Here is a 72,089-nt window from a genome sequence, read left to right on the forward strand (position 1 = left end):
AGAATACTCTCCTAATAACTTTGTTCTATGCTCTAAAATAACTGACAATTAGATAATAAGAAATATGTAAGGCTTGCTTAATATATGAATGTGATATATAATGTAACATAATAATTAAGTGATGAATACATATCCTAATTTATTTTGAATTCCTTTGAAATCTATGGCACCTTTAAAACATATTACATGGAAATTAGCATCAGTAATTCTGTTCACAGGAAGCCATATAATAGGAGCCCTGCAAATGTGTGCTCACGGAATAATATACATTTGGAAAATATCAAGTAATGCTGTTTGTCATATAATATGCACAACTGATTTACTTTTTGGTGATAATAATTATCAGGTAAGCAAGATAATAATTCAGTATAGCAGCCTATTTTGAATCAACCTGTTGCTTTACTGAACAACATAATTAAAATATATCCAATCTGTTGGTATTTAAATGGATTTATATGGTGACAAAACAGAATAAACCAACATTTAAAGGTTCCCAGTCAACATCATAAAACAGCATGGAAAGAATAGCAAAGAAACGAAGTGAGATCTGTCTATGCACACAGTGTTCATTAGACCCACGTTATGTTTGGTCAGCCTGGTTTTGAAAACAGAGCTTTTGTAGAAATAATAAATACAGTCCCCACAACAGAGAACATCCCTCTTATGACAGTAATAACAAACGAAAACATATCAACTAATTCGTTTCTGCCAAAAGACTGGAGTAATCTGGGTTAGCATAAATGTTTTACTTTGTAAGTATTTCATTGTCAATATATATTTTCAACAAATAATTACGTAATACATAGTGCCATGTTCCTAGGAAATTATCCAGAATTCTAATATTTAAGGTTTCCTCAAATATCATTGCCTGCCATTGGATTAAATTGTTAACATACAGTAAAAATGATCTGAAGTAGGAAGATTGTGACCAAATAGTTTTTTATAAGAGTAAATTTAAATATGTCTTCTCCTCTGCCACAGAGCCTCCTGGAAATAAATGCAGCAGGTGAGAAATTTTAACTGACTCACCCAAACACAAACATTTAAAATGTACCGTCAATCAAAGACACAGGGCACCTTACTCCCCAACCTTTCCTAGTCCTGCAGAAACCCAGTGATATCAAACTCTCTTGCCTGTCAAGATGAAGAATTCCATAGTGGTTAGACACGCAGGTTCCAGAGGCAGCTACTTGTGTTCAGACCTCAACTTTATCATTCACTGCCTTTAAGACTTTGAACAAATAACTTATAATACCTACCTTATAATGCTTACCTTCACACAACAAAAGTGAATAAAAACCAACCCCATATCGCTGCTGTGATGGTTAAAAGACTGATGTAGGTACAAAGCACTAATGACAGTGCCTGGTTCATAATGTGGACTGTGTAGATATGAGTTCATATTATGTTTATTCCTGTTCTAGGTATCCACAGCATCTTTCTATGGTGGAAAGCTTTTAAATAAAGCGTTAGCATGAGCCAGGGCAGAGACAAAAAACTTGGGTGACTGATGACTAGTTTGAACATGTCAGGGAAGAAAACGTGATAAGAAAGATGGAAATATCTACCAAAATCCAACCTTCCTGGGGCATACAAGCAGAGAGCAATTAAGGGTTGGATTTTTATTTTCTTGCTCTTTTTTATAGGCTGTTTTTGGAGTACAATCCTATGGGGCTACTTTCAATGTAGTTTTGGCTTACAGTCTCAGTTCTCAGTCTGCCTCCAAGGAAATACTCATAATATGTCTGAATTTGGAAGATAAATTTTTATTTTACAGAAAATATAATTTAAAAATAAAAAAGTTATCTTTTATAGGTCACACAACAACTCATACATAAGCAATCCCAATCATAGAATCAACTAATTAAGGCTTTTGATTTACATTTTATACCCTTCCCTTTGTTCTAAGGCTTTGAATAATAACACTCACAGGCTAAAATACTTCCATTTGGAATCCCATTATGTCAAACCAAACTAACCAAGGATATATTCAGTAAAAAATAATTTAAAACATGAGCTATACAAAAACAAAAAATATAAGTACTAGATCTGACTATACTGTCCAAGTTGAAGTCTCAAGGCTGTAATCCAAATTTCTAAGGAAATTTTCTATTCTGCAGTCTTGAAAACATGAGCTTTCTGAAGTTAGTTAAATTTCCTCCTCTGGTGTTTTAGCTCTCATTGTCAATAGTACCATTATTTCAATGTGAATGGAAATCTGGGGATTCATTCTGGACTTTATCTTTCCTTTTGCCCTTACTTCTTAGCAAAATGCTAAATTATACTGCAAAATCGCTCTTCGTTTCCTCTCTAGCTCTTTCTTTCCATGATATCTGTTCAAGATACAACCAATTTTGCCTGAATTGCTTCCTGGCCTTCTTTCTCAATCATCTTGAATCAAAGTCAGGAAATTCTGAAAGCTTAACATGAAACATAAAGGCCCTGCATAATGTGACCCAACCCATGTTTCCAAACTTATTTTTTACTGTCCCCTACTGGCACCCCACGTCTTCACTGCATCCTACAAGACTGTTATCTTGTACTATGGTGTTAACATGTTCTCATGTTTCCATGCCTTTATACATTATTCCCATAGCCTAAAATGTGCCTTTCTTCCTCCTACTCTTCATTCTTTTAGATTAGATTCAAATAGTTCTACTACTTAATTTCCATATTCTGGGTTAGCTACTGGGTTAATTAGTGTTTTGTTACTGCTGTTTTCTGCTCAAACCTCTTTCCTGGCCTCCTACAAGAGGTAGGAAGACACATAGCTTGGAAAGTCACAGTATACCCACTCCTCTGGCAATTGATATTGGTCTAGGAGTGTTGTAACCTGTCCAATCAGAATCCCTTTCTGAGATTTTTCTTACTCTACCAACATGGAAGCTCCCTGTTCTTTTTGGTACATAGAACAAGAAACATGTGACCCTGAGTAAGCTAGTGGCTATATTCTTTATCATTTGATACAGGCTGTCAGTAGGAGAAAGAATGATGTAAAGAGAAAAAAGACAGGCATAAAAGTAGTGATGGTAGAGTTTAATTTCTTTCTTTCTTTCTCTTTCTTTCTTTCTTTCTTTCTTTCTTTCTTTCTTTCTTTCTTTCTTTCTTTCTTTCATTTTTTTTTGATGGAGTCTTGCTCTGTCACCAGGCTGGAGGGCAGTGGCCCATCTAGGCTCACTGCAACCACTGCCTCCCGGGTTCAAGTGATTCTTCTGCCTCGGCCTCCTGAGTATCTGGGACTACAGGCGTATGCCACTACGCCCAGCTAATTTTTGTATTTTTAGTAGAGATGGGATTTTTCACCATGTTGGCCAGGATGGTCTCTATCTCTTGACCTCCTGATCCACCCGCCTTGGCCTCCCAAAGTTCTAGGATTACAGGCATGACTCACTATGCCGTGCCTGAGTTTCTTTTACAAAACCTGAGATCTTCAGAGATGCTGCTTTCCTATAGAATTTCCTTCGATTATGAGAGCTTCTTTGTTATCCTTCCAATGTAGCACTGCTTTTACATAAGTATGTTATTAATAGTTGGATTTCTGTCACTGGCAACTACAATGTCCTGACAAATAAAAATACCCACCCTTGAACACATTAGAATACATTAGAGTATTCTAATGAACATAATAGAGTATTCTCATAGTCTACTGTATTGAATTTGTTTATTTTCTCACATATTCCCTAAATAAAACTGAATACTTTTTGGGAGTGATAGGTGGGACTTCACATCTGATTCTGCAAAATATTAGCACAACAAAAACATATAATTGTTGAATAAAATGTTAACAAAAGTCTAACTTAGCAAAACTTTAAAAATAAAGAAAATTAAACTTCTTTATGTGCCATTATGAATTTTAAAAAACACATTTTCATAAATTAACTTTTGGCATCTTTTCATAATAAAATTTATTAATTATATTATTTATCCTCACTTGTCATATACCCCAATGTTATCCTTTTGCAGATAAAAGATATAGACTCAAAGTGATGAAACCTTATGAATATCACATGGTTTATATGTAAATTTTCTCGATCTTAAATTTAGTGTAAGCATGGTTATACTACAATAGTTAAAAAGGAAGGTTTTTTAAAAGTAATTCCGTGAGTTAAATTAGATACAATTACTTAATCATCTTTATTGGTGTCATTGCTTTCAATTATGTATAGCTTCCTTCATATTTATTGTTTCTGCATTTAATGATGAAGTTCCCAGGAATTAAAACTCTAATCATTATAAAAATATATTTGTTTTCCTTTTACGTACTTATGTTTGTCCAACAGCGAGTAAATCAGTAGTAAAGAACAGAGTGAGCCTGTCAAGTTGACACTCCAGGACATTTAATTGATTCTTAAGCCTTTGACACGTGCCCTAAGCATATACTATGAGCACCACCCATCAAAACTTTTTAAAGATGTGTCCTATAGTAAAAGTAAACAGTAAAAATTGATAGGAATCAACCTTACAAAACATCTCTGAAACAGACATCTCACAGAACACTTAATGATAAATGAAATCTTTCAGAAATATCCATATGTTTATGTGGATATCCATATATTTATACTTTATAGTCTTAAAGTTGTAAATAAATCTAAATCAGATTAAAAGCATATGAGATTTTAAAAGGCAATATGTACTATTCTTTTTAATAAAAATATCATTTCTTTTAAAAAACATTGATATTAAGCTGTGATATGGTTTGCCTGTGTCCCCATTTAAATCTCCTCTTGAATTTTAACTCCCGTAATTCCCATGTGTCATGGGAGGGACCCAGTGGGAGGTAATTGAATCATGGGGGCAGATTTCATACTACTGTCAGGACAGTGAATAAATCTCACAAGATGGAGTGGTTTTATAAAGAGGAGTTCCCCAGCACAAGCTCTCTCTTTGCCTACCACCATCCATGTAAGATGTGAGTTGCTCTTTCTTGCCTTATGCCATGATTGTGAGGCCTCCCTAGCCATGTGGAACTGTAAGTCCTAAACTTCTTTTTCTTCCCAGTCTTATGTCCTTATCAGCAGCATGAAAATGCACTAATACAAGCTGTTTATATAAACATTCCATCAAAGCAAAGTTAGGGATTTATTTAATCAATTTGGTATCTGCATAAAACACCTTTATTGTACTCATTCACCACATCTATTTTTTCAGGAAAAGATTCACAATAACATAAAAGTACACCCCACATTTGATCACTTCTCACCATCTCCACTGCTGTCACCTTCATGCTACCTCCATCGTCTTTTACTGGATACCTGGATTATTTCAGTAGGTAGTTCAGTAGAGTCTTAACTAATAAAACTCTTTTTGTTTTACTGTCTTAGACAACCCACCTTCCACTTTCTGTTTTACACACATTATCCAGAGGGATCCTATTAAAAGATAACTTAGATTTTGTCTACCCTATGTCTTTAGAGCTTCTTGCTACACACTCTTTCTAGCCCAGGGTTATCTCTCAGAGTTTCAATTAATGAATCACTCTAACCATGTTCTTAGCCACCCACTTTTCCTTACTATTCTGTGGGCACATCGTACATGCCCACAAATTAGGGTATATGCTTTTTCTTCCCTCTGTCTCAAATGCTCTGTGTTTTGTTATTTACAGATGTTGCTTATTTACTTCCTTCAGATATCTGCACAAATATTACCTGTTTAGAGGGAACTTGAGAAGGCATTCTATATAAAATTAGTTATAGTCCTGTATCATTCTTTGCTTTCTTAGAACAAATATTACCAGCTAACATATTGAATGATTATTTGCCTATTTTCTATTTCCATTCACTACAATATAAGCTACATGCGGTCAGGAATGTTTTCTGTTTTGTTTACTACCATATCCTCAGAAGCAAGTGTGTGCTGAAAAATATTTACTGGATAAAAGAATAAATGAATAAATAAATGAAATAATAGTATTTATTTCCATACTGTTGTATTTAACTACATTTGTAATCATTTCTAACTGTCGTCATTACTTCAATCATTTTCATTTCAAAGTTTGTGAGTTTTATTCTAAATAAATGTCATACATTGTAAAATTGGAGTTAAATGTGTAATTAAATGTAAATATGACATGTATTTATTTTTCTTCCATGTTTGCGAGTTTGAGAGTGTATCCTTGCTAATTTGACTTTTCATATGAGACCACAGCCCTAGCCAACATCTTGATCACAAATTTGTGAGAACTTTAAAAGGAAAGAACTTAACTAAGCTGTTGCCAGATTTCTGTTTCACAAAAACTGTGAAAAAATAAATTTGCACTGTTTTAGACTGCCAAGATTTGGGATAAATTGCTATGCTGCAATAGATCACTAATACAGACAAGGTAATTTTGCATAAATTTATCTGCACATGGAACTTGAAAGGTAAAATTTGTGGTTTTTAAAAAACACTCATTTCCTTATTTTTGGCAGTGTAGAAATTTATCAATAGTAAAGTATTATTTATTGCAAAATAATTTTTCTTACTCATGAAATGTGTCGTCACCCAGGTCTGGGAACAATCAAAACACATTGAAGCTTTTTTCATTTATTCTTAATATAAGTTGTTTTTAAAAAATCCCAGAATATATTGTATGTAAAAGTTAAATATGCTTTCATTTGTCTCTTATGCTCAATTAGCTTCCCACATAGTCTTTTATTGTTTCTAAAATCATTTGCTTATCCAAGAGATTTGCAATCGCTTGTTGAGCCTTTTTGATAGTTTATTGTGTTCATTTTTATTTTGGGCACATCCCTAAGATTATTCTTTGCCCACACAATCTCTCACCTAATTTCACGGCCAATTTATTTTATTTTCTTTGTAACTCACTATTTTTTTTTTTTTTTTGCTTTGATAAACTGGAATTTTTCTCCCCACAGTGATATACTAACTTTTCCTCTTTTACTTTATTTATCTAAGACCTTGTATACCAATTTAAAATACAAAAAATTAGCTGGGCATGGTGGTATACGCCTGTAGCCCCAGCTACTCGGGCGGCTGAGGCAGAAGAATTGCTTGAACCCGGGAGGCGGAGGTTGCAGTGAGCTGAGATCATGCCACTGCACTCCAGCCTGGCGCCTGGTGATGGAGCGAGACTCTGTCTCAAAAAATAAAAAAATAAATATATAAAATAATGCCAAAGATATTCAAGGCTTTAGGGATTGCTATTATACTTCAGCAAAATTAATTTAGCACATTCGTGTTACAATACAGTAGTAGATCATTTGTAAAAACAAGAAACTCAAGAGGGACTTTCATTATGAGAAAAGAGTTGGCTGTAGCTAAAGCTAATGGAATTTAGAAGCCACAAGATCAGCATCATTATGCTAGAATTTCTGACTCTACACCTCCTTGAAAAGAAGTAGGTGATCAATATCTTGACTAGGAAAAGAAAATTGGCAACAAGTAAAGCATGTTCAGTTTTCAGCAGGTTGGGATTGAAAATAGAGAATAATTATTTCAAGATAATTTCATCTTAGAAAAAAAGTAATTATTATCCCCTTTTCTGCTATTGGTGAATTGCATCAAATCTCTATGTAACTAATTGTTTACTGTAACCTGGTCCAACCCTTCATTTCATGAGACTTGTAAAAGAAAACTGCTATATTTCTTTCCCCTATCACTCAGCAAGATATGTCTCTGTGTATAACTACAAATAGAGTTTAATTATGTGTCTTCAAAATGTTCAAACTATTGTTTGTCCTTGGAACTCTTTACCATTAGATATAAGAAAATAAGAAAGGGAAAACAATAGACATGTTTGCAATTCTAAACAACAAAAATATTTATTTTCTTCTTTCAAGTTATTTTCTATATAAGAACTAGCCTTCAATTCAGCAGATACGCTCCAGTGTAAATGATTAACATCCTGATTTCATGCACATTTAAGTTTTAGTTGGAGCTAAGTTAAAAAAAAAAATGGTTTAATAGCAGTAATTTTATATTGTTCAACCTAGCAGGATACCTGATCTCAAATTATTATTTTAAGAAGCTTTAGCATACATTTGGATTATTATTCATTTGAAATGAATATTTGCTTCTTGAATTGTTTGGAAATTAATCAAATACTTTATGAAAACATTTTTGTCAACCAAATGCAGTTATAATCATATAGTTCAGCCTATCTACAGATTTGAGGCAACATAATTTTATGTATAACACCAGTTAGCTTCCCTTTTAGCCTGTGTGTGGGCCTGCAGATGAGACAGACTCACATTTGTGTTGCAGTTGTCTGTAATTCCCTATGAAAATATGAAGCAGCCTTTTTAAGCCAGGACTGAGCTCTTCTTGTCAGTGGAACATGTGGTCAAATTGATTTATTAAAAACAATCCTTGTGGTTATAAGATGATAATTGTAGTGTTAAAAGATAAACTTTGGCAAATTAAAGTTTTTAGGAGTTTATTAAGCAGACTGTGAAGGAGCCCAGAGGGTTAGAGCTTCCTCATTCTAATAGCTTTCCATTTAATTATTGTAACATTAGAAAAGTTTGAATACAGGCTAGGCGCGGTGGCCCACGCCTGTAATCCCAGCACTTTGGGAGGCCGAGACAGGCGGATCCTGAGGTCAAGAGATTGAGACCATTCTGGCCAACATGGTGAAACCCAGTCTCTACTAAAAAATACAAAAATTAGCTGGGCTTGGTGACGCATGCCTGTAGTCCCAGCTATCCGGGAGGCTAAAGCAGGAGAATTGCTTGAACTCGGGAGGTGGAGGCGGCAGTGAGCCCGAGATCACGCCACAGCACTCCAGCCTGGCGCCTGGTGACAGAGAGAGGAGTGAGACCCTGTCTTAAAAAAAAAAAAAAAAGAAAAGTTAGAATACATAATCAAGCCAAATGAAATCAATTTCTACATAATATACCTTCATTAACATTCTGATATATGATCTAGAGTTTCATAGAGTATATTACATAAATCAGTATATGCACATGCATTGTATTTCGTGTGTGTGTGTGTGAGTGTGTATATGGTTGCATAGAAAAAAGTGTATGTTTGATGGGCCTGTTAACATTTTCTTTTTCTAAATTCTTGTTACTATAATATTCTCTATCATATTGTATCTAGTAACATTTTAAGGCAAAGATTATCAATAATGCTCTCATATTTTTTGAAATATGAGAGCTTGTATATTCTTCTAATACCAGTACATAAATGCATGCTTCAACTCATGTACAATTAAATGTAAATGAAGTTAACATTTGTATAGTGAATAAAAGGAAAAATAGAAATTAGCTGGCTACTTAATTCAATAAATAAAGGCAGAAGAAAATAAAAGATTCTAAATTAATTTAATTACTTCCTGATTAATCTAAGATAATAATTTGTAAAGCTACAATTAAATTTAAACTAGGAAAGTCACTTTCCAAAAATGTTGTATAAAATGCTATTGTAGTGGGTCTTTCAGGTGTAACAGAAAAAAGAAGTTCAGTAACTCAATAAGTTTAGGCTTAGGTTGAGTAAAACAGGTTTTGTTGTGGTGGTAGTTTGTTATTGTGTATTTTGCATGTGTGTGTTCTTACATTAGGCCTTCTCAGATCTTGTAATGTACTAATGTGCATTGTAAATATCCAATACTAGATAGTAGTGTTACCAGAAAAAATTGGTCTTTATCTAAACCCCAAGAGAAGGTTCTTGGATCCCACATAGGAAAGAATTCAAATACAGTCACAGGGTGCAGTGAGAAGAGACAGTGTATTGCTAGTTAAATGGACATCCCCTTTCTGAGGACACCCATTACAGAGTAGGGCGTCCTCACAAAGCAGGCAAAGAAACACATTGGCTTTAAGTTTTTCTCTATTGTGGTCTTGTCTATGTAAAGACTAAACTAAGCTGTGCCTACGTGCAGTTTGGCTGACAGCATGACAGTATTTATTACTCTATTGATTTAAAGAAAACTATCTCTGTCATTTTAGTGTCTAAGGACATCAAAGCATAACTACAAATATCTTGAAAGCACATATTGTTATGGTTATTGGGATCTGGACTTTTTACTGTTGTAGGAGTGTGTCCTTGTAGGTATCTTTAGGCTGTTTCCTCAACTATAAACAGCTTAGGATCATGGGTTATGACTGGCAAATAATGCACCTTGCTAGTTTCTAAGATTTAGTTGATTTTAGAGTTATTTTTTTTTCCCATTTATTTATTTTATTGCATTTTAGGTTTTGGGGTACATGTGAAGAACATGCAAAATTGTTGCATAGGAACACACGTGGCAGTGTGATTTGCTGCCTTCCTCCCCATCACCTACATCTGGCATTTCTCCCCTGCTATCTCTCCCCACCTCCCCACCCCCCACCGTCCCTCCCCTATTTCCCCTCAACTGACCCCAGTGTGTAGTGCTCCCCTCCCTGTGTCCATGTGTTCTCATTGTTCAACACCCGCCCATGATTTAGTTGATTTTAAAATGGTGTCACCTTGGCTCTCCTAGGCTCCTGTTTTCCTAAGGGAAGGACACAATATTTACCAAAATTATTGGCCATGGACACCCTCTACTCTGTTGAAAGAGCTGACTAATATTTCAGTGAACAATTATTGGCAAATGCTTGTGTTAAAATATTAGAATATTTTCCTTGAATGCATAGTATGTTGTTTGTTGTAGTATGTTCTATTTACTGGTTTATATAGACTAGACTATAAGCCTTTATAAGATTTTTTAATATCCAATATCGCCTATCTTAAAGTCTTCAAATTTAGTGAACTTCATTGCCCCTGCTTCTTAGTCTTCATGGTATTTTGATGTTAACTTATATGGCCTATGCATAAACTCTGAAATATTTCTCTTTTAACACCTTTTTCATCTTACTTCTTTCACTTTTTTTATGTGATTGAACAAATTCCTCACTACTGGTCATCACAGTCAGTATTTACATGCACCTCTCTCTTTTCCTCATTTTGGCTTTATCAATGTAACCAATTGGAACTCCAGGCTTGGCTATTTTCATAGTAGGCTTACTACTCCTATAAAATCTCTCAGAATCTATAGGGCCTGCTTTTACTCTTTCCTTCTTGTCAGTTTCCAAATATAAATCATATACACAGCAAACTTACTTCACAGTCACCCTGCCCCCAATTTCTCTAAGAGAAGAGCCTTATTGAAAGAAGTCTCAAAGCTGTGCTAATAAAGTAGACATCCCTACTGAGCCCCCACTGCTGCTCTGAAATCTCTGTGTGTGTCTTACTGATAACATTACCAAAGTTAGCATGTAAACTATCCCAGATCTTCTTAACTCTCCTGAAAGTACATATCCCACTTTGAAACCCTAAGAAAATGACCATGCCTTCTAATTTTCAGAGAATTCAAAGTCATTCTTAGAACATGTGAAGAAAGGCAATGTCAAAAAATTAAAAAAATAAAAATAAAATACCAAAACAACACAAAAAAGTTATTCTTCCTAATTCATTTTATTATCCAAGAACATAGTGCTAATATATTCCCCCAGGACTCATCCTCTATATGCATTTACATCTCACTGTTCCTTAACTTTCTCCTGGACTCGGTTTCATTGGTCTTTTCTTTCATATATATGTTTAATCTTCTTCTATTTCTTACTTCCTTTCTTTCAGTTTAAACTGTTCATAGGTCATTCATCAGGAAATATCAAATTCCTTCAATTCATTTCTTTCTTCCTCAGCCCCCAGACCACTTCTTTTCGAAAGACTAGTTCACACAAGCTAGCACTCCTTTTTCAACATTCATTCTCTCAATTAATTGTAATATGATCTTCACCACATTCCTGAAAGTTGATTCTCTAGTCAGCAGTGAACTTCCTTTTCAACAAACCTGAAACCTTCTTTCAGTTCTCATCCTAATTGTGTATGAACAGTTGGCCTATTGAGTATCCCTCCTTATTTGGCTTCTTGTTTGGCCTCAGGATCTTGCACTATTCAGTTTTTCCTACCTCTCTGTGGTCTCTTTGTCTACTTGGCCGATTCAGAATTCCACTATGTGTATTTACATACACCACTGCCTGCTGATCTCACCTATATCCATACTTTCAATTCTTGTGCTCTATGGTATTGCTTCTTAACTTTGGCTGCAAACTGGAAATATTTAAAAATCATTAATGATTATATTTACCTCCAAGTATCCTGATTTAATTGGTCTGGGTATAGCACAGATTTTGGGATCTGTATAATTGTCTTAAAGTCATTGTAATGAACAGTCAAGGCTTCAGTCACTGCTCTCTGGATTTCTCTTGGTTATAGCAATTAATTTTTCAATTCAAACAATACCTCAAAATAAATCTAAATCTGTAATATTTTGTCTGTTTGAGATTATACAAATTCTGATAAATTTATAATTTTATATTATTTTCTGTCTTCTAGCTCCACTATAACCCACATATTCAAATGCTTTCTTACAGATAATATTACTGAATGGCTCACATATTTTGCTCAATAACCCCAGTCATAGCCACCCATTAATGCCACATTGCCTCCTGCTTAGACTTTTACAATTGTATCTATTCAGTATACCCTTTCAAAATAATGTTTTCAGAAAACTGTTTGATCATATTATTGCCAATTTGTTAGATACTAAAATTAAATACAAGCTTTGTGCAACATTTATTTCTTACTTTCCCCATGCCTGTTTCATTTAACAAGACTAGACTCCTCAGAGCTTTTGCTCCTTCACTCATCTTTTTATCCCATTGCTTATACTGTTTTTTTTTTTTCTCTCTATGTATAACTTTCCAAGTCCTTCGGGGTCCAAGATAAGATCTTCGATTTAGTTTCAAATCTGATCTTGTTATAGTGGGAAATTTGCTTATCCTCTTTTGGTGTCAGGTTGGTTGGTTGAGTTTTTTTTTACATTTGTAAGGTTGAGATGACATCTTTCTCTCAGAGTTGTGAAACTGAAATAAGATAGTAATTGCAAAGTTCCTAGCTAAATATTAGTCCTCAAAAATGTTAACTATCTTTTCTGATTTTTTCTTCCACATAGTCCTAAAGTTAGTGTCATGTTATTTTTATTATCATCACTCAACTCTATTATGGTTGTGTGTTTAGCCTCCTCAACAAGCTCTTAGGGACTGTGCCCCGTCTTGAATCATACTTCTTTTGCAACTACCACCTACTTAATATGTATTATATTCACTGTAGGATTCATCAAATATTTGTTAAATGGGTTTTGTTAAATAATTACAAAATCTTCTATCAAAGTACAAACAAAAGTTTAAATTATGAAGGATTTTTGTGGGAGTTTCTAATTTGTGACTGAAAAAACAAAGCCAAAAAACTTCTGGTATTAAAACACACACACACACATACACACGCACACACACACCAGAAAAGAAAAAATAAAACAAGAAAAGGAAAAAAAAATCAATTAAAATAATTTCTGGAAATGAAAATGCAGATATGGTTTAAAACTGGATATTTGGCTGAGCATGGTGTTTTATGCCTGTAATCCCAGCACTTTGGGAGGCCAATCTGGGCAGATCATCTGAGGTCAGGAGTTTGAGACTAGCCTGACCAACATGCAGAAACCCTGACTCTGCTAAAAATACAAAATTAGCTCGGTGTGGTGGTGCATGCTTGCAATCCCAGCTACCCGGGAGGCTGAGGCAGGAGAATCTCTTGATACCAGGAAACGGAGGTTGCTGTGAGCCAAGATCGTGCTATTGCACTCCAGCCTGGGCAAGAGCAAAACTCCATCTCAAAACAAAAACAACAACAACAACAAAACAACACTGGATACTTATTCCAAGCCTACAATTTTAACCATATGGAAATGCTGGGAGAAAATTAGTTTCAACATCACTAAAATGTAGGCAAATTGTTTTTCAACTTTCTTTTATATGAATTATGATGGTTGGCCAATATCATGGATAAAATATACTTTGAGATTTTTGTAAAGCATCAAAGAACTGCTGTATTAAAGTGAGATTATTATTATATATACTATAAATATTGTGTAGGTGCATTTCTTCCAGTATTTAGAATATTCAATTCTAATTTTTTTCAGTGTTTCATTTTTCTTTTTTACTTCATCAAGACAGGCAACGTACAAGTGCTACACATTAAAAATATACAAATATATCATTCACACTGCATCAACTCCTACAGGCAAAAGGACTTTTACTAAACATTGTTCCTCTTCAAAGCACATAATCAGAGCTAAATATATCAAGAACCATCTGCTGGTCCAATTAGCCAACTCCAATTAGCAAGATGTCTATTAGTGTCCATAATCCCAGGCCACTGAAGCTGAAGAGCTTGCCAAGGCCTTCTTGCCACTGGTCCAGGTAGAAATGGTCTGCTCCAAAGCCACCAAGGGTGATGCTTAGAGCCAGAGCAATAGACCACATATAGCCTGCAGCCCAATTTTAGTACAGCATTTTGTGAAAAGTAGTTACCCAAGTCATGAATGTGTTTATCGTGCAGTTGGCAGCATAATGCCATTGAGGACGGGACCTCATGCTGCTGGTAGAATTGAACATTCATATTCTGTTTTTGGAAGCTGCCAGCAAAATCTACAAGTCATGTTAATTATAAAGTTACTTTGGGATTTTAACTCTTAACACCAGCAACAAAAGGTTTCACAGTACAGTCAAAAGTGACGGCTTCCCATAGACACAGGGGACATTTGTTGTGTAGTCTACAAAGTCTGCAGAAAATCTGCTACACAAACCATTGTTTGAACACATAAAGTGGAATTTCAATACTTTCACGGTCCAACAAGATGTAGCACTGTGAGAGTAAAAACAGAACGTGGCACAGGCAGTGAGGACCCCACAGGTGAACTGTTGCAGCCACCCATAATTTCTTTTCATTAGTCATAATATTTTTTGTTTTCATACCATTTATAATACTATGATCTACTCTCTCTCCTCTGACTCCCTTTGCTAAATGTGCTACCTGAAGTCCAGGCCTATCCAAATTCAGGTTCTTCACCCATCCTGAGTGGTGTGCTCTAGGTTACAGATGAAACCTCAATATATCTTTGTTATAATTAAAGTACAGTCAACTCTCAATTATCTATGATATTGGATTACTGGGAGAGCCTGAATAAACAAATTGTTTGGAGATTTGTCACCTTGTGTGAACTCTCTCTCCCATGCTGTCCCTTGGGAGTGGTAGAAAGAGTAGGGTGAGGTAAACAGGCAGGCCAACTCCTTACAGTGACTCACGCTCCAGAGGGTAGCTTCACAGATAACTTCTTGAATGTCCTAGTGTCACTCCTCTCATAAAGATGAAAGGACTGAAAAAAACGAGAGCCACTAGCAATAAACATTTGTTGAGTAAAAGAACGAATGATAGGATTTTCTTGATGTGGTTCCCATAGAGAAGAGGTCTCATCTTTCACATCCATCACAAGTTTGAAGTGAATAAATGCACTCACTGAAGAAACGCTGTGGTAGTGCAAACTCTTCTCTAAGGAGTCCCAACTTGGATGAGGTACATGTCTGTCAGTGCTCGTAAATCATGGGCAATTTGCGTTGTAAATATATTCACTGCAATAAAGAAAGAGACCAACAAGGAAATATTTTTAAATTACTGCTACATAAGGAATAATGCTTCCATAAATGTTGCCCAATGTTTACAATATTTAAAACCACCTCTCTTCTGCTACTTTGGAAATAACTGGTATTTTCCTGTAGGAGATACACACAAAAAAAATGTGAACTTTTTGTTGAAATAGATGAAAGGGTGCAGGTCTTCTAATTGTGCCACTAGTTGTCAAATGACTAATTAATTTTAATTCAATCAATGTTCATTAAACATTTGTCAATTGTAGGCATTTTTCTAGTGACTGAGCATGAAGAGATAGTTGAACAAAGATAAACAGAATATTGCAAATATCCGTTTGTTATTTCTCTGGATACGTGGTGTGAGTTACAGGAGAATTCAACTCCAGGCTCAAGTTCTTCCTGGGCAATGTGATACTTTCTATGCTTTTTTTTTTTTTTTTCCTAAGTAAGATAATTTTATAATTAAGGAAAATATTAAAATTTAGCTACAGTTGAATTCTTTTTCAGAATTTAAACAGCAAGGGTTGCATTAACAGAAAAATGTGAGGAATCCACTTTTCCTTAAGGCAATTTGAAGAATTTAAAAAGTACTCTAATGAGAGTTCAAAGGTCTGAATTGCAGTAATAATTTCACTACTAACTATAAACCTTCAATTGTCTGGGATTCTTTTTGTTCTTGTAACGTGATGGGTTTGGAGTTCATAAACTCTTAATTTCCCCCCCAGACCTAACTTAAAAAACTATGATAAAAGAAAGATTGAATTTCTGAGAAATACATAACAAAAATTAACTCATCTTGGAAATATTGAATATGAGGAGTTGGTAATGAGTCAAAGGAAATTCTGAAAAGGCTGATTTAAATAACTGATGTCTGGTTAACAGAGTTAACTGTTCAAGCTCCCAAAATGCAGGCAAAATGAGGAAAAAGCAGCAGCCAAGGTGATTCACATATTTGACAATTGAGCACTGATTGCTCAGGAAAGCTATCATCAATCTTTTTTTCTTTTTTCTTTTCCTGACTTTGTTCTTGTTCTAACCATCTAGAAAAACTTCCTTGACATTATGCATAAAAACTCATTACTCACTTAGCCTGGACAAAGCATATACTCTTCAAGCCTCATTTAATTTGCATCTATGAGGAATGATGAACACTAAGCATGGGCTCTAATTACACATTTACGATAGTGGGGTGAAGTTTAAAGTAGTGAATACCCATGAGCCTAGCTAATGGTGGTATTAGGTGCAGTAAGGTGGAGACGAAAACTTACAGAGCCAGTTTCAGCTGAGCTTCCGTGGTGACGGAGACTTTCACAAAATGCTGTTAAGTCTATCAGTAATGATACATCATTGCATCAGGCTTTGCATATTTAGCTTATATCACATACTTTAATTTCTTTCGATATGAGAAGCTGCTTTTCTGTGTATGTATGAAAAGTCTGAAGGATTTTCAGTTCAAAATAAGCAGATAATTTTATATTTTTATAGTAATTTGGGGGTCCTTCACTCTCAGTCATTGCAACTCATTATTTTTTGTGTGAAATAATGGCCATGTAATTTTCTTCCTAAGAATGGTGTATTTACTACATGTATATCCAACATGTTAATTGCTAAAATTATCCTTTTAAAATTATGACATTAAGATAAAGGTAGGATCTAATCTCTTTCCAACTGTACATATTCAAAATGTAACTCCTTAACATGCCAAAGTTCAGCCATAAATTGCCTTCTCTCTAGCTTAACTAAAGTGAAGTGATATTAGAGGAAGATAGTTAAATGTTATTGATAATTATTCACAGATATTGAAATAATGTTATAAATGTTTCTAAAGATTGCTGGAAACTCAAAATCCATGTCTAATATATACCTTAATTTAAATGCCATTTGATTCATTTTAAAATTGTTTTGCTTACATTTCTATAATCTGACTACCTCCATCTTCCTCAGGCTTCTGGAGTGATCATTCATTTTCATATATCAATAAAGCCACTTGAAGCTCTCCTCTCAATGCTATAGGGATCAATGTTCTAATATTTCCTATGATTACCAAATAGAATGGAAACTTGCCACTCCTATCTTTTTCCTCCCAATTTATTTTTCTATATTAATTTTTTTGTTTTGCTTTTTTTTTGTTTTTAAGAAATCACATTGGGAGACTTTTGTTAAACTGACATTTTAAATTTTGTTTGCAAACACTTAGCAATATGCATCTATTTGATATAAACTTATTGGTGCTGTTTAATATCATAGAATCATAAAGACTTTATCAGTGTTTTGTAGTTGTTAAAACAATGCTCAAATAATTAGTAAGTTATTTCATTGAAATGCCTTTAGAAAGAATATTATGTAGAGTATTTGAAAGCTCTTTTTATAAATAGGGTGATATACAGTATTTGGTGTTGAAGCTAAACACTTCATATAAAACATTGATTTAATGTATTTTTCTCTTTCTTTCCTTCCTTCCTTCCTTCCTTCCTTCTTTCTCTTTCTTTCTCTTTCTTTCTCTTTCTTTCCTTCTTTCTTTCCTTCTTCCTTCCTTCCTTCCTTCCTTCCTTCCTTCCTTCCTTCCTTCCTTCCTTCCCTTCCCTCCCTCCCTCCCTCCCTCCCTCCCTCCCTCCCTCCCTCCCTTCCTTCCTTCCTTCCTTCCTTCCTTCCTTCCTTCCTTCCTTCCTTCCTTCCTTCTTTCTTTCTTGACAGAGCCTTACTCTGTTGCCTAGGCTAGACTGCAGTGGCATAATCTCGTCTCACTGCAACTTTTGCCTCCCGGGTTCAAGTGATTCTCCTGCCTCAGCCTCCTGAGTAGCTGGGATTACAGGCGTGTGCCACCATGTCTGCAAATTTTTGTATTTTTAGTAGAGACAAGTTTTATCATGTTGGTCAGGCTGGTCTTGAACTCCTGACCTCATGATCTACCCATCTCAGGCCTCCCAAAGTGCTGGGATTACAGGTGTGAGCCACCGTGCTTGGCCAATTTAGTATATTTTTCTAATAATAATTCTAGGTATAAGATATACTTCCAAGACTATAGAAAAAAGCTTTAAATTCATATTAATATTTGCTTTCCACTGGGCTTATTACTGAAGAATTGTTTATCCAACTAATAAACAGGTATATTGAAAATGGCATTCTGTAGAAGAAGCAAAATGGAAGGATGCAACAAAAGAAACTAGACAACAGCATTACACATCTTTGACACAAACAGCCCATTATAAACAGTAGAGTTAATTAAATGCAGACGAGATGCTTTTTTAAAAAATCATACTTTAAATTCTGGGGTACACGTGGAGAACATGCTGGTTTGTTTCATAGGTATACCTGTACCATGGTGGTTTGCTGCATCCAACAACCTGTCATCTACATTAGGTATAGACAAAGTGCTTTTAAAAGTTTTTTTGCCTAAATGGCGATTACAACTTCCACATACAAACAAGAAAATTAAAAATAATACAGGATACCGTACTTGTAATGATTATAGTACACATATCACTTTTAGCCATTAACTGGGTTCTCCCGTATTATGATTTGTTTTCTGCTCAACATTTTGCTTTCCCCCAGCTTCTCTCAACTCCACCTTGTCTGATAGGTGGACGTGGAATCTTCTTCGTTCTCCAAAATATTATAAAACAATACTTTTGCTAAAAATAATACTAATGAGGTTTGAAGATAATGACTCAAATGAAGCTCAGAAAAGGAAAAATTTAATTCACATGTATGACCTCAAAATTCATTGCTAATTTCACACTAGGAGTCACCTGCTTACTATCAATTTCTAAGGCTTAAAACTCAGTATTGCAGGGTTATTTTTCATCTTTGATCACTTTTTTTTCTACTTTACCTCCCTTTGTTAAAATTTGAATCCTCTACTCCACTGATTTCTTAAGCATTTTTTTTCAAATAAACAAAAATAGTTACTTATACAGACTACCTAAGACAAAACACATAAACCACTGAGATAATTTTTTGCACTTGTCATAGCAAATTTTCCTTCATATAGCAATTTAATTTTTTTCCTGATTGATAGATTTATGTAATTAATTTTTTGTTATAATCTTTTGCATTTTTTAGAAATTGTAGTCTTGATTGTGACAGTCTTGATGTAACAGTCTTTATCTATTATAAAATGCCTGTTTAAAATAAGATATCTATACTATACTTACAGTAATACAGTCTTTCTAAAAACAGCTTTTGTAGAATAGAACAAATACATGCTGTAGTATTTTTAGCCAACAATCTTGTATCTTTTTTTTCTGTGTTATATTAGCAATTTAGGTATAAGCGTTCTCATTAAGAATTTCTAAATTATTCTATATGACTTTTAAGCATTGAGAGTTAATGATTAATCCATATATATGTAAAATGCTGGGTTTTATAACAAATATTTATGACCTTTATTTCTTTATTTTGAGAAAAACATGTAATATAACAATCTGCAATTCTCCTTGGCTATAACTTGATTCCTTAACATAATTAAGCATTACTGGGAAAATGATTTTTTAAAAAAATAAAACATTTTTTTGACAAATTGTCATTTGATACCTGAGCAATAGTCTTTATAACACATAAGTGACATCAACCTCTCTTAACTTTGAACATTTTGTGGTCTATTCTGGGATACTTAGACGTTTCTATTGCCTTTAATTGCTCAGTCTATTTTGTATAGAAAATCTTTTCAATGACCGTATACAGTGCAACTTTATGTTGTCTTATTAGGTGTTAGGAAACTTTTGGCTATTGCCCCAAATGTAGTATAAACATATAGTAATCCTTCAAGGAAGAACACATGCATTGCTTAAAATAATACTTGTATTATATCTGACCGTATACATCCGTTTTTGTTCTCTTTTGATTCACATACAGACTTTTTATTTCAGTGATGGACTGTAGTAAAATAGTTTAAAAACACTTTTATAATAGAGTGAAAGTTGCATAAATACTCAAATGAAATAACAGTAGAATGAACAAATAGTTACCCTATAAATAATCCCCAAGAGCCAAGAGAGAAACTGCAGCATAACCTACTCTTCAAACTGATGGGCACTGATATATTTTTTGACATAAGTATAATGATGCACCTTTCATTATAAAATCAGGAAAATATTGGACTAATAATAGTTACTATAATAATAAGAGCCTACTCTATACAAGGCAAGATGCTGAGTATTTTTCATGCTACATCCCCTGTCCTTAAAGCATTCCAAAAATTTAGGCATTATTACTATTATAATTTTCCAGTTAAGGAACTTCATGAACAGAATAGTTGAATCATTTGATTAAAATCATGCAAGTAAATGGGGCTTGAACCCAAATTTGAACGAAATATGCCTAGCTTCTTAAAGAGGACTTGTCTTCGTTATTTTGTAGCATAAATTACATTTAATTTGAGCCAAGAAAAATGACACTTTTGGACAGTTAACTAATGTACAAGCCCTGTTAATGTCATAGTTGAAAAAAGTATAAGACACATAAAAAATATCTGTAGTATGATAACAGGAGTTCTCACAATGATCTGATTACTTCTTTCATTTTCATCTTAGATTAGGCACTGTTTTAAAAAGTGACAATAAGCCTTGGACACCTGTAGTCTATGGAGCAGCCCTTTAACACATTTCTGTTTCCCAGTTATCCTCGGCTTGGGATCTAGTGCTTTTTATGTTTCTTCCAAGCCAATGAGCTCTATGGATCACTTTGGGAATGCTTGGTCTCCACATTCCTTCATTTAGCTTGGTAAAGTGTTTAATCACCAGGTTTGCTGTGAGCTAATAAACCACATTCTACTGCCATTTCTTTAGAATCATTTGGCTAGATATTTAAAATCACAAAAGTTAGTGCTGCAATCCAGACCACCTCAATCAAATTCACCAGGGTGGAGTTCAGGAATCTGTATTTTCACAAGTACTCTTTGTGTGTTTGTTGTGGAAACATGTTTGGGAATTGCCTCCAAAAGACTCATGACTTGGCTTGACCTAAAAGTTAAATGTCCAACTAAGGACACTTTCTTCCTTAGTCTGTCTTACTTTTGAATGATAAATCCCAGTTTGCATTACCACCCCCATCCTTTGTGAAACTTCTATTTCTCATATTATTTGACATTTTTGTATTTTATGATTTTTTGAACCACAACTTCAAGAAGGAGGTGGTATGGGTGGATGCTAAAAGAGGGATATGCACTTTGATATCCATCTTCGGGCTCTTTCCCTCAAAGGTAATTTAGAGTTTTGGTCAAAAGATCTCTGCTTGAAAAGCAGAACAATTATTACCAATCACCATGCCATGCACCTACACTTACTAGAGAAGAGTGACTTGCAAGTTTCACATGATAGTAACAAACATTTCAAAATTTTAGCTTCAGTTCTGAAAAGGTATAAAACGTTTCTGTTCCCTTGTTTGGCATATGAAAAATGCTGCTTAGAATAATTTGCAAAACTTCAAAATAATATTTGAAATGTAAAAACCATATCTTGCTTGTGTATCTGTATAAGTACCAGTATATTTGCCTTGAGAGATAGAAACAGGAAAGAGAGAAAGTAGTGTTCATTTTCAGTAAAGCATGTAAGCAATATTTTACCTGTAATAGAAATTTAACTTCTCTTTCATTACTTACAATGATAAGAGTTAACATTTATAGAAGAACTACAAAGCTCCAGGCACTATGCTTGTCCTTTAGTTACATATCTAATTTTATTAACATTTATTGGCAAATATTAGGTTCTAATCTCTGTTGGGGACTAGAGATATAAAAATAAATATTACAAGTTACTTTTCTCTCCACCTCTGTTTCCAGAATAGCTTTTTCTGTTCTGGAAACACACATAATGTTCATTTTTTCCTGGCCATACCTTGTATAGCTAACATAACCATGACTCTTTTGCCTATCATGGCCAATAATAACAAACCTACACCCTCACCCTTACTAATCTGGAAAGAAATGAGAGATAAGAGTGAAGGTGTCAGGAGATGCCGAGTTTTGAGTTTTAACACTCTCCTTTTCCAGTTAGTAGGCTACTTTAATTTAACCTCTTCTTAAGGTGGCTCTACCCAGGATAAAATGAATAGAGCCATGTCCAATAAATAAACACCTAATATTTGTTGTACTTGTACCAAATCCATTTAATACATTATTTAATAAAATTTGACCAAGCTGAAAACCTTAAAGGCTATCTAATTTAACTTTTTAATTTTTTTTATTTTTAATTATTTTCCAGGTTGGAATCTAACATCCTGGAATTCAAATTGTTTATGGCCTTCAGGTTTCCAGTTCTCAGTTAGTTGATTTTGACATTGCTCATTACTCTGTAGCTGTTTGATGTTCATAAAATTCTTTAAAGAGCCTCAGCAAAGAAATAAGAAAGTCAGAAGGATATCATATACAGGAAACACTTTTAAAATTTTAAATTATAAAGATCCTATATTTTGAAATATATTTGTAGTGGAAAAGAAATATGTCATGCCTGAAATCATCAAGTTAATACAAAAACTAGATATTCTCTAATCTCTACCTTTTTCTTTTCTGTTTGCTCATTGTTTGAATTTTTAAGTAGTAACTCGTAAGCATCATTTGCTCATCTCAGAATAATAATTAGTGCTCTAATTTATTACTAAGTACCCCATAGACATTAATTAAACAAAACTGAAGAAAAATATTCTCCCCACATTGAGTCTACTTGAACTTTTATTTCATCCTAGCAGCACGTAATACTTGTGCTGAGACAACTGTTTCAATAGCTAATAAATAGATTAGCACTTTCTGAAGCACGATACCTATAGAAGCATATTAACAATATTCTGTCGGCTTTGAAGTCAACTTGGACTTCTGAATTCCTGGCAAATAAGCATAATAGCAATCATCATTCAAGAAAACAACTAAATTGCCCTCCATCTTTATGTTTATGTTTCAGTCTCATAAGTTATCAGATTTCATCTACTAAGGCCCTCCTTTGTTTTAAGCAGATTGTTCTATGCATTTTTACTTAATATAACAAGCTCATGTCATTTCTTCTTCTTTTAATTATATTTTTAAAAGATAAGTGGTGTTTTATTCTAACAATAATTGAACTCCCATATGGCTTCATTATTTGCCACCAGGGACAATACTAGCCTCTAGGGAATGCTTGGAAAACTTAGGGGTGAGAGGAAGGGTTAGAGGAAGATATTTTTGCCAGTCCCAATATATAGTGATAACATTGCCATTTTGTAGGAGGCATCCTGGTGTGTTAAATGGTTTTCAATTAATGGGAGAGTCTAGCAAACCAGAAATTCTTCTGCCAAAATGCCGACAATGCCGCAGCTGAGAAACTCTGCAAGTTAACCATTTTTCTTATGCAAACATTCATTTTGTAGCCTCATAAAGTTCCTAACTGGACCAATGATAAAATATACATCCTATTTTGTTTCTATCATGGCCATTACAAATATTACTCGTTAAATTGTAGGTATTCTATCCTATGCAAATTAGTACAAATCTTAGATTTCTTTGCATTCAAATATGTTTTAATCTTTATTTTGTTGGTCAGTTAATTCATTTTCCTAGGATAATGATAGTTGTTTGTTTGAAATTTCAGAGAATTTTCTAATTTTTTCAGTTTACTTTTCTGGTATGCAAAATAATATAATAAAGTCTACATTCATGAGAGTAACGGTAATTTGAAAATGTGGTTGAAAGTTTAAAACTAAAGCATGAATTCACTATAAAGAATTAATGTACTGTTGGTACTAATGTACTATTAGTAGTGTAGTATAGTAGTACTATAAAGAATCAATGTACTATTAATCAGTGAAGTTATTGAATTCAATGAATAAAATATAGTTCTAAAGTGTGGGCTTAAAACAATCAGTGAGTAGGGAATTTCCACATTTTAACTTGGATGAAGATAATTATCAATTGAATAATCTAATGGGGGGAGAAAAACCTCATTTATGACAGTGACACAAAAGGTATGAAATTCAGAAATAAATCTTACACTGTTTGTGCACAAATAAAATAAAGTTTTAAATCCTGCTGAGGGGCATAATTGAAGACTTGAACAAAAGGAAACACATGAGGCTCTCAGACAATAAGCCTCAGTATTAAAATAGTCAGTTTTCCCTAATTGTATATGTATATTTTGTGTGGTCTCAATTTAAAATAGCAGCAGCTTATGTTTGTAGCTGTGCAAGATTATTATAAATATCGCAAAATTTAAAAAGCAAGAACAGGAAAATTTTAAAAATAAACATGAGTAATATGAATATATAAATAATTAAAGTATACCAAATCTTAAAAGGATTATAAATTCACCATAATTCAAATTATGTAGATTTTGGACGTGAATACACAGCCAAATCAATGGGATGGTAGAAAAAGTCCAAAAATAGATTTAAAATATGTACCAGAATTTGGTTCACAATAAAGGAGCTGTTTAAAAACAGTGGCACAACGTTATTTGGCAAATAATGTGAATACCTTGTAATCACCTAAACAAGACTCAGTTATCTCCCCACTTTTAAGTGTTACAACAAACTTAATTTCAGATGGTTAAAGTTTAACTAAAGCACAAATGCACTCTAAAGAAGTATTGGAGAAATTATTTTAAAAATTATTTATCGTTCAGAGTGAAGGCCTTTTTAAAAATGATCATAAAACACTTCCCAAGTTACTTATCCATATGTTCAATTATATAACTTAATTTTTTTTATTAAGATAAGTTAAAAGACAAATAGCACACTCTGTGGGTGGGAAGAGTACATTAACAACTCAGTCCATAAAGATTAATTTTTATAAAGATCAATTATCAATGTTCACTAAAATTAAAAATGCCTTGGTCAATATTTCTTCATCTGGCAATCTAGTCTTATAGTAATGCATTGATGGAATAACATTGTTTATAATAGTAAATTATTGGAAAACATCTAAAAGCCCATAAGGAGGGGATTAGTTAAATAAATTATTGCAATTGATACAATGAATTTTCCTACTGCCAAACAAAGTAAGGAATCTCTATATGAACGATATAGGGCCATCTCCAGAATAACCACATCTCAGAATGAGTAAAGAGTGATGTAAGAAGACTATCAGTAAGAGTGTGCATATTCTTCCACAATAAATTTGAACAAATATGTATAAAACCTAATAAAAAGTTTTGTTCAATCTTATTTGCTATGTATTTATATTTGCTACATACTTATACTTATGAAATAACTAATCTTAAAATAAATTGTGCATTAGATTGCGAATTATATAATTCGTGACCGTGCATGGTGGTTCATGCCTGTAATCCTAGCACTTTGGAAGGCTGAGGGGGCAAATTGCCTGAGCTCAGGAGTTCGAGACTGCCTTGGGCAACATGGTGAAACCTCATCTCTACTAAGATACAAAAAAAATTAGCCAGGTGTGGTGGTAGGCGCCTGTAGTCTCAGCTGCTCAGGAGGCTGAGAATCCACAATTGCTTGAACCCAACTGGGGAGGTGGAGGTTGCAATGAGTCAAGATGCCGCCACTGCATTCCAGTCTGGGAGACAAAAACTTTGTCTCAAAAAGAAAAAAAAAGAAAAAGAAAAAAAACCCAGCAATAATTATGTAATTCAAACTGAAAGAAAATTTATTTTTAATATTTTTAATATAGCCAAATAAAAGACCCCCAAAATAATATCACATGAAAGGTATAATTATTTATTTTATTATTTTGGATGAGTTACAACATGAAGAAATGATATATACTTAATATTTGTCATATCATGTTTATTAAACCAATTAGGCAGCATGAAAAGAAATAGCCTAATATTTTAAAACTACATATCAGGATAAAATGTATTTCTCTGTCACTAAAAAAAATATGTTTTAAATGTAACAATATGTATACTTGGAAAATAATTATAAAATGCAGCCACAGAAATATATTTTGTCATGTACAGTAGATATTTAAATAAATATAAAAATAAAATTTTAATGAATTAGAATACCTTCTACACACTAATGAGGTGTTATTTTACTTATGTAGCAAAATGAAATAGATATCTTGTTTAGAAGATTTTAAAGTTAATTTGTGTCTCTTTTTTAAAATCCAACTCTAAAACATGTTTTTTTCTCATAAGCACACAACGCAATAAAAATTCTATAATTTAACTATTAAATCAGCTAAAAGAGACAGCATTTGGATATTATTAAGTCAGTAATTCTGTGAATTAAAAATCAAAATTTAAATTAATGCCACATTTAAAAAATCATAGTAGAATGAAGATTTAGCTTTCTGTCCCCAAATTTATAAGGTCAATTACTGTTAATGTTTTAAGTCTGCAAAAATACATATTCATTCATGTGCAAAATGCACAAGCATCATTTACCATGTATACAAACACACACACACAAAAGCTACAAACTTCTAAAATTTAGCCATTCAATTCAAAAAGTGAGTAGGGGGCAAATAAGTTAATAGGAAAGAGTAAGGTTAAAAGACAGATGATAAAGTAATATAATAAGAATCCATTGAAGGAGGAGAATTATTTAAGTGCATAAATATATGTAGCCTAAGCCAGAAAAAAAATGCTTCTTATGAGAAGTACCTCTAAAATATTTCTGAGTTCAGAGATATTCCAACTGATTAAATGGAACAAATATATTTCATAGAAGAGCTAGCAAATTAAAAAGACTGTGGAAAGGATAAGATTTCAAAGTAGAGCAGAAAGAAAAAAAGGAGAATTCCAAGTGGAAGGATGAATCTAGGTCTTGTTACAGAAATTAAGACTAGTCAGCTTTGGTTTGTTTCTTCTAGCTGCATATAACAATTTCATAGTTAACCTGTAAGGTTACTCAAGAATTTATACTTTAAAGTTTCTATAGATAATTATAACATTGAGCTTTCTATTAAGTTCTATATTTATAATTCTAATTCTCACTTAATTAAATAACAAATAGTTCAGTATCCAGACAGGAGGGCGTTGTATTTCAGTACTTCTATTTCTGTTAATATATTAACATATAACTGTAAATTAAAAGACTCACTATACTAACTGATAAATGATTAAAATTTAATGATTGTAATGATCAAAACACAAATACATTTTTATAACTAATGAGGAAATGGATATTCTAAAATGAATTTACAAAGCAAAGGTACTGCAAACGTTATTTACTATAAAATGTAGACGAATTAACCTTTAAATGCATTACTGTGCTTAAATGTATAAAAGCAGAAGTTAATTCAAAGTTTCTAAGATGAAATTATCTCTCCAGGCCTACTTCTTATCAAAATCCTCTTAGAATTTAGATAATTAGTCAAATAGATGAGCTATTATTTCATTATTTTCTCGCTGAGGATAAGAGTAATCCAAAGAGATTACTTCCACTGTAGGAAAATGTTACAATTGGTTTACCATTTATGATGATTTTCTGAATTTGATTCCCATTAGTGAAAAATAAATATATGTCAGTAGCTTATACTGTTGAATAATTTTATGGACTCTTAAGCAGGTGAACTTTCCTTTCATTGATGGCTATTCAATTCCATCTTTTCTTAAAAAAAAAAAAAAGTCAGAATTATTGCTCCTTATCACTGTATTTTTCCATGGAATGGAAACTTCTATTTTTCTTACCAGCTAACTTGAAATATGACCTGAAAATATCTATTTTGGTACAAGAAATCATAGTATAAATGCTCACGAAACTGAAATGGTAAGAGCATTCTAAATATCTTCCCAAAGATGTATTAATAGACAGGAACGAACAAATATGTTAAGAATATTTAAGGAACTATAGATTTTTTAAAACGAGTTAACAATAAAGTTACTTTAAAAAAAAAGTAAATACTTTTCAAATTTTGAAAGTAATACAATAAGGAAACTGAATTAAAACCTGCATTAAACTATGCATAAGAATAAAAGAGAAGAAATGAGAAAGATTGGGACTCTTAACCAATGTCCATATATTAAAATTAAGTAAAGTAATATTTCTACTTACATGTGCACTGACATACAGGAAAGGTATCAGCTAAATAAAAAATAAACTGCAGCAGTATTCAGTGAACAGTACAATAAAAATTAATTATTTTATTATAATTGCATCATGTATTTTGGCAGGAAGGAAGAAAAAGATAAAGGGAAGACAGGAGAAGGAGAAATGAAGGTAGGAAAAGACAGGAAGAAAGGCAGGCAGGAAGGCAGATAAGAAGAAAGTTAGCAAAGAAAGAAGAAAGAAGAAAGCACATTTCCAATTAAAAATCGAGCAAAACCATAGCCTGTCATAGTAATGACTGTCAGTCAAGATAAGACCTAAATAATCACTTCTATTTCTTGGATTCTTACTAGTATGTTTGGGATTTTGCTAGTACTTTTTTAAGAACTAAGTTTTTTTTTTTTTTTTTTTTTAGCAAAATAAGTCTTTTGTCCATGTGATATCGCCTCTGTAGGTTCAGATACAAAATGCTAATAATTATAGTAGATAGAATTCTATTTATTCACAGAGGATTCCAAATTCCATTACTGCAACTTTTGTAGACAGAACACAAAAACACTATGACTCTGATTTTCTCTGTAACGCTCACTTAGTGAATAAGCCTGCACAGGACATGGTTTGGTCAGGATATCTGTATTGCCAGATAGCAAAAACCCATGCATAGCTCTTGATAATTTTAGGGTTCTTTATAAAAGTTGCTGTTTGTACACAGCACTTGGCCCTGCCTCATCTATACCCTATATATGTCTGATTGCCTGCTAATATTTATACATGTCCCAACAGCAGCCTTGTTCATAGGTCTCAACAGGTAGAAGGGCTCAGGAAGTGATATACATGATACGTTGCATTATCAAAGGATCAATTAACCAAAATTTGAATTAATACAGTTACAACACAGTAGCTCCCACATACTTTACAGATTTAAAAATTCCTATGATACAGTGTTGAAAAAATATATATTACAGCACATTTTAATTCTATTTCTTTACGTGTGAATATTTGGACTGTCTAATATTGAGGACTGGTTTTTAAGTTTATGTAAATCATTTTCCATAGACGCTCTTGAAGATTATCATGTGATTCCCATCAAATTATTTCTGTGTTCTATACCTACAAGCTATTAGTGCTGCATTTGTAATAAACAGTTCGTTGCTTAAACTTGTAATAATTAAAGTCTCCTTGGAAATCTCACATCAAAAACAACACATTTCTCTACTTTTTATTAACTATTGAATACTATAACATGATTTACATTTTTTTCAGAAAGTTGTGTTTAAAATAACGTTTTCTATTAAATTAAACAAACATTAAAATGTGAAATCAGGTCAGAAAGAACCCATTCGAACTACGTTGACAACAGTACCACATCTCCTACAGTTGTTTCGGAGTCCTGACTGTGGTTAGAACTGATGCCAGTGTCCGAGTCTGTGTCATTTGTATAATTGCTAAATACCCTTTGAGTAAAGGGAGGAATCTCCCCATTGCTGCTGGGAACCTCAGATTCCTTTGCTCTGTTTTCTTTTAACTGGCACCCATCTTTGTTGCTAATATGAAGTGAATTGAACTCCTTGGCCAGGAGTTCATATTCTTTTGCTTTTATCTGAAGCAATGAGTCACTATATTTAATCTCTTTCTGAATGCCACTCAAATGAGAGTGAATTTTCAAACCAGCTTCCATGCTTTTCTCCAAATCACACTTGATACTTTCCAAATTAGAGCTTTCCAGTTCACTTGCAGCTGCCTCTTCTGCATCTTCATTTATATCAATGCAAACACTTTTTACCTCTTTTTCTATTTCAGCAGAGAGCTTATCAATGAGTATTTGGTAATATTTTAGTTGTTCTTCCAGCTGTCCAATTCCATCACTTTCATTTAGGTCTTCCAGAGTCTGGTTTTCCTCATACTGCAAGTCTAGATTTTGCTCAATTTCACTGAAACTGGGCATTAAATATGCATCCTGAACGTAGTTTTCTCCATCATTTTCTACCCTATCAAGATGGAACTTAGCTTCACACTTTTCAATTTCCAGATCCAGCTCTTTCATTCTCTTGACTTGCTGATGAATAGTATGGTCCTGGGAAATGATCAGATGAACTAATGTCTCCATTATGTCTCGATCATGAGAAACTGTGTCCTGCTTAATTTTAGCCAGTTTCCGGAAAGTTTTTCTGACGATTCTTTTTTGTTTATCTGGTGGCAATGTCTTCATGTAGTTTGCTGGGGTGAGCTCCCAGAGTTTTTCTGTGTTTTGCACTAATTTGGCTTCAGCTGTCCGCCACAAAGGAACTGGAAGAAAAGCATCTGCTTTAACCAAAACAAATTGCATATTGTGCTGCTCCTCTCCCCATGCTTTCCAAAGCTTCAGGATTCTAGTTAGTGGAGGAAGAGCCCGTTCTGAGCCCCTCCACTTCTCTATGATGCAGTAATCACTGGGCTTCCCCAGAAGAAATCGTTTCTCTCCAAACGTAGCTTCGTGTTCCTCAAGCAAAGCCTGGATGACATCAGCAGACGTGGTGCGTTTAGTCAGCCCACAGACAATTTTCTCTTCTTGGCAAACCCAAACCACAATTGCCTTCTCTTCTGACTCCATGTCTTTAGTTGGAGATCTAAAAGAAAAACAACAGCACATTATGTTTCTGTCATCACCTGTGTAAACTCTGAAAGATGGTTTAAAATTAATATCCTTTCTAGACTTTTACCCTTAATGAGAGAGGCATTTTAAAGTTGAGATTAAGAGTCAGAAGATTGATGGGGCATGGCGGCTCACGCCTGTAATCCCAGCACTTTCAGAGGCCGAGGTGGGTAGATCACCTGAGGTCAGGAGTTTAAGACCAGCCTGGCCAGCATGGTGAAACCCTGTCTCGAATAAAAATACAAAAATTAGCTGGGTGTGGTGGTAGGCACCTGTAATCCCAACTGCTCAGGAGGCTGAGGCAGGACAATTGCTTTAACCCAGGAGCTGGTGACTACAGTGATTGAAGATTCTGCCACTGCACTCCAGCCTGGGCAACAGAGCAAGACTCCATCTCAAAAAAAAAAAAAAAAAAAAAAAAAAAAAAAAAAAAAAAGAGTCAGAAGATTTAATGCAAGAAAAAAATAAAAATCATGAAAAATGTCTTAATTGTTATTTCCTAGTGTGCTCTAGGAATAGCAAACTTTCACGTAAGACAACTGAGGCTATTTTAATTGAAGCATGGGTAGGAATTGTGAAATCATAGAGTTTAAAATAGTACAATATGGAAAAATAGTAATTCTGTAGCAACTGTTTATTGCATGCCAACTATGTGCCAGACATGTTTGAAGGAACCCAAAATATAGTAATAAAGAAGACAAGAATGTTGACATGAATATGTAAGTAATGTAATATCAAATCCCAGTAAATGCTATGAAGAACATTAAACCAGGTGAAGGAATAGAAAATGACTTGGAAGAAGGGAGATCTATTTTATTTGGAGTGCTTAGGACAGTCTTCTTCAAGGAGGTGACATTGAAATAGAGATGTCAATTATCAAAAAGAGGCAACCAGAGTTCTCAGGAAAGAATTCCAGGAAGAATGAGCAGAAGGATCTAGGGACAGCAATAATGTGAATGTAGGGGGAAGATGAGGATAACAGAGTTGGGAATTACTGCCCTTGGGAAGGAGAGATCAAATGATAGGCAGTGGAAGGGATGGAGAAAGGAAACATCTCCTTTCTCCATCCCCTCCATTGGAGAAGGCGGAAGCTAGTGTTAGCTAACACTTTCCGTAGCTAAAGCCATTGGAAAGTGGAAGCTGCTAAAAAGTTTTAAGCAGAGATGGAACTAATTTATGCTTTACCTATGTCTGTCCTCTGTTTGTGAAATGAACTGGAAAATAGGAAAGAATAGAAGCTTGAAGCCTATTGCATCAATCTAGAAAAGAGATGATGATTTCTCAGACTAGAGATTGAACAGTACAGATATCATAAAGGGATCAGAGTTTGGATATAGATGATTAGATAGATAGATACCCCCTACCCAGCATACAGAGGCACACACATGTATTTATGTAAATATACATATATACATGGGCTTGACAGTAATTTTCTCTGTACTGTAGAAGGAAAAGGGGAAAAATGCTTTTCAGTTCTCTGGAGAGAAAATGACACAAGCAGTAAAAGAAGCAAATTCCATGATGTCTAGGCCATACCTACTGGAGAATGTTTAAGATCATATTTTCCAACATGACTATAAATCAAATTGACTGTGTCTTTCATAATACCTCTTTAAAAGAATGCTAAGAAACAAATTACATGAAGTGAATTATAATACAATATTATTTATAATGGTATAACAGTTTTGAGTATCAATTGGCTTCTTGTGAAAGTTAAGTCAAAATCATTTATTACTTTATTTACGTAGTTCACTCGAAGGATATGACTCCATGAACCACATACCAAAGAAATTTTCCCTGACTCTATAATATTTAACATTTAGAATTTATAATGTTTATGTTTTGGTAGCAATAGTGATTAATTCTATGTTGTTATCTTTATTTTAAATTAACTAATTCTTATACTTTGGTTATTGACTCACCCGAGGTCAAAAAGTGGTTACTAAAGGTAAAAGATAAATCAGGGATGCCAAATAACACTAAAGATTAGGTCTAGTTTCTAGCAAAGAGTTCCCAGGAAAATGGAAATATTCACATCGGGGAAGTAAAATATTGTAAGTGATTATTCAAATAATCACACTGAATTGTGATAATTCTCTTATAAAATATTTTGCACTTAATTGACTCAGTATCAAATATATTTTCAAATTATATTTTAAAGTAAATATGATATTTGACAATGTTTATGATTCATCATTTAATAATTGTAAGCAGCAAAGGAGTAGATTGGAAATTAGGACAACAAACTAGCTTTCATATTTAGATTAGCAGAGAAATAATACACAAATATTTTCTAAACAAAAAAAAGCAAGTTCTTTAAGTAGCTAATACTACTGTCTGTGTTATGGCATAAGTCAGCTCTAAATAAATCCTTATCTTGTACATGCAATATCCATGTACTAATTTATAATTAATATAAATTAGAGTTTATTTACTTCAACTAGGATATTTGAAAAGCTGTAAACCATATTCTATGTACTTATTGCATGTTAAATTACAAAATTTTAAAATAAAATTTTATAAATAATGGTGAAACTAAAATTAAATAGTTGTCATAATTATCAAGATTATAATGCTAATAGCTATTATGTTAAAATTAAGAACAATTTTGTTTTATGTTCTTTTTTACTGTTTAAGATTAAACTCTAAAAGAAATCCTGTTAAAAATAAATAGCATTAAAGATAGTAACTATCAATACTGATATATCTAAAATGTTCCAGACACTGTTCAAATCGCTTGCATGTACTAAGTAATTTTATTGTCACCATTCTGTAGGTAGGTAAGAACTATCCCCATTTTACAGATAGAGAAAGCAAAGCACAAGAGGTGTTAGTATCTTGCCTGAGGTCAACACAGTTAGTGGTGTGGGGAAGGTTCAAACTCAAGCAAGAACACATAATCAAAACAGCATGGTACTGGTACCAAAACAGAGATATCGACCAATGGAACAGAACAGAGGCCTCAGAAAGAATGCCACACATCTAAAGCAATCTTATCTTTGACAAACCTGACAAAAACAATAGGGAAAGGATTTTCTATTTAATAAATCGTTATGGGAAAACTGGCTAGCTATATGCAGGAAGCTGAAACTGGATCCATTTCTTACTCCTTATACAAAAATTAACTCTAGATGGAGAAGATTTAAACATGAGGCCTAACACAATAAAAGCTCTAGAAGAAAACCTAGGCAATACCATTTAGGACATAGGCATAGGCAAGGACTTCGTAACTAAAACACCAAAAGCAAGTGGCAACAAAAGCCAAAATAGACAAATGAAATCTAATTAACCTTAAGAGTTTCTGCATAGTGAAAGAAACTATCAATGGAATGAAATAGCAACCAACAGAATGGGAAAATTTTTAGCAATCTACCCATCTGACAAAGGGCTAATATCCAGAATCTATGAAGAACTTAAACAAATTTACATGAAAAAACAACCCCAACAAAAAGTGGGCAAAGGATATAAACAGACACGTTTCAAAAGAAGACATTTATGCAGCCAACAAACATCTGAAAAAAAGCTCATCATCACTGGTCATTAGAGAAATGCAAATCAAAACCACATTGAGATATCGCTGCACTCCAGTTAGAATGGATATCTTTAAAATATCAGGAGATAACAGGTACTGGAGAGGATGTGGAGAAATAGGAATGCTTTTACACTGTTGGTGGGAGTGTAAATTAGATCAACCATTGTGGAAGAGAGTGTGGCAATTCCTCAAGGATCTAGAAATAATAGAAATACCATTTGACCCAACAATCCAAATACTGGGTATATAACCAAAGGATTATAAATCATTCTATTATAAAGACACATGCACACATATGTTTATTACATCACTGTTCACAATAGCAAGGACTTGGAACCAACACAAATGCCCATCAATGATAGACTGGATAAAGAAAATGTGGCACATATACACGGTGGAATACTATGCAGCCATCAAAAAGAATGAGTTCATGTCCCTTGCAGGGACATGGATAAAACTGAAAACTATCATTCTCAGAAAAGTGACACAAGAACAGAAAACCAAACACTGCATTTTCTCACTCATAAATTGGTGTTGAACAATGAGAACACACAGACACAGGGAGGGGAGCATCACACACTGGGGCCTGGGGGGTTGGGGGGTAGGGGAGGAATTGCAGTGGGTTGGGGACATGGAGAGGGATAGCATTAGGAGAAATACCTAATGTAGATGATGGGGCAATGGATGCAGCAAACCACCACCATGGCACGTGTATACCTATATAACAAACCTGTACAATCTGCACATGTACCCCAGAACTTAAAGTATAATAAAGAAGAATAAAAAAAAAGAAAGAAAGAAAACTGGCTCCAGAGTCTGCAGTTCTAACCACTGCACCATAAAAACAAATTTATAAGTTTGATAATTAGATATGTAGATTAATTTGGAAATAAAATGAAAGACTTTTTTAACAAGAACTCAAATTAGTCTTTGATACCAGTGGAATGAACCATAGTGTCCCATTAGAACACCCAATTGATCAGGGAAGAGGGCAGCCATAAAGAAATGTGTGCAGAAATTGTTCTCTTCTGTGCCTTTTTAATTTTAGTCAAATCTTGCTTTATAGCTGATACAGTAATAAAAGATTTCTGGCTGACCTGGATATCTCCCTTAGCTGACAAAAACTCTCATGTATCCAAAAGCCTCTGTTGCTGTCTCCTTAGAGCAGTTCCTATTTCCTGTAGCAGACCTATAAATTCTTCATGCCTACACTAGAGCTGTGAAGGAGACTCAGAAACTGAGCATACAATCCTTTTGAATAGTAGAATAATAATGATGATGATGATGATGATGTATGTGACAATTCCCCAATACTCCCATGACCTCTATTTGAATTGGAATCCTTTCTGCTTTGGAAGGATCATGTTCTTGTATACTGTGGCCTCCTCTAGAAGAGATCTTGTTAAATTTGATAATATTAAATTTATCCTAAGGTTTACAAAGAAATATTTTGTTTTGTTGCTTAGCATACTTCTGTTCATTTTAAAGATAGTTTATAATCACATATTATGTTTGAAAATTATTAACACATATGGAAGAGAAACATTTTAATGTTCATAATGCTATAATATACATTTTTATTTAATACCCTCTAAATATTAATGAGCTTCATTTGTAAATATTTTAACTAATATATAGCAGAAATGATTAGACTTGAAATTTTAAATTTATGATTTTATCTTAATTTTTACTAACAGATTTTTAAAATTCAGCTAAATAATTTTTTCTAATTCTATATATTCTTCACTGTAATACTGCAATGTAGACATCTGACATATTTCCCCAAATAAAAATAAGAGTAATAGAGCTGCAAAAATTCTGGAAAGTATAATGTATAAATACAGGTTATTAGCAATGATAATGAAATTACTACTATTATTTAATACAGAGAATCTTGTAGTGTTTTTAGTATTGCTATTCAGTAACTTTATTGAACTTACTACAGTAGTTAGTAATATTATTTTATAAATATTTTCTAATATACGCACAATATTTTTTCACCTGTTTCAACCAGTCTATTTTTTTGGCATGTACACTACCAAAATAAAATAACTCTTAACAAAATAAGAGGCATTTAAAAAATCATTAGTATACAATTTGGATCAAAGATGAGCCAAGAATGTTTTTAATGTTTCTCTGATTTATATTTTCTGATTTTGTTTAAATTTGTGCTAATGAGGCACATTTCACTGAAAAAAAAAAAACATATATATATATATATATACCTGGTTATTCATCTACAGTTTCATTATTCAGGTTTTGCCTTTGTAGGATATCTTCATCATAAAGACAAGAAAATTTATATACTAATGAAACTTTCAACAACATGTGTTAGCCTCACATGTATTTTTTGATATTCACTCTCAAATATTAGTGAAAAATTGAATATGGGACTTATTACATTGACTGTATTGTGAAGCAAGAGCTCAAAGTAGTTCTCCATTGATAAGTAGCATTAATAACATAAAAACTGTTTCACAGAGTTAAAATGAGTTGGCTGTAATAAAAAAGGCAACATTCATATAAAATATTCTTTCAATATACTATAATTGACTAAGCACAAAGCATTAAGTAATAAATAGTTTAAATCTTGAAGTTTTAATATAAAATATTGTCTGTGATACTGCAACATCAAATTGGAGATTTAACAAAATTTACATTTACAGAAAAGGAATTTAGTGTGCAGGTAGAGAAAAATGAAAATAAATAGATAAAATTTTGCTATCTTTATTCAGTTGTCCAAAGATAAAAGGCACTAAAGTTAGACCTTGGAAAATCAATCAAAGAGCAAAATTTCTTCCTAGCGTATAGTAGACACTAAACTTCAGCTAAACTTTTATATCTAAAACATAGCAGGATAAATACTGAACCCATTTTCAAAACAATATGAATAAATAAAATATTAAATTATTAATTGATAATTACATTATAAGATATGCTTCTAAAACCCAGTATATGAACACTAGGATGCAATTCATAAATATTTATGGACTATATTTGGAACTCTTGAGTGTATTTTTCCATAGAATATATGAAACAACTCTCTATTTCCTAGGCCAGCCTGGAAAGTGTAATACTAATGCAATGTAGATACTATGTAAAGGAACGATTCCAAGGGAAATGCTTTTATTGCTTGAGTCTGCAGAACAAGACTTTGTGCTTGAAAATCAGAGTCTGGACATTTTCAGTTTCAAGCTATTGGTGACACCTATACCTAGAGATTGTGATGGAAACTTCCAACAGATTGAAGGATAAGGCCTGTGAAGCTTTGGAGGCATATTTGAGTCTTGACCAGTTTCCCAAAGAGTAGTCTTTGTTTCCTTCTTATTAACATTATTTATTCTTTAAACTGAATTTTCTCTCAGTGGTTCCCTACCAAGGGTGATTTTGCCCCCGGGGAACCATGTGACAATGTGTAGAGACATTTTTGCTTTTCACATCAGGTGGCACTGTTGACACACCCTGTTCCAGATTTAAAACAAAACAGTATGTATCCAGTAGGCAGAAGCCAGGAACATAAATATCCTACAACGCACAAGACAGCCTCTCATATCAAATAATTATCTGGCTTGAAATGTCAATAGTGGCACTGTTGACAAACCCTGTTCCAGATTTAAAATAAAACCCTACTTTCATCATAGCTCCCCCTTTACCCCTTTTACTTACCTCTTCTAGGGAATCTAATAGTAAAATGTATTAAAGCAAAAATAGCAAGCCAGGGAGACCCACCAATCTCAAGTAGTATGAAATATGATGAAGTTTGGCATTCTGTTTAACAAAATATGAATAGGACTTTATTTTTATTTTTATTTTTTGCTGCTTTTCATCTCATCATCAATCTTTATGCTTACTATAATTAATTCTACCTAACAGAGCCTCCCTCTGTTAACTCCGGAACTGGTTCTAAGGAATAGGGTTAATTTTAGTTCATGGAAAGGCTTCCATTCACAGCCTTGTAAATTTTTCTTCTTGATAAAGAAATTGTTCTTGAATATATGGCCATTAAAAATGGTAAATGAGCTATAGGATGAAAAGATGTGTCAATGACATGACACACTCAGAATAGTGGAGACTCGTGCAATGATATGGTTGTGGTAGGGCTGGGGGTCAGCACAATGGATTATTATTGCAATTCTCTTATATGCCTTCCTCAAAGTTATTTCTGTCCTGGATAGAAGGGACAAGCAAAGATAAAAATTAGAAAGGGAGATTTCTAGGCACTCAAAATTTAAGGAAAGAGGTGACTAATAAATTATTTGCAGTCTTTATAACGTGAAAGGGAAACCACATAGACATCTACAATGACTGAACTTATTGACACTCCTACCAACAGTTTATAAGCATTTCTTTTTCTATACAACCGTTCCAGTATCTGTTATTTTTAAAATTTATTATTATTATTATTATTATTATTATGAGACGGAGTTTCACTCTTTTTGCCCAACCTGGAGTGCAATGGCACGATCTTGGCTTACATCAACCTCCATCTGTCAGGATCAAGCGATTCTCCTGCCTCAGCCTCCCGAGTAGCTGGGATTACAGGCACCACCATGCCTGGCTAATTTTGTATTTTTAGCAAACACAGGGTTTCTCCATGTTGGTCAGGCTGGTCTTGAGCTCTCAATCTCAGGTGACCCGCCTGCCTTGGCCTCCCAAAGTGCCGGCATTATAAGTGTGAGCCACCACACCCAGCCTCATCTGTTATTTTTTGATATTTTTAAGTAATAGCCATTCTGACTGGCATGAAACAGTATTTCATTGTTTCAATTTGCATTTCTCTAATGATCAGTGATGACCTTTTTTTCATCTGATGGTTGACCACATGTATGTCTTCATTTGAAATGTTATCTATTCATGTCATTTGCCCACTTTTTTATGGGGTTGTTTTTTTTTTCTTGTAAATTTGTTAAGTTTCTTACAGAGGCTGGATATAAAAACGCATGCACACACTCATATGTCCACTGCAGCACTGTTCACAATAGCAAATATATGGAATCAACCTAAATGCCCAGCAAAGGTAGATTGGATTTTAAAATGTGGAAAATATACACTATGGAATTCTATACTCTCATAAAAATATGAGATCATGTCCTTAGCCAGGTTATGGATAGAAATGGAGTCCATTACCCTGGGCAAACTAACACAGAAACAGAAAGCCAAATACTGCATGTCCTCACTTGTAAGTGGGAGCTAAATGATGAGAACACATGGACATACAGAGGGCAGCAACACACAGTGGGGACTTTCAGAGGGTGGAAGGTGGGAGAAAGGAGAGGTTCAGGCAAAGTAACTAATGGGTACTGGCTTAATATCTGGGTAAGGTGATAATCTGTGTAACAAACCGCCATGATACAAGTTTACCTACATAACAAACCTGCACTGGTACCCATGAACTTAAAAGTTTAAAAAAAAAAGCAACAGTTTTACATTTTATCAGCATTTGGCTAAGGTAGTGTCATAGCCTGATTTTTTTTTTCATGCTATAGAAGGTAAATAAATGTTTTCAGCGAAAAATTTTTTTCCATAAGGAAATGAGGATTATTTTCCTAACATTTTTCTAAAACCTAGTACACATAATTCCCTTCAAAATTTCAGTTAAATGTCTTTACATTGATATAATCCTCAGTAGATAGAAGCTGATTTTACCTTAATATCATATACAATTTAAAATCATAGGATGAAATAAAGCCAGAATTAATACAAAATATTATTCTGACATTGTGTGATATTCTGACATTGAAGTAGAGAATAATAATATAGAAAAAAAATTGATTTCTGCTCAGAGAATCTGACACAGCAGGAAGCCCAGACTTCAATAACTTTTCCATAAAATTACACTTTTTATGAAAAATATAAATGACTAAGCCAGTTATGGAAATCCTTTCTAGACAGAACATCTTATGCAAATAAGTTATTGAGTCTTACAGAGAATGAGGTCCAGCCTACTGAACCCCACAGCAGCCCACTGTGTATGGTATTCATATTAAAAACATTCCAGCAAACAAAACGTGGAGATAGAATAACTCAAAGATGCGAAGTTCAGAAATAGAATTAGGAATAAGAGCTATAAACAATAAGACAAGATATTATATTTCAGTATATTTATCTCAGGCTCACATTTATAGAATGTGTAGAAATTCACACTGCTTTGAATAAAGGCATATAATGCATGAAATAATAAAGATGAGTTTTATAAAGAACTAGTTTACTAAATTAATAACTGTTCCAGAAATTGAAAACTTGTATCTGGGTTTGCAAACCCAGATCTATGCCAATTATGAAGTTTAAAATGTTTAAGATGCCATGAATAGTCAGTTTAGATGGTGCAAGTACAATGTCATAGCCATTTTCAAACTAAAAGATAACACTTTCAAATTTCATACTACCTTTTCCCATGAATCAGTTATTAGAGTACAAATATAATTGGTTTGCCTAATAAATTAATTTAGCTTTATTATGACTATATAAAAGAAAAATGTATCTTTTATATAATATGACTGGGTGTCTTTGTAATTAGAGAAAAGAAGTGATCCAAATCCAAGCAGAAATTTAGAGACAAAATCGGGTAACAATAGATGCTTAAATGTATGATTTTAAGTAAAAACTTTTATATCAATAAATTAAATTTATTTTAGGTTACTTTACCTCCAAATAAAGTGTTCATTTTAAGCTATGGCATATAAATTATTATAATTTGTTTCAACATATATTTGTTAATGAAACTTCAGTTTTAACAAATATGATTCCATGTTAATGTAAAAGAAATGAAAGAAAATGATCTTTATATTAAAAAAAATGTCATATAGCTGGAAACAAAAAAATATGTTTAGAGAAATAAATTTTTAAAACTCAAGACCACACTAAGCATTACTAGAAATCGTAAGATATGCTATGCTCTGTACAAATGTACTCTACAGAGAAGAAAAACAACAATAAAATTAAGTAGTCTTTAGCAAATACTAAAAAAGACATAGAAGGTGTCCTCAATTCCTTCAATTCATTCACGACTTCCATAACCCTTTGTAGAAAGAGCTTCAGGAGATTTAATGTGGGATGAAGGTGGTAATTTAGATCTTGTCTATAAAGGAGACCTATTCAAATTGTGCCTTAACATGGTTAATGTGGGCATGGTAGCTGAGGAACATACACGGACTCCTAATTTTTTTAATCAATTTGAAAAAGAACTATAACATTATTTTATAATTTCTCTATTGAACACCTGACTAAAATATTGAATTGTCCATTCAATTCAGATTTTTAAAAAATATTTTATAACCTAAGTTAAACAAAGTTTTTTCATAGTATTATACACTTCCAAAAAATATAATGAGTAACTAGGAAGAAATAAAATGTGCGTATGTTTGATTAATGGCTTTTTTACATACTAGACAATGTTTTTTATTGCTTTAAGGGTTCTTTTTTATTTCCTTTTCTTTTTTTTAGAGACAGGTTCTCATTATGTTGCTCGAGCTGGTCTCAAACTTAAGCGATGCTTCCACCTCCCAAGGTGCTGGGATTACAGGCATGAGCCACAGTGCATGGCCATTGTATTCATTCTGGATTATACTACAACATGTATAATAAAAATTAGCAAAATATGGATCTCAAATAAGAAAATTTAATATGATCTATTCATTCCAGCACCTGGAGATAATTAATATTTAATTTTTTATCAAAACCAAAGTAATACCAACATTTAATGAACACTTACTATGGCCTATGCTCCCTTATAAGTGCTTTACATGTTCAAACCTATTTAATCCATTTCCCGAACAACAAGGGATGTACTAAACGTGTGCCCATTTTATGGGAGTGAATGAATAAGTGCAGACAGATCATTATGCACATCTAAGCTTCAATTTTCTCATCTATATAACACAGCCAAATTACAAATTTGTAATAAATATTAAATTACACAATATATGTGAAGTTCCTAATCAGTGACTGATACATAGTTAGCATTTGTAATGACTAGTTCCCTGTCTGCTTTAGAAAAAACAAACAAAAAAAAGAGGACAACAATAATGTAATTATATGAAGACCACCGGAACATGAAGTCCATATTTGCAAATATTGGTAGCTTGTCTAGATATTTAAACATACAAAGCTAAAATGTCTCTGCTAGTTCTGGAAACAGAAAATTGAAAAAGATAGCTGGTTAAGTTATTTTTCTAGTTTTCTACAGACTTGTTAATTCTTCAATAAATAGGCGATAAGTCAATGTTTTGATGTTCAAATAAATGTGGAAATTATTTGGCTACCACGGGGTTGGCAAACTATAGCCCTTTGATCACATTCAGGCCACCATCAGTTTTTGTATGGTTCATGAGCTAAGAATGTGTTTTACATTTTTTAATGTTTTTAAAAATCAAAAGGATAACCAGCTTAGACAGGAAAATAATGAGGTTCAAATTTCAGTGTCCATAAAGTTTTATTGAAACTCAGCCATGCTCATATTTACATTCTGTCTATGGCTGTTTTCATGCTGCAATCATGAAGTTGAGTATCTGAGAGAGAGTGACCTTATGATTCACAAACCTTAAAATATTTACTGTTAGTCCTTTACTGAAAGCTTGCTAACCCCTGGATAAACACATTGACAGGTTTCTTTAAGAATTCTGAGGACATTTAATATGATAACGTTACATCATAAAATCCCCAAGAAAAGGAAAATTATTTCAGTATATAGTATTTTCTAAATGTATTTGACCTTGGCACATTTGACAATATTTAAGGTTTACATGAAACATCTGTAATTCACAAATTCAACTATTTTTTAACTATATAAAATGAAAAATGTCCATCTTTTTTTCCTCAGAAGCCACCTATATTTGCTAACAAGAAACCAAATAATATTTCCCTCATGTAAATAATGTATGACTGCATATAATTCTATTCAAATGACGATGGGATCTCTTATGTAAAACACTAAAAATTTTTTCAAGAATACATATTGAATGTCAACCTAGGAGACAGTTGCATGTCTTCTTTAAATTTTAGAGAATTGTTCAATTTATTTTTACTAAGTTTCAAAGCAGGATATGTTTCCCACTTGTTCAGCCTTTAAAAGCTACATTGATCAATAAATTCTAAGTTTGTCTGGCTATTTTCTATACTTAAAAAATAATCACCTCAGAAAACTGAAGGCATTTTAGGTAAAGCAAATACGCTATACATGAAATAGAAATAGCAATGCTAAATGATAATTTTGACAGTTTTTCTATAAAGTTACACATGTAAAAAGAAAAGTGTAAGCAAAATAAAAGTTAATGAGGCAGGTAAATATGAGTAACCTCCGGCCTGCATCTAACTCTGGCTAATTTTACCCATTGTGTGGCAAATGTCTTTGGAAGTAACATTTGTTTTCGTATTATAGTGCTGCTATCCTAGGGAGAGATGAATACAGAAGCCATAAATAATACAGCTCTTTTCTTAGGTTGCTACGGAAATTTGAATCACTGTTTTGATAGATAAAGCATGAAAATTAGTGCTACGAAAATAGTTTCCTCCTAACACAAACCATTAGCAGTTTTTAAAAAACCATTTGAAAATTGGAGCCTTTCAGAAAATTAATACCTCCTTGAAAAATTAGGACAGTCAACAATTAATAAAACCAAAAGAAAAAATTATCTTGAAAATTAAAATCTGATATATATGTTTGTGTGTATATGAATGTGTGTGTGCATGTGTATGTATTTGTATTTATTAGATCTGTACTCTACTAATGCCACTTTAATTTTCTAAGAAGTAATATTATAAATCAGGCAGGATAAGTAAAACCCTAGACATTCCATAATGGCAGGGTAGCTATAGAACATAATTCCCATAAACAGAGAAAAGGGAAGAGAATGTGTAAATAATGTGTACTGGAAACTGCTGGGGTTAAGTAAACGAAGCCCATAGTTCAGATTCCGGAAACCGATTACAATCAAAATGTAAATATTTAACATGTGGTATTTACCAGATGAAATGGTGAGAAAATATCTAATCTTGTTGGAAATTCAAGTATTCACTTCCCAGTGTTACCTGCACCTGGGAGGTTGCTAAAGTGCCCTTACTGATTGGTATTTTGTAAAGAAATATTTTGTAATAAAAAACAGTGTACTTATCAAAAGGAAAGTCACCTAGCAGGAATATTTTGTTTATTGATAATTATAGTTATTTCAGTTATTAGCAAGAGATTTTCTTTTGCAAGCCAAATCCATATTGGCTTTGCCTTCTTAGTGGAAGATATTGCCTAATGATAATGATTTTGAACTTGTATCTACCTGCAACCACCTGCTCTTCCCCTGTAATGTATGCCTAGATAAGCTGGTAAACTTAAGGGACATAAATCATGTGCAAGAATTTCAGTTATCCAGTTGGATAGCTGAAAACATGAGGTGGGCTCTGTTGTCCCAGACTTTCATTTTCTGAATGTACTCTGAAATGAACTGCAATAAAATGACTTCCAATTGGGAGCTTCATCTAAAAAATCAACTATTTACATTAATCACAAATAAGTTTCTTGAGGAGAAAAAAACAAATTATTAACTTGTAGAAATGACAGTGTATCAGTGCCTGCCATTCTATTTTGTTAAGGAAAAGGTGAGACATTATACTTGGGGACATTATTGATAAGAGAAAAATTCTAAACGTCTATATCAAAAATATTGTGTGTTTATTTTTCTTCCCTAGGTTTTAAACTCTTTAATATGTTTTGAATTTTACTGTCTCCACCTCTTCTAGGACTTTGCTTCATAATTTACCTCTTCGTAAACTCTTTTTATGTTCTACGTTTTTCTCTGGTTCCTTCCACTGTCTTGCCACATTAAAATAACCTTCACTTGACCACATATTCCCCTCACTTATCTTTCCCTCACACACCAAATAGCTATCCATATTCATTCTCTCTAGTACATCCCTTTCCGGAAACTCTTCAACCCACCACAAAATGTCTACTGCCTCCACAGTTCTTCTTAGGGTTATCAGAAATCTCCTAACTGCCACACAGCAGCCACTTGCAGAACTGATCTGACATGACCTCTTTGTAACAGAATGCATTGTGACCTCCTCCTCCCATTCTTGCAACTCTCCTCTCCTTGACTGTTATGACACCATTCTCACATGGGTCCTCCTTTACTTTTCCAGCTGCTTCTTCCCAGTTCCCACATGGATCTTGCTTCTTCCACATAGTCAATAGAGGTTGACGCCATGAAAGATAAGATTAGCATGACCACAAATTCTTTGCAGTTCTTTCCATTAAGAGAAACTCTCTATTTCTTCATCCCTTGAATAGACCTTGGAACTTGCAATGACCAATGAAATGTGACAAAAATCATGTTTGCAAGTTCTGGAATCCAGGCTTCTCTGGAAACCTTGTAGCTTCGGCTTACTTCCTTTTGAAACGCAGTCCTGAGATTGCTATATGATGAAAAAGCCTGAGTTGAATATTACATGGAGAGAAAAAGAGGCAAACCATCTAAACCAAGTTGCTCTACCTGAACTGGGCCCTCAGCCAATCAGCTGCTCATGAGAGAGCCCAGGTGAAGCCGGCAGAAGGGCCAGTCTTGGTGACCCATAGAATTATGGAAAATAATAAATTGTTCTTTCTGTCACTAATTTGGGAAGTGTTTATTATGCAGTAAGTGATAATTGATACAGTTGGCATCTCCTAGGTTTTTGACTATGACTCATTTCTTGTCTTACTATACACATTCTATGGGTGACTGCAATAATAGTTGCAGTCTGTAAGCCAATTGTATGATGATGGTTCTCAACTCTATCTATTATGACCTTAGCTCTAGACCTATGTTCCCAACTTCTTTTTTTTTGCGTGTTGATATTTTCATTTTCATAACTTACAGATACCTCAAATTTGACCTAGGAAAACTAATTCATCATGCTCTTCTCTCAAATAGCAAACTATTCCATTGCGTGAGTTCCCACACTACTGAATGCAGTTATTAATAGTATTCCCCAACAGTCTACCCAGTTTCAAAACTGAATTTTCCTAAACTCTTTCCTTTGCTCCTCTCTTCTTACTTTAACAACCAATCACTGTTTGCTTTATCCTTTCTCTTAAATACCCCAAATATCTGCCCTCATATTCGTCACCACTACCACAGTTCAGACAACTCTGTTTTACTGTATATTACTGTAGTAAGCTATTGCATGTTACGTTATAAAATCTTTCCCCTTCACATTTCTGCCCCATAATCTTACCAGACTACCATTTTTAAACTGCAAATCTAGTTTTTTTGTTTTTTTTTTTTTACTTTTTTTGATTGAAACCTTTAAATTATTTCTAAGTCCTGCATTTTAAACTGGTCTCTGTCTCTCTCTCTCTCTCTCTCTCTTTTTTTTTTTTTTTTTTGAGACAGAGTCTTGCTTTGTCACCAAGCTGGAGTACAGTGGCACGATCTCAGCTCATTGCAACCTCTACCTCTCAGGTTCAAGTGAGTCTCCTGACTCAGCCTCCCTAGTAGCTGGGATTACAGATGTGTGCCATCATGCCTGATTAACTTTTGTATTTTTTAGTAGCGACAGGGTTTCACCATCTTTGATATTTCTACAAAATCTAATGTACACTTGGTAGCAGCACTTTGTACTTTGGATAATGCTTGCTTTTTAACTAGTTTGACAGTCAAGTCCAGGAATAACTCTCACTTTTGAAGTCTAAATGTCTAATATAGTAGGAACTAAACTTGGGAGTGGGGTGGAGATGAGAAGGTGGAATTGTAGGGAGATATATAAAGAAAATTTCTCAATCATCTAGATCGGGTGTCCGAAAAGGAAGGGCCTCGTGGCTATAACTGTTCCACTACATGTTTCTCAAAAGTTTTAATAAAACACAGCCACATCAATTTCATTATGTATTCTGTATAGCTGTTTGCATACTACAAGGGCAGAGTAGTTGAGATAGAGACATTAGATCTGGGAAACTCTAAAATATTTATTATGTTTTTTACACAAAAAAATTTGAAAACTGTCCTAATTTGCCTGCACCAAAAATCTACACTATATTTATTTAAACAATAAAACATATATTGAACTTCAGTATCTATACAAGTCTTGTCTGTACCATTCTCTAGGAGATAAAAAGGTAGAAAAATGTGATCATACACACACCCCCTTACAATCTAGTGGAAATAATGGCTATGTTTGAAACCAATTTAAACCAAAGGTAATGATTAAGGGATCATTAAAAGAGTGACTGCCTCATGTGGCTTGACTGTGATTAATATAAGATTAGTCAGCCTGACAGCCCTGACTGGGAAACCAGTTTGTGTTTTGCCTTGAAAGCCCATTCCAGGTGCATTGTGCTATTCCTTATTAATCAGCCCCATATGGATGTCAGGAGGGATGAGAGTAGGTTGGATGAAAGGCTGCTTTCACAGTCCCATCTCAGGTGCAGTATGTCCAAACACCAGGTGTTTACAGGTGGAATATTTGGAAACATTCAAATCACACCTTAATTTTCTTCATTCTTCACCCTGATGTTCTTCCCTCCCAGAACCTATCTCTGCCATATTTTCTGTTCTTTATGATGACACACATGTGTCTCCAGTTATAAAGAACCATAATCTAGTTACCAATCGTTCTTTTTTTCCATCCTGATCCTGGCCCCATGCACTGCCTTTTGAATTCCTATAAATTCTTTCCATGGTGACTCTTAAATCTTTCTTCTCTTTTTACATAAGTAATTTCTTTAACTCTCCCACATATGGCCCACTGGTGTTCTTTCTCCATTCCTTCCAATATTTTTTAATATATTTCTTCAAGTTTAATATTTATGTGGCATAATGATCATATCATTTTCTTGCTTATATCCCTTCAGTGGTTCCCACCACAATATAAAGAAAAAGTAAACTAAATTTAAGAAGCAAAATAATCTGTTTGGCCATTCACAAACTCACTGATACTATTATGCCAAATATTTTAGATTTCCTCTTGTTTCTCCTTTACCTACAATGTTCTTTTCCCCATCTTTTTATATTGTAATCTTCCCTCTCATTTGATTCCAGCATAGATGCTGTTTTGTAAAACCCACAGAGGTTGTTTATCCTTGTCACCTAATATACAATCCTATCTGCATCTCAGTCCTGAGCTTCAGGCTCCAATATCTTACTGAATATCTCTACTTTGTATATTTAACTGGCATATGAAACTTAGCAAGGCTGAAGAAGACTCATTAATTTTCCACATATTCTTCCCCACATCTTCAGAATCCCCAAGTGTCTTCAGAATCATCCTGGTTAAAACCCTCATAATCATCCTTCATTTGTCAGTTTTCCTCACTCTGTACAAATTTAAGTTCTCCTTCCAAAGTGTATCCATTTTGTCACCTACAATCCTTCTCCACTATCATTACGCTAGTCATAATCTTTTGCTTAGACCACTGTAATATCACCACAACTAGATTCCCTGGTTTCATTCTTTGTCCTTCTGTAATTACCTCCCTACATGCTAGCCAAGTTGACCTTTTGAAAAATGTAAATAAGATTATATAATTCCCCTGGTTAAAACCCTTCAATGGATTTCCCTTGAATTTAAAGTACCATCAACATCCCTATGATCCACAAATATCTAAATAATCACACTCCATCTAGGTCTTCAACTATATCCCCTACTAGTAAGCCCCTTACTAACTGGTCTTCCTTCATTTTTTTCAAAACTCCAAAACACATTCTGTCTTGGTGACTTTATACTTTCTGTTCAACCTGGCTAAAACAGTCTTCTTACCAGAGCCTGACGTGCCTGGTTTCTTTGGTTCATCACATTCTTAACTAACAAGCCTCCTCTTCCCAGACCAGTCTCCACTCTCCACTACATGGCTCTAGTTTTTCCCTATAAAAGTAACTGCTATCTCAAATGTCTTATTCCTGCAATGTTTTTGCATTGTCTATCCATCTACCGCTGCATTATGCATTAGATCAGAGGGGAAACTTTGGCTATCTTTCTCACTACTTTATCCTTAGCATCTAGAAAAATATATGGAACATACTACAAGGTAAATAAATATTTATTGTTCAACATATGGATTTTATTATAACACGTTAAAATGCTTGCTTTGTATTTTGATTGGTTCCATATGGCTTGTGTGTTATGGTAATCGGCAAGCTCCTTAAAAACGTGATCCTAACCTGATTTATCATTAACATTTCACAATATACCTCAAAGCGTGGAGTGCATTTAATATTTATGAAGTTTTAAGAAAATAATCACATAACCATCATCTTTAGTTACAATGTAAATATATATGTGTGTATATGTATGTGTATTTAAGTAGATCACAAGTCTGACAGAGATTTGTGATCTACTTAAAATATCATGTATATTGTTTCCTGAGAAGATAAAATAAATATTCTAGTATCTAATAGCACAGCAGGGTGGCTGTAGGCAATAATAATTTAATTGTACACTTTCAAATACTAAAAGAGTGTAATTAGATTGTTTGTAACACAAGGATAAATATTTTAGACAGTAGATACCTCATTTTCCCTGATGTGATTATTATGCATTGTATGCTTGTATCAAAATATCTCATGTATCCCATAAATATATACATACACTTACTATGTGCCTAAAAATAAAAAGTAAAAAATAAAGCAATGCTATAGTATGAGCATATTCTATAAAACATTACATTCCACAGTCAACTATTTTACTTAATCTTCTAAGTTGTGATTACAGCAAGTTCTCCTAATTAAAAGTAGAACCACTAAAAATACTTAACATTTTAAAAACAATTACCTAGTCTAAATCTCAAGGCTATTAATTATAGTTCTAGGAAGAAATTGGTTGACTTTCACTGCTAGAAGAACAGATAGTCAAGGAATGAAGTGAATGCTTTGTGGTCTACCTCTGTGATGTGCCTAGTTTCCTGTACTATTAACAAAGACGAAACCTCAAAATTCTACTATAGCCTTTTAAGTGTTTTTACTAATCATGTACAACTCTTCTCCATATGAGAAGATAGTTATTACATGTCTACCCGTTAAAAAGATCCATGGTTTCTCAATAGCATCTCTCCTATCTTCCAGGCAAACACAAGGTCTTATGTGCAGAGCTGATATCGGTATCCTTTTAGGCTTTACTATTGAAGACTGTGTTTTCCCAAAATATATCCTCTTCTGCTGAATGCTAAATTACCACAGTTAACCATAATTTCAAGGATTTCCAGTGAAATTGAAAAAGATCAGAGTAAATAAGGAGCATTAAGAATAACTAAAAGTATATGAGGTGGCTACAAAATCTCCCAACCATGGATTGAGAACAATAAACATGCACCATATGGCACATCAGTAGGCCTCTGACACAAAGCATCTGCCAATCATAATTAGTGAGCCTGAAAATTTGCTGAAGTTGGACCACTATCTGGATCAATGGAAGTAAAATTTAAAACACTCACAAAATGGTAGTTACTCAATTTCAGGATCTGATAAACTGGCCAATTTCTTATCATTATTAGAATAAATAGTAGCCAACTACCATTGACTTGAAGCCTGACAATGTTATATAAATACACAAAATTATTTTTAAAACTTCTATTGTAGTTGTAAAATATTGTTTTCTATCAACTCAACTACGACTATGGATTCTTGCCAAACTGACCATTATTACTGCCCGATTCTTGGATTCTTCTCTTTTGATTATCGTATGTGAGTCAGTCTTAGCCCTGTGTGATTCAGCCCCCTCCTACATTTTTTTGTAAATCTTATTGCATTCCCTTCTCTTGTTCAAGCCTGTCACCTGTGGGAGTTTAATAAATGCTAGCTAATTATGATGATGCTCATTTTATTTTCCTTTACCTCCATTTACTCCTCTCATATATTTCTACATAGAGTTAATCAACATTTATTGAGTAGCTACCCTATAGAGGAATAGCCTTCATCAACTCCAATAGATTTTACTCTAATTTTCTTAATCATATTACAAAGATTATGATTTTGTCTGCCTTGTCAAGGATAGTTTTCCATGGAAGAGTGATTTTAAAAAAGTTCTTGCATGAACTATTTTACTATGGCACTGTTTTCTCAATTAGGAGTTTAATCTCTTAGGAATGGAGTTGTGTCTTTGCATGTCTAGTACAGTACTAAACACAGTTTACCCCTCCTAAAGAAATAAAAGGTAGCTACTCAGAACATTCCTATAACTGTGTTGCCAAAATATCTCAAATGAGTAGGAGATATGCTCCACATTTAACAGTGAGGTCTGTAGAAGACATTCAGTCTCACCCACCAAACTTCACTCATATGCATACCTCGCTGTGTTCTAGTGCGATAAGGGGAGGTAACAGCAACCCTAGAGAAGAACAAATTACCATGATTCTTGATTTATTTTTCTACCAAAGTCTGGTAAAGTTTCATATCATCTATTTATTAGATATGGCCCTTTACCACTTGAAAGCCAGGAGCTGAGCCTAGGATCAGGGAAGACGAGAGGTCAACCTTGAATTTATGGATTCATTCTTTAAGTTACCCATGCATCCATTTAACATAAATGGACTGATCTACTACTGATCAGCTGTATTTTGAGAGTATATGTTGAATTTCTTTATTCAATCAACAAATATTTTTTGAGCACTTACTCTCTGATTATCTAGGAAGGAACAAGACAAGTAAGGTCCCTGCTCTGACTGGACCTATACTCAATGAGAATTTTTTTTTTTTTTTAAGAATGCTTAAGTCACTTTATTTATAAAAGTAGAGTGGATTCCAGTCTGAAGATATAAACCTCTGAGTATAATTTTTTTTGTTCGTCAGCATATTTAATTTATATTGATTATTCTTATACTTGAAATATATTGTTTATTACTTCCAGTGATAAACATCTTCCCAAGGCTCTATTCCATGCGTATAAATACTTTGTACATGTATAATTATTTATATTAGTAATTGCTTTGAATTTTATCCAACAAATACATAAACTTTCTCTAGAAGATATAGTACTACAACAGACTCCACAAGAATGGAATCGCAATCTATTTAAAAACAGTAAAGAATTAGCACCTAAGCAATCAATGTTGTGTTTTGCCAATGTTGTGTTTGGATGTCAAGAAATTCATTAAGCAACCAGGCATTAAAATCATTAGAATGAAGAAGTAAGCTGAACTTTTTCCTCTGACATACACATAATGAAGTTATCATGAGGTTTTATTTTTAAAAAGCTGATATGTAAAGGGAAAAGAGATTCTTTATCAAGTACTAGTATCCATATACACCTGCAAGAAGTAAACATATACCCCTATTTCAACTCTATTTCATTTTCAGAACTAATATCAAAAGAATAGAGCCACACATTTGTGACACATTTGTGAATTATTTCGAGTTATCATCAGATCTCCTGGAACTACAGGCCAGTAAAATAACATTAAAACTTTCTGAGTTATACAGTCAATAAACACATTATGTTAATTAAATTGTCAGCCAGCTTCAAACTTTTTAAAACTTTTCTCCAAAAAATTGATTTAAGTACTTCTCACCTTGACATGTGTCAGGCATTGATACTGTATATAATACAACATTTTATATAGTACCAAGCTGGCTTAGGTTTTCTTGAGAAACAATTCGGTTTAACCTAGAGCTCAATTTCACCCCTGCCACAGCTCTCAGAATCGTTTTGTTAGGGATAACTTGCTATGGATAATGCATTCCAGTCATTGTTCCTAAAGAGCTATCTGTTGCCAACTAATAACTACCTAAGTTACCAGGTATTATGAGGGGAAATCTCTTTCAGGAACTCCTGAGAATTATGATGAATTACTTACTCAAATATCTGCACTTCTCCATACAATTTTGGGAACACTTTAAATCTTGATTGGAAGGGTACACAAAATAGTACATAATAATTTCCCCTTCTGCAGAATTCACAAATTATCATACTTCTAATTACAGAGAGAAGACAGCCTTCTTGTCAGCAACTTTTACCCTAACCATAAAACTTAATTCTTTCTTCTGGTGAAGCAATCATTGAATGATTTACTTCTAGTGACAATATAATGTACTTGGCTTTAAGAACTGTTGGCTAAATACGTTCTAATTGATTCAAAAGCAACCTGTAATACAAAATTTATGTATCAATCATAAAACAATAGAGATATAGTATGTTATGCTAATAAATTCAGGGAAGGCAAATTTTTTGGAATCTTTTAATTTTAGGTTAATATTACAAGAATGTCTGCTAATATTACAAGTATGTCTAGACTGTGGTGTATAGTCCTATATCAGTATGTCTTGTGAAAGCCAAAGGAAATCCTTGAGATGACTTAAGGGAAAACCAAGAGAAGACTAAATTGTACTTCAAAATAATTGTAAATGCCCCTTAAACTGGATTCAATGTTTTTGTATTCATTATTTTTTATCTTACAAATCATCTATGCAAACTATTCTAATTTTCTATTTTGAGAAATACATTGGACACTATTTCATTATGGCAATGTTATGCTTATGAAAGTACCAACCAATTCTCTGTCTCCAAATTGTATTAATTAAAACACTAAGAAATCATACCTTACAACTAAGTGTTCCAAAAAAAGCTTTATAACAACATTCTAGTTATCAGAATTTTTACGAGACTTTCTGATTGTTATTTAGACACATTAATGTTTAAAACAATCCTTAACTTGAAGATATAATCTAATATAAAGACAATCACATTCACAAATGGAATCTATGTGAATGATAAATAGGCTAATAATCTAAATCCAATTGTTGAATGTCCACATGAATCTCAAGTGGATTGGTGGTTCATTATTTACTTCTTTAGCTTTTATGTGAGGAACAATGGGTACCTAGTGACTTTTAGAAACCACTTCAGAAACTTGAATAGTTTGTTAAAAAAAAAAATCTAGACTCTCAAACATTTTTATTTTTCGTGTTGAACAAAAAATCTGATGAAGATATGCGTCCATCTTTGGAATTCAGTCATAGAACATTCTGTTTTTCTGGACTCAAAGTAGATAATTCATCTCCTAAAACCAATAGTTTGTCTGAAAACTGAAGTCTTCCAATTAAACATTACTACAATTAGAATATTTTAAAAGATTGACTCTGCCTGTTAACATAAAGAAGTTTAGGCTGGCTCCATGTCTTTATATGAAAGTTTGAAATAAAAAGCCTGATTATATTTGGACAAACAAGCTTTTAGGCCTTTGATTTAGCCATCTATTATTCTCAAATTTCTTGAATACTATATCCGAAATTGTTGAACTAAATAATCTTTAAATTGAGAAGAAAAATAATCTATCTAGTAGGATAAAATTAACTTGGTTTCAGAATCCACATAATTATGTGTCTATCTATATAAGTTTTGAATTATATTAAATATCAACCAACCCTTTAAAAGAATTTACTTTTATATAATACCAGCTGGTGTCACATGATGAACAGAGAATAAAATAATTAGCATGTTCTAGTCTGAGTACAAATTATAGTACAGTTTACAAAATTGAATAAGCAACTATATTGCAGGTCTACCACATGTCAGACACTGTCCTGGACATGAAAACATAATGGTGTCTAGACAGATTTAGCCCCGCCTTCTCCAAGCTTTATGGTTTGTATTTTGTAAAACTTTTTATTGCCTCATTCTTTGAAGTTTTATTTGCATCCTGTTTGTCTCTAAAACTCTCAATTCTCCATTTATTATAATAAGATTTATAGTACTATCACATGAGGTTCAATTTTGGGTGATTAAATATTACTCCCAAGTGAACAAAAATGAAAAGAGAGGCAGAGAATAGCATGCATAAAAATTCTTCTAGCAGACTTTCTCATGATTTTATGACCTTAAATTCCCAATGGTCCTTCTTAAAAATTCATATTTTCCTGCTTATAAAGATGCAATTATGCTCAGGTAGTTTTTTGTTATCATTGCTAGTTATATATCACAATGCATATGAATACATTTATTATTCAAATTCTTACTTTACATTGTACAAGAAATGTTATATGTCTATATTTGAAGGATATAGTGATTCTTATCAGATAACTGTCTTTTCATAAATCACATTTTCTATAAAAGGATAAATCACTCACAATTTAAGAAACGATATTTTGTTTCTGTACTCTGAAGTGTGATTATTCAAATCATTAGGGAAATTGGTAAACAAAATGAGTAAACTTAATTTTGCAACTAATTTTCACCTGTAGTCTCACCTCTGCTAAGATGAAAAACAAAACAAAAGACCCCAGTATACAGCATTACTAAATACCAAAACAGATATTAATTCTATTTCAATACACCCTGTGATTTATTCACTGCTGATTTTGAAATACCCATATTTTTGTGTCCTAGACCACTGCTGTGGTTTTAATCTTAAGGATTAAACAAATCTGTAAAGGGAAATACTTTCATTAGAGAAGCTTACTTATCCTTACTATTGCCAGACTTTCCAAAACACTTGCATCTATAACAAAGCATCATTTTCAGGGACATTCCATTTTCTAAAAAACTTGAAACAGTATTAAACTCCCTATTTGTTATCTTTATTTTCACCTTTTCATGATTTTGCATAGAAAACTTTATATTAAAAAATGTTTGTATACTCACCTTCTTGAAAGAAAGCCAGTTTCACAGGCAGAGTAGACAGTAGAATTGCAGAACTGAGGTAATGAAAGTGAAGAATGCACTTCCCTGAGGGAAACTCAGGGGCACATGTAAAGTGTTACTGCACTGTATTTGGCATACTAATGACAGGAATCTCAAACTGTTAAAGCCAAACAAATCAAAACAAAAAACCTCAAACCAACAAACACAAAGCCCTGACTACAGGAACAGTATGCCAGAAACACAACTTGATTTATGAAACCGTAAAGTTTTCAAAAGTATTTTAATATATTTTGATGACATTTAAACAAATGCCACAATAATACTACAAAAATATCACTACAAAAATATCATTTAAAAACCAGGATATTTTTATTTTGGGAGTGAGGGGAGGCTTTTCTGGAATATTCTGGAATATTTTAAAATTCATTGGCACCATTAAAACACAAATTTTAAATACTCAAACCACTTTATTTTAATATACAGATAGTTTCTTTAATTATCATGAATACCATATCATAAATACCAATGATAAATATATTAATATGTAATGATCATAAATACCACATTTGTGAAATATTGTCAAATTATTAGAAAATAAAACTTACTTGGAAAGTTTTACAGTATTTATTAAGGCCATTTAGTTTCTAAAGAAAATTTTGTCAACTAAATTATAAATACATTTGAAATGAGTTAAAAACAGGATTTTCAAAGTAGTCATGTGTGCACAAAATAAAGTATGGAGATTTACTTTAAAGTTGTATTACTCTATGTTGTCATGCAGACACTTTAAAATAATTATATCATTTCCTACCATGTAACTGTAACCTTTTAAATGTACACTGAGCAAATTAGGACAAATACAAACAAAGATGATTGAGAGAAAAGTGGTGGACAAGCCCCTAGGCTAAGGCAAATATATTTTAAAAATATATATAGCCCATGTCTAAATTTATTCTCACATTTTTGGCATGAAAACGTAATGTTTGATGTGTAAATGAAGTATTTAATAAGTCTAAGACAGACATACTATCTTATGAAAAATGTGTGTGTATGTGTGTTTTAAATAACTTATTTATACTATGGCCATTTCAGGCTTGAAATATCAAATAGAGAAAAAATTAAATTACTAATAATAAGGATAAAGAGGATAGCTGCTTGAATCCTTCTTTAGTGCTTAAAACTACCTAAAGTTCTCAAAGATTTTTGAAAGAATCAGTTCACACACAGTTTCTCTCCGGAGTTTTTTCACTTTGGTAATATTCCAGGTTTCAGGAATGCCCCACTCCCAGGGGAACCAAAGCATTGTTTCTGAATTGTATCCGAAGCTTTATTTTCCATCCTAATCAGTGGCTATAAATTCTAGTTATATCTTTATCAAAGTTTTAACTTTTTCTACAATATTCTAAAGTTCTATTTGAAACCAAATGACACTTTTTATTCTACTACCCTCAAATGCCCAGGGCAACAAAAAGAGAAACTGTGCTGCTAGCTGTGGAAAAAGGACTGGTCAAAAGGGGAGAAAGGAGTCAGAAATAATCACTCTTTATTCTCTGGGATCCTTGAGCATGTCACTTCCATCATCAACACTGGGAGACTATCCTTGCCTTCTAGGTATTCATACTAGCCTTACTCCCTTAAGGGTTTTGCCCCCCAGAGCAGTTTTTATCAGAATCTAACAACCATGAAACACATACTTTCACAGGGTCCCGACCACAGACAGACAGACAGACACACACACATACACACACACACACACACACACACACACACACACACACACTTGACTTTACCTGTTTTTATGCCGAGTCTTTAGCAAGTTTCTTCCAAAGGGAGCCATGGTCTGTCAGGCAAGTGAATAAAGAAATTATCTTAAAGCGATCCGGGAGTGCGGGTGGGGGTGTCTGGATTTCCAGGGCGAAGGGAGGAGGGCTGGAAGCTTTCTCTTCTGCTCGGATGTTCCTGGCTTTCAGCTCATTAGTAGCCTGTTGAGAAAGTTGCTAGAAGTTGTGCAACTGCTGCTTAACTTTGAACTGCAGGATTGTTGTGGCTGCTGCACCTTTGGAGACCTGCCCAGCTTCAGCCTCGAAGAAGGCGTTTGGAAGCAGGAAAAGAAAAAAGAGAGGCGGGGGGGAAGGGAGGAGGACTCGGAGGACTCTATTGTGTTCTGTAGTTATTTGCAGACTAGTTAAACTTAAAGAACTGCCAACCCCACAGGCATGGCAATACCAATGGAATGGGAATTTCACTCGCCCTGGAAACCCCCCGCCCCACGCTTTCCACACCCAACCACACAAGGTGTACTGAACGCACATAAAAGAACTAAAAGAAATTATCTCCCAACTCCTAGTCAGCTCCAGTCTGTGAAAAGTCATCTGATCATGGCAAGCATGAGGGAAGGCCGAGAACTCTCTTTGCCAACTCATTCGACCCCCAAATCCTGTCAGGGTGTCAGGGCTTTTAAATACATCAGGGAGAGCGAAGCTGAAACTGGATCAAGGTGGACTCATAGACCACTTAGGACTGCAAATCCCTGAGTTCATGGTCTCCAGAGCTTCTCCCAGGTCCCTCCCACACTCTCAAGTTCGTCTTGCAAAAGTCGAAGGACCTGAAGGACCATAGGGCTCCAGGGCTCCAGGGCTGATGCTTCAGTTTGGCCTAGGGAGCCCTGGAGTTTAGGGTTTCACTCCCAATGCCTTTATGCTGACCCCTACCCATCTTTGAAATTCACTGGGACTTTAGAGCCCTGGGACTTTCAGAGGAAAAGCAAACTGTTCCCGCCCCTCAACTAGTAAAGAAGACACACCTAGAGGATCTGCTGGAACTAGAAATGTGAAGCGGAGTGGAAGGGAGGGCGGGCTTCATCTGGTCCTAGGAGAGCTGGAACCCAGGAGCTGGGCACGGGAACGGAGCTAGGAGAGTTTAGGGTGCCTGTGGGCTGCCCAGCGCAGCTCCGACCTGGTACCTGGCCCTCACGGGAAAGCGCTATTCACAGGCAAGGGCCAGATCTTTCTCACGGACGGGTTTTTCCCGGATTTTGCGCCCGTTAAGCCACACAGCCAGGCTTCTAATCATGGGCTTCCCAGGAAGACGATGAGAGAGGGAGGGAAAAGAAAGCCAACAAACTTGTGAGTCCGCTCTGGGCCTTGGCAAAGGATATGAGTGGCTCACACTTCCTTTGGGAGTTTATCCCCTACCCCCAACAACAGCAAACAAAAAAATGATCTCAAAGGTTTCCATGATTCTTATATACACTGATTTATGCAGTGCTCAGATAAATAATGTTTTCCATCATTTATTATGATAATCTTTGTCTATTCGTCTATATTTCATGTTTCTGTATGTACATATACATATACATGTATCATATCTATTATTTTATTATTTATAATATTTTCTTTATAATTTTATATAATAAATTATACATTATATCCATATATGCCCCCAAATTAGTATGAAATTAAAAAACATTATAATAGCCAATGCGATAATTTAGTTATCTTTTTATATCCCTGGGAGTTAGGATAATTAAAAAAATACATACCCATCTTAGTTTGATATAGTCAGTGATTCCAGAGAAAATCTTTAAGAACCAAAAGTAGTAATGACATATTTTGTTTATATATATGTATATATTTATACACATATAAATGTATAAACATCCATATAAACATTTTCATTTATATAAACATAAGTATATATCTATATTTTACATGCTGTGTATACATGTACTTCACATGCAACATAAATTACATAATCTTGGGCGTGCTTCTGTTTTAGTTCTTGATTTTGTTTTACTAGCACCTCACAAGAAATGATTTACACTATTATGGAAGTTTACCTAGTTATTTTAAGTTGTTCAAAACGTAATTCCTTAAAGCTTTACTGTTTACTTATTAATATAACTGCTGCAATCAACCTGCAAATATTTTCACATTTACAAATATCTCTGTTTCCTTTATTTTCGGTTCTCCATGCTTATTAACATTATTTATATACATATGTGTATTATATTTTTTGATAAAAGAATTTTAATAAAAAATGAGGAAACAATACTATGCCTTTTTAAAAAATTTATTTTATTGCATTTTAGGTTTTGGAGTACATGTGAAGAACATACAAGATTGTTGCATAGGTACACACATGGCAGTGTGATTTGCTGCCTTCCTCCCCATCACCTATATCTAATACTATGTCTTTACTAGCACAATCTTATGTTGAGTTTCAGGTTATCACAAATGAGTTTCATTTAGGTGTTATTAATCCTCACATAAAATGTCCTATTAGTACTTTTCATAGCAAGCTCTTTGATGTGTAAGAATACACATAAAAGGGTTTGTACACATTAAATATATACCATTTTTATTTGACAATTTACCTTAATAAAGCTGACAATAAAAACACAAAGGGTTAATTCTCTCAGATAGTAGAAGCAGAGAGGAATTAAAAAAAAAAAAATGAATACAAATGCCTTAATAGAAAAATAAGCAAAACAGTCTTAAAAGAAAGTAACAAAACCAGTTATTACTTTTTTAATTTTCAATTTTTTTTTTTTGAGTTAGAACCTTCCTACGTTGCCCAGGCTAGAGTGCAGTAGCTATTCTCAGGCACAATCATTGCACACTACAGCCTCAGACTCCTGAACTCAGGCAATCCTTTTGTCTCTCCCATCTAAGTAGCTAATAGTATAGGCATGCTCCACCATGCCCAGTTAAAACCCTGTTTTAAAAAGTTGACTACCATTAGCAATAATTTGTCATATATTTTAGAATAACAAATAACTGAAGGAGTACAATTTAAAATGTTTGGGACACAAATAAATAATGAATGCTTGAATAAAGGAAAACCTCATGTACCCTGAGGTGTTATTATTACTCACTGTATGCTTGCATCAAAATATCTCATGTACCCCATAAATATATATGCCGTATATGTACTGATTGTTTTAAAAGTAAACTTCACTAGTAACTAAACACTGTGTATTTAAATTGAAACAAGATTTTTTTTTACATCTACCAAATTGACTCATTTTTAAAATGATGATGCTCAGTAGTATCAGTATGATGAACATAGTATACTACTCTGCATAAATTAAAAAATGGCATATCATTTTTGATAAATGAATTTGTCTATATAGAGCAATAATCTTCAAACTACTCAAATTCTCATTCAAGTTTTTCTCATAAAAACTTTTTGCAAAAAAATAATAAGTTTCAGGAAAAGTCTTATGTTCATTGATATTAATTCTGAGAACTAAATAAAATAATGCATACCAATTACTGACATATAGTGTTAGCCTAAGTACTAACACTATTTTTATTATAGAGTAGAAATGGAAAAATTATCTCAAATTTGAAAATGAAATAAATGAATGACTGCATGTTATTTCTTTTCTTTTCTTTTCTTTCTTTCTTTTTTTTTCTTTTGAGACAGAGTTTCGCTCTTGTTACCCAGGCTGGAGTGCAGTGGCGCGATCTCGGCTCACCGCAACCTCCACCTCCTGGGTTCAGGCAATTCTCCTGCCTCAGCCTCCTGAGTAGCTGGGATTACAGGCACGTGCCACCATGCCCAGATAATTTTTTGTATTTTTAATAGAGACGGGGTTTCACCATGTTGACTAGGATGGTCTCAATCTCTTGACTTCGTGATCCACCCGCCTCAGCCTCCCAAAGTGCTGGGATTACAGGCATGAGCCACTGCTCCCGGTCTGACTGCATGTTATTTCAAAGATATAATGGAGCATTGTCTAATAGATCCTTTCAAACATTATTCAGTTACCTAGAAGAATGCATTTTTGTTTTGCTTACTATTTTTTATTAGCCTGAGACTCCATGAGATTGGATGTTAAATTGTTTTTTTAAAAAAAGAGTATATTTTGCTGTTCAGAAGCAATACGAATTATTTTGTCTAGTAGAAAAGATAACACAAAAGTTGTAGTTTTATTGTCTTATAGAACATCAAGCAAGTTTATATCTATTTAATTTTCTCTCAGCATTCTGTCTTTAATTCACTCTCTATACATAACAGTCTCTCTTACTCCGTTTTTGGACCAGCTTTATAATTCTGCTGGATTAATTCATTAATGAGTTAAGTCAGCTTTGGTCACTTGCTCACTATATATTTGCACAAAATTCATGTTTTGGCTTCCTGAAAATTATACCCTGAAAAACTATGAGAATACATTAGTCCTTTTTCTGAACAAATAGAAAGTCTTTATAGAAGAAGGTTGGCTACTTTCTCTATGTAATGTCTACTTTTCTTAAAACAAAATGTGTAAAAAGGGTTTTGATGGTAGAAAATAGAATGCCTTTTCACTCATTTATGATATGAAGCTCAGCCAAAATAGAAAAGACACATTTCCTTACAAATAGATTAACATATGAAAAAATCAACATTGAAGATGATATATTATACTTGATAAAAGAATAAATGTATATTCTCAATTAAATAAAAATTATTTAATCTGTGGTGGACTTGATATCAAAAGCTAAATTATTGTTAAAACTTGCAGTCTGATAGAGGCCCAGCATGTTTCCATTTGAAGTCTTTTTTGTTTGTTTGTTTTGAGATAGTCTCACTCTGTCACACAAGCTGGAGTACAGTGACACCAATCTTGGCTCACTGTAGCCTCCTCCTCAAGGGCTCAGGTGATTGTTCCACCTCAGCCTCCAGAGTAGTTGGAACTACAGGCATGCACCACCACACTTGGATAATTTCTGTATTTTTTGTAGAGATGGAGTTTTGCCATGTTGACCAAGCTGGTCTCAAACTTCTGGGTTCAAGGGATCCATCTGCCTCAGCCTCCCAATGTGCTGGGATAACAGGTGTGAACCACTGCACCTGGGCCATATGAAGTACTGATTTTTTTTCTGACAACTAAATTTCAAAATTATTTGGGCTGATCTAACACATGCACAGAATGGAACACAAAGTCTTTGCACAGCCTCCTGACTGTTTACATCAATGTCTTGATTTTCTTCTTCCTGCAGTACATTATAAAACTAAAGTTTTAAAAATACAACTCTCATTTGCATCTTAAATTCTTGTAAGACTCTTTTAGAATTCAGCACAACTATGTAGGTTATCATTCAAGGCTCTTTATTGCATGAGCTTTCCTGACTTTTAGCTTTAGTATATACATCTTCACTAAAATGGTGGCAGATATGGCAGGAGAACTAAGAGTATAAGTTTCGGAGCTGCACAGACAAGGATCCATGTCATAGTCCTGTCACTTCCTAGTAGAGATCTTGGGTAAATTATTTAACCTTCTGAGCCTAGTTTTCTGATCTGATAAATGGAGGAAATAATAATGCAACCTTAATTTCTTATTAAATGTAAGTCTAAGAAAATTTTTTCTTCTAAAAAACTCATAAAGATGTACTCTATACTAATTGCTAGAAATTTAATTTTTATGTTTTAATTTTTAAATTGGCTCACTGATATTATTATAATATGTATCTTTGGTAAGAGCTAGTTGTCCTCAGGGCCTTCATAAAAAGAAGAGCAGAACTGAAATTCTTCTGAATACACACATACTTGATTGTGAGCTCATTTGTCACCACTTACATTGTAATCTGTGAGGAAATAACATACTAGATAGCTTGTTATAATCAATCAGTTTATCTGATTTACTCAAAAACCCATTCTCAATCAAGAGAATAATAATAAGACAGAATTTATTTTCTTTGGAAAAGAGAGAAGAACTCAGAAATAATTTTAGCTGGCCAAGGGCAGGACCATTATTTGAGTGAGAATCTTTGGACAACAGGTTGTGGAAAAAGGGCATTGTGTAAAACAAAGCCATTTACAAAAACAAAAAAAGAAAGCCCCCAAAAGTTAGTAAAAATAAATTGTTAAACTGAATACCAGATCTACTACAATTATTATCATTATCTACAAGTCTCCATCTTCGGCAATTCTTTCCTGTCTTAAATTTACACACGGTAATAGGAAACTGTCTCTAAAACTTGAAATGGATATTTTTCTAACAAAACCTTTTAAATATGGATGGTAGGTGTCATGGGTTGTAAATTAACCACTCTAGGAAGTTTTAAGCATAGAATAAACAAAATAAATGGTTTACATAAATCTCAGAAGCAGGGATTCTACTTCAACTCTAGGTTTCTATGGTGTCAATGTTCTTTTGATTCTCCCTAAAAGTTTAGAAGGGCACTCCTAAGCTTTGTAGGACTTACATAGTCAGGTGGTATAATTAGTCATCCAGCTTCAATAGGCGATTCCATTAAAAATAGCTTTTAATAAATTAAACTTAATATTTGAGTAGCTGACTGATTGAGTGTTTGACCAGATACCTGTGCTCTAAGTAAAAGGCCAAAGTTCTTCACTTAGTAGCTATGATGTTTATTAACTCTAATGAGATAAATCCATATAAGTTTGGCTACTGGTAGAAATTGCTCCACTTCAAAGAAAGTTGTGAAGGCTGTGAAACTCAAAATATGCACATAACATAAGATATGTGCATGTAAGTATATAAACACCACCAAATACACATTCACCTTTTATGGTAAATGATATATTATGTCATAGTACTTTACATAAGGCTTTTTTAAATTTGGTGTCTTATTTGATCACATTATGCTGAGCAGGAAAGAAAATAGAATTTTAATTTTATGAATAAGAAAAATGAGGTTGAGGGCTATGTGATGATTGAATAATTAATCAAAACCAAATCAACGCCAACCTAAAGCCAAAGATTATTTAAGAGCTGGTAAGAAACCTAGATACCCTCAATTTCAAATTTCTCATTATATAAATGAAGAATATAAGACATAGAGAAAAACGCACTTACTTGCTCAAGGACATACATTCTCATGGAGGAGAACCAAGAATGGACCCTGCTAATGATGGTAATAATTCAGTTATAGCTTATTTTCAATTGACATATAAAATAGAACAAAATAAAAATCTAGAGACTAAAACAGACCTTAGAATTTATCCATGCAAGACCTTATTTTGTTGCTAAAGGTTCTAGTCCAGAAGGGAATATATTAATTTCCAAACTTCACACAGTAGCACGGTGAGAGCACAACTCTCTCGATGCAGTCTTCTTTTTTAATTATATTACTCTTTATGCTTGGTCTATTTGCAATCATTTAAATGCCTAGGGTTAAAACCTCACTTCTATTTCATAGTTTATAAAGAAACAAAATCATTTTAATCCAATGTCACGAAACATCATCACTGTGATGTTTTGATATACATGTGTAATGTGGAAGGATTAAATCAAACTATAATGTCCATCACAGTGCTCGCCTATCATTTTTAAGGTGAGACATTTGAAATGTACTCTTACTTTGAAATTATGATTTGTTGCTTAAAACTCATATTAATTTTAAAAGAGGAAAGAAATTTCATGAACTCAGGAAGCACTAGTGAAATATTTTTGATAAAGCAAAGTCTTACAGAGAAATGTGGGTGTTATTATGATTGGAATTTATTCTTCACATTTTAATAAAGACTAATAATTATAAAAATCCAGAACACTCTTTTTAACAAGTAATGGATGTAGAAAGAAAAGCAAATATCATATGTACCTAGGCAAGACATTATACACTACTTTAGGTAGTTTAAGCTGAAAGATGTCTATTGCAAAAGATTGGTAACAATGGTATTGAAAAGAATGACTAAATAAAAGCAGAATGTTAGAATCCATTAACTTCACAGTGGGAAATTAATATAAATATTATTCATTTCAGAGCATTTACAAAATATTACAAAGGACTACCATTTGTTGGTCTAAAATCCTGAGGTTTGCCTCAAATACAATTAACACCAAAAATAATAATATTAAATCTGGTTTTCCTCTTTGAAATGCATCATGTAAGTGGAAATTTGAAGTGGGAATCCATGGGAATCTGAAGAAAATATTAACATTATGTAATGACAAATGCTTATTATTTTTAACAGTAGTTAAAAATAGCTAAATTTTATTACTAAAATATAGAAACAGAATCTTAATTAATGGATTTGCTAATCATTAGGATTTACCATTTATGTTTGGTTCGTATTTGACAGGTTGGCTTGAAGCTAATTTGTTGTTTGATACTATAAATTTTTATTGAACATATAGAGTATCCAAGGCACTAAATTGAAAGCCTGCAATCCAAAAATGATAAGGCAAAATTCTGCAGTTCAAAATTTTGAGTTCAATGAAAAAACAAGTGTAACATAAAGCATTATTCTTTAAATTGAGCTGTTTATACAGTACAATGGTGATATGGGGAAGGGGAAGAAACAATTATATCTGTTAAGGAGAGTTGAGGAAAGTCGCAATAACTCTAAGGAGTAGGTGTTATCATTCTCATTTTATAGATGTTAACAATAATAATTTATAATTATAATATCATCACTTAATTGCCTTTGGAAAATTTCCTTAAGTGATACTTTACTTTTATTAAGTAGATTTGGGACTATTTCCTTTTTAAGACTTACTAAAGATTTTGTAAATATAATGTGAACTCACCACTGTACCAATTTTATTTCCTTATGGAGACCACCATAGGTTCATATGTATCAGAGCACTAATACTAATTGTTACTGATTGGATTGTGTTCTCTACAACATTCATATGTTGAAGCCCTAAACCCAATGTGACTGTATTTGAAGAGAGATCGTTAATGGCAATAATTAAAGTTAAGTTGAGGGCATAAGGGTGGGTCTCTAAAATGACAGGGCTGGTGACCTTACAAGAGGAGGAAGAGACAACAGAGTTATTTCTCTCATTATTCATAAACAGATAAAACGTCATGTAAGGATGCAACCAGAGAAGGTGGCCCTCTACAAGCCAGGAAGAAGCATAAACCAGAAACTATTTTTGGACACTTTGACTACAGACTTGTAGTCTCTAGAACTGTGAGAATATGAATTTATGTTGTAAGTCACCCAGTCTGTGTAATTTTCTCATGACAGCAGCCTACTATGCCAATAATATGAAGCAGATGAATTTGGACTGATTTTCCTTGGAGAAGGACACCATAGTACCATTTGCCCTTTGAATAAAAGCCACCTCCTCTTACTATCCTTTTGTGTTCTGGGAGAAGAGCTGGTTGAGTTTGCACCTGTACCGAGGAGCCTCCTGGAAAGTGCAGGGTTCTGAGTCCACACTTGTCCGTTGAGCAGCAATGTTACAGAGTTTTTCAATGAATTAAAGTTTTGTATTGGAGTGAAAAGATACCAGTGATGCTAAAAGTGATCCAAATCCAAATGTAAGTGATGGCAGTGGCAGGCCATCTGAAGCAGCCGCTGCCAAGATGCAGGCTGCAGCGGGGAGGCACAGCCAGGGCTGACGCCCCACAGAGCCAGTCGGAGCCAGGGACAGGTGGGAACCCAACCCCTACTGAGTAGGCAGGGCAGGAGTTCCCTGGGTGCGACTGCAGCTGCCCCCGGCCTCCCTGTGCTCTTGGAGGCTGGGAGCAGGCCTCCTGCCTACCCTTCTGGGCACAGCTGAAGCAGCCCATGTCACAGCTGCAGACCTGGGCCTCCCTGTGATTGTGGAGGCTGGAAGCAGGCAGGATCCCCACCCTCCCGGGCTCACATGCAGTTGCCCAAGTCACGTCTGAGGACCTGGGCATCTCTACAGTCTTGGGGACCCAGGAAGTAACCCCCTCATGCCTCAGCAGACTTGAAGGCGGTGTCTGCTCCAATTTCCTGACCTCGTCAAGCCTGGCACTCTCTGTGATCTCAGAGCAAGGTGGGGGCTGACTTGGGTGCTGTCACAGCCCAGTGGGGTGTATGCACAATTGGGGAAGCACTAATATGGCAGCCCTCTGCCTCCTCAGCCCCCTCTGGACTTGGGGCTCTGATAAGCACAAGAGGGAGGCCAAGTGGGGACTGAGGGAGATTGGGCACTGGCCTCCCTGGATTTTTTACATGAACAGCCTGGGCACCATAGAAGGCAGTAGAATGCAGACAGGCTGGAAGGCGGAGGAAGTGGGAAGTGTTGGATCCCTTGTGAAGCCACACCTTCAGGCTGGGGAAGGCCTGAAGCCTGAGGGCTGGGCACCAGTCTCCTGGACCAGAGGGAGGACTTATGGTGTTTTCCTTTGTGCCCACCCATGGCTGCCCATGGACCAATCAGCAGGTACATTCTTCCCTCTGAGGCCCATAGAAACCCTGGACTCAGCCAGACTTGGGGAGATATGGTGACTTGCCTGCAGAGAGGAGTTACCCGCATCAATGCCTCCTCTCTGTTGAGAGTTGAACACTCAATGGGACAACCTGCCTGCAGAGAGGGGCTATCGACTCCAAGATCTCCTCTCAGCTCCTCTTCACCTTGCTCACCCTCTACTTGTCCACATACCTCATTCTTCCTGGATGCAGGACAAGAACTTGGGACGAGTCAAATGGCAGGGCTGAAAGAGCTGTGACACGGGGTGGAAACACCCTTCTTGGGCACTACATTGCGAGACTTCTTCCCAGTGAAGGGGAGAGAAAAACTGTGGCCCTTCGGGAAGCCCAGACCTGGGAAACTCCCTGAGCCGGGGCTGTTACTCCCTCTTTGGGGTCCCGTAGGTCCTGGCATCTCTAAGCTTCTAGGCACCACCACATTCCCCAGCGTCAGCTATGGAAGCTGCTTGCAATGTACCTGGTCCAGCCACAGCCTCTCAGTGAGCTGGTGTCCATGCCGGCATCTGGAGCTGCCCACCCATTGCAGCAGCCAGTGTGCCTGACTGTGCAGTGGTGGGACCCCATCCTCACTCGCTCACACACCCCTCACCACTCCACACCTGGCTCGCCCTAGGCAGGAGTGGGATGTAGGCAGATAGCGGGAACCGAGCACAACCTGCCAGGCTGAGTGGGTGAAACAAGCACAGTGGGCCTAAGCAAAACTCAGGCAAAGGCACCACTGGTCACAGAGGTTTCTGGCCGGAAAACCCACACCTAAGGATCCTGCGACATGAGAAATTTCTCAGATTACAGCTTTCTCACTGAAGTTCAACGGAAAAAACCTGCAGGCTTGTGCGCAAGGATTCATTCTGGAAAGCATTCAAAACACAACCACTATAGATCTTCAAATTCTAGCTAAGTGTGCAAGTTTTTGAGTGTAGATCAGGAAGTAATGTTTGACTATATGACCTTAAGTCTACTTCTTCTACACTTGCAGGGATCTCAGCTTGTTAGGGCAGTGGTTGCATCTGACTTTGTTCACCCAACGTTTGAGATTGAAATCTTTGAGAGCAATAGAAAACAGAGCAGTTAAAAAACTAGAACTGCAGGTAAGCTGTTCACATTTGTCATTTTTCTTTCCCAGAGTACTTTCTATAAGCAGGACTGCTTTGCTTTTGCAGATAAATAGGTGGGAAGTGGAGGAGAGAGGGAGAAGTGATATTAGAGTTCCTGATGGTGTATGGATTTATTCAAATAATTGATAGAATAATGCATTAAAAATGACTCTATCACACTCCCAATCCAGTGATTTAGATTTTTATATTGTACTAAGATTGATTTTAATGTGTAGCAAAGCTCTGAAATCTACAATTTAGAAATTGGTCACAGGCGAGGTGCAATGGCTCATGCCTGTAATTCCCACACTTTAGGAGGCCAAGGTGGGTGGATCACTGGAGGTCAGGAGTTCAAGACCAGCTTGGCCAACATGGTGAAACCCTGTCTACCAAAAATACAAAAAATTAGCTAGGCCTGGTGGCAGGCGTCTACAATCCCATTTACCAGGGAGGCCGGGGCTGGAGAATCGCCTGAACCTGGGAGGTTGGTGAAAAAGCAAGACTTTGTCACAAATAAATAAATAAATAAGACACAGATGTGAACATAAAACTCACAGAATAATTAAAGAAGTTCAGTGTTGAGGTGTTTAAAATACATCCACAGATTCTTAATGCTGCTGCCTCCAATAGGCAAAGATTGATTCACCTTTCTTTGAGTGTAGAGAGGTTTTTGGTTTATTTTTATTTTTATTATGACTTTTTTTTTTTTTTCAGACAGAGTGTCACTCTGTCACCCAGGCAGGAGTGCAGTGGCATGATCTCAGCTCACTGCAACCTCTGCCTCCCAGGTTCAAGCAATTTTCCTGTCTCTGCCTCCTAAGTATCTGGGATTACAGGCATGCACCCCTACCACCCAGCTAATTTTTGTATTTTTAGTAGAGACAGATTTCACCATGTTGGCCCGGCTGGTCTTGGACTTCTGACATCAAATGACCCACCTTGTCAGCCTCCCAAAGTGCTGGGATTACAGGTGTGAGCTACCATGCCAGGCCAAATGTAGAAACGTCTTATTAACATATTTGTAATGAATAAAAGTGGGTTAGCTTCTAACAAATATTCGTAGAATTGATGGTGTATCATTTTTAGAATTAGGTTTTAAAAGACTGGGTTCTGTCTTGCTCTGGGGGAAGACATTTTGTGACCAGCCCTATGAAGAGGTGCACATGATGTGAAACTGAAGCCCCCACTGCCAATAGCCATAGGAATCAATTTAGATACTCCAATTCCTTCATAGATTGCAGCCAGCTCTCATCTAAGGTTTACCTGCTGTCTCATGAGACACCTTGAGACCTTACCATTCAGCAAAGCTGCTCCCAGATTCTTTTCTTTTACAAACTGCTTTAGTTAATAAATGTTCCAAGACGCTAAGTTTTGGAGTAAATTCTTACACAGAGTTAAATAAATATTATAAGTAGACTTAGAAGATATCAGAGAAAGGCAACATGAAACAACAAAAGCCACTTTTTAAACATTAGATTGGCCAAATTTTGAAAGAATGATACTCCCCACTAGCTACCATGTATACACTATTGATGTGTATTTAATTGAAACTCCCTGCTTGGGGAATAATTTGCCAAAATTTATCTGTAAAACTTTAAAGTGCACATTTCTTTTTTACTTAATTATTCTAATTCTAAAAATCTAACCTAAAGAATTCAACATTGTAAATGCCCAAAAAGGTATATTTTGGCATCACTGTGTGCAATAGTAAAAAATATATTGCCTAACAACCACCTATTGTATGTCAGGCACTTGCCTTAATGCTTACAAGAGCCTGTGAGATAGGCTCATGTTCAAATCCGTTTTATAAGGGAAACAGGGAATAGAGCTGTGAAATAACTTGCTTGAGGTTCCAAAGCTACTAAGAGGCAGAGAAGAGATATAAAGCCATGCTTTTAGCAATTACAATAGGCTGCCTCTTATATAAAGAAATATATTGAATGTGCTTTAATAAGTGCATGTTTAAATACAAAAACACATTCCAATTATGGACCATTTGATATAAATGTTTAAAATGTAAGGTACATCTATAGTCAGTTTTACAAAGTGATATCAACGATTTGTTTTTCTTTCAGCTGAAGCTACATATCAATGGCTGCTAACTAAATTGCCCAAGGGTGTTAGGCAGGTTATGTTAATGAATATAGTGACCTAGATAGCTCTAGCAGATTGCCCCTATGTGGAACATGGGTTCATTATTTCTGCAGTTTCTGACTTTTTTTTCAAGAGAAACCCTAAAACTCTGACTTTTTAAATGTGAAATCTTATCATATTAAATGAATGGCAATAAATTATATTTTTAAAAATCTAAAATCCAATATGACATTTCTGAATGCAAACCCCTCCCCTGTGTTCCAGATTCCATTCTCCCTGTAAATTAACAATAGTGAATTAACGACAGTTATTCAAACCACCTGACAAAACTTTGCAGAAACATGATTGGCTCCATTATCACATCTAAATAAATAATTCCTTAGTTAAAATGACATTGGCCACACTGGAAGCATAGAAAATGAGAGAGATAGAAGTGCTGCATCCAAGCAATCTCAATACAAATATTGCCACCCCAATAATTAATATATCAGATACTTATATGTTGTGGACTCTGCATATGTTTATAGCAGAATAGTTGAGAATGTGGGCTCTTGAGCCAGACTACATGAATTTGAAGCAGAATTCCACCACACACTAGTTATCCGAACTCTGTGCTTCTGTGCCTCTTTATAAAGAAGGATATAAATGGATCCCATAGATATGCTGTAAGAAAACAATGACTCCATAAATAC

General features: G+C 34.3%; 1 protein-coding gene, 1 long non-coding RNA gene and 1 pseudogene across 3 annotated transcripts in view; 1 reads left to right on the plus strand and 2 right to left on the minus strand.

Moving 5' to 3' along the window:
- Positions 1–14,094: 14,094 nt before the first annotated feature.
- LOC116554846 lies at positions 14,095–14,750 on the minus strand (annotated as a pseudogene).
- Positions 14,751–29,357: 14,607 nt separating this feature from the next.
- Positions 29,358–58,276, minus strand: RASSF9 (Ras association domain family member 9). 2 transcript variants are annotated; one of them, XM_032297062.1, is made up of 2 exons: positions 57,856–58,276; positions 29,358–30,973 (listed from the first exon to the last, which is right to left on the minus strand). In XM_032297062.1, the coding sequence occupies exons 1-2, from the start codon at positions 57,900–57,902 to the stop codon at positions 29,713–29,715; spliced, it is 1,308 nt and encodes a 435-aa protein (XP_032152953.1). In that variant the 5' UTR covers positions 57,903–58,276; the 3' UTR covers positions 29,358–29,712. The 2 variants fall into 2 exon arrangements, with proteins under 2 accessions (XP_032152953.1, XP_032152961.1); XM_032297070.1 differs by lacking the exon at positions 57,856–58,276 and adding an exon at positions 56,066–56,266.
- A 5,237-nt stretch (positions 58,277–63,513) lies between these two features.
- The window catches only part of LOC116564094, an 11,840-nt gene continuing 3,264 nt past the window's right edge, over positions 63,514–72,089 (plus strand). Inside the window, exon 1 of the long non-coding RNA XR_004274720.1 lies at positions 63,514–63,525. This is a non-coding gene — a long non-coding RNA (uncharacterized LOC116564094). The remainder of the gene's footprint in view (positions 63,526–72,089) is intronic.

This window comes from Sapajus apella, unplaced genomic scaffold, assembly GCF_009761245.1.
Source record: "Sapajus apella isolate SASKATOON/1434 unplaced genomic scaffold, GSC_monkey_1.0 scaffold2, whole genome shotgun sequence".
NCBI classification, from domain to species: domain Eukaryota; kingdom Metazoa; phylum Chordata; class Mammalia; order Primates; family Cebidae; genus Sapajus; species Sapajus apella.

Bases quoted from the DNA above. Each gene is read 5' to 3' on its own strand.
- RASSF9 (XM_032297062.1), bottom strand. From the start codon at position 57,902: ATGGCTCCCTTTGGAAGAAACTTGCTAAAGACTCGGCATAAAAACAG. The intron at 30,974-57,855 runs GTAAAGTCAAGT...TTTTTCTTTTAG, and splicing joins AAGACTCGGCATAAAAACAG to ATCTCCAACTAAAGACATGG.